This window comes from Pistacia vera, unplaced genomic scaffold, assembly GCF_008641045.1.
Source record: "Pistacia vera cultivar Batoury unplaced genomic scaffold, PisVer_v2 Contig211, whole genome shotgun sequence".
Lineage (NCBI taxonomy): Eukaryota > Viridiplantae > Streptophyta > Magnoliopsida > Sapindales > Anacardiaceae > Pistacia > Pistacia vera.
In genome coordinates, this window is record NW_022196015.1 from 1,019,819 (window position 1) to 1,091,907 (window position 72,089).

At 33.0% G+C, this 72,089-nt stretch overlaps 2 protein-coding genes, 1 long non-coding RNA gene and 1 pseudogene across 3 annotated transcripts; 3 read left to right on the forward strand and 1 right to left on the reverse strand.

The window, feature by feature from the left end:
• Positions 1-9,050: 9,050 nt before the first annotated feature.
• LOC116129387 lies at positions 9,051-10,583 on the reverse strand. Its single transcript, XM_031415134.1, has 3 exons — positions 10,437-10,583; positions 10,097-10,264; positions 9,051-9,806 (listed from the first exon to the last, which is right to left on the reverse strand). Exons 1-3 carry the CDS (start codon positions 10,581-10,583, stop codon positions 9,051-9,053), a joined length of 1,071 nt encoding a protein of 356 aa, XP_031270994.1.
• Positions 10,584-26,411: 15,828 nt separating this feature from the next.
• Positions 26,412-28,454, forward strand: LOC116129371. The gene is made up of 2 exons (XR_004127909.1): positions 26,412-26,674; positions 27,275-28,454. It is a non-coding gene; the product is annotated as an uncharacterized LOC116129371 (long non-coding RNA).
• An 8,204-nt stretch (positions 28,455-36,658) lies between these two features.
• Positions 36,659-40,130, forward strand: LOC116129388 (terpene synthase 10-like). The gene is made up of 8 exons (XM_031415135.1): positions 36,659-36,723; positions 36,780-36,948; positions 37,680-37,944; positions 38,112-38,490; positions 38,634-38,855; positions 38,963-39,101; positions 39,208-39,456; positions 39,741-40,130. Exons 1-8 carry the CDS (start codon positions 36,659-36,661, stop codon positions 40,053-40,055), a joined length of 1,803 nt encoding a protein of 600 aa, XP_031270995.1. The 3' UTR covers positions 40,056-40,130.
• A 28,121-nt stretch (positions 40,131-68,251) lies between these two features.
• On the forward strand, positions 68,252-70,624 carry LOC116129390 (annotated as a pseudogene).
• Positions 70,625-72,089: the final 1,465 nt, after the last annotated feature.

The following is a 72,089-nucleotide window of genomic DNA, read 5'->3' on the forward strand; positions in this document are numbered from 1 at the left end:
CAACAACACTTGGCCTCAGAATTTGAAATGAATTGCTTGGTGACTTGAAGTACTTTCTTGGGATTGAGGTAGTCAAATCAAAAAATGGTATTTTCTTATCTCAATAGAAATACTTTCTTGATTTGTTAACTGAAATAGGTATGCTTGGACGTTAGCCTTTGAATACTCCTATTGAACAAAATCATAAGTTGTTTCATTGTTTGGATACAACTTCTATTGATAAGGCAAGATACCATAGACTTGTGGGAAAATTGATTTATTTGTCCCACACTAGGCCAGATTTTATTTATTCAGTATGTGTAGTGAGCCAATTTATGCATGATCCTCGTAAACCTCACATGGATGTCATGGAATGTATATTAAGGTAATTGAAGTTTGCTCTAGGTAAAGGTTACTTTTCACTAAGCATAATCATCTGAAGGTAGAAGGCTACACTAATACAGAGTAGGCTGGTTTAACTAGTAATAGAAGATTTACTTCAAGATGTTTTACTTTTGTAGGGGGAAACCTTGTGACTTAGAGGAGTAAGAAGCAACCGATAGTAGCAAGGTCAAGTGCAAAAGCTGATCGTATAGGGGCATGACTTTTGGAGTGTGTGAGCTACTATGATTGAGGAACTTGCTAAGAGATTTAGGGGTTGACTCTCAAGATGTAATTAAGTTGTTGTGATAACACTTCAACTATAGAGATTGCCCACAGTCCAGTTCAACATGATCAGACGAAGCATGTAAAAATTGATAGACACTTCATTAAGCAAAAACTGGAAGTTGGGATCATTATATTTCCTTTTGTGAAGTCTAAAGACCAACTAGCCGACATTCTTACAAAAGTCGTAGCCAACAATGCGTTTGATGATGCTTTCGACAAGTTAGGCATGTGTGATATCCATGCTCCAACTTGAGGGAGAGTCCTAGAATATCCTATAATTAAGAGATTGATATGGTCAATATTCTTAATTATAGGATATTATTTCTTTCATAATTATAGGATATTTTTTGTAATATTCTGTAATTAGTTCTTTTATTCTTTCCTTGTAAATATTCTTGTATCTAGCCTATATATTGTAGAATTACAATGAATCAAAGACATCAGAAAAATTATTCCACAGTTGTGTTTCTTGACAACGTCAGCCAATTTTTTTTTTTCATATTCAATACAATCCTTAACCAAGCATCATCAAACATCAATACAATCCTTGTTACAACTAATTACAAATCAAAATAACAAAGCATCATCAAACATCAATACAATCCTTGTTACAACTAATTACAAATCAAAATAACAAAGCATCATCAAACATCAATACAATCCCCAACCTACAGTAGCAACAACCCTTACTCTTGCCCAACCACATGCCAACCAATTCCAAGAAAAAGGAAAAAAAAACACATGCAGGGTCCCAGACAAACCCAACCCAGCAACCAAAGGACCGAGAGATTACAGCCCAAAAAAAAAAAAAAAAGCCTCTCCCAACCATGCTTCAATAGCCAGCAAGCAAACACCACTTCACCCCACTCGCAACCTAGCTCCAACATTTTCAATAAAGAGAAAGGAAAGCCATTTTCACATATGGAAAATGTCCTCATGAAAGGCTATTCGCAAGTGTACAAAATCGCGCAAGTAGTAAAGCTCGAGTAAACGAGTGTCAAATCCTAAGAGAACTACTTACAAAGTACCAAGCTAATATATTTTATTACTATTTGATGAAGCAGAATTTTAAGAATGGTTTAATGAAAAATAAAACAAACCAAGAACTAAACAGAAGCAGAATTTTATTAAAACTTTGGTGAAAAGATCAATAAGACTAAACCTAGGGCACATATTTCACACCAATTGAATCTTATGCGTTGACAATTATTGCTAACCCAATTAAGCTTATTCTAAAGGCCAAACTCCCTAATATTTCACTAATTTTCTCTCAAACAAGTAGTGAATTAACCCTTAAGCCACAACCCAAAATATCTCTAAAGTGGATTTAGAAGCTAAGAGATCATTAAGTTCTGTGAATTTACCAGAGCCTCACAAATCATGGTAACTTATCTCTAGCAGTCACTCAATCTATGGTTTTATTACCTTAGACTAATCAGGTTTCATCTCTCGATCTCAATCTAACCTATAAAATCATTCGATTCTCAGGCCCTTAAGAATTGAAAGCATTACACACAATAATAAAACTTAGAATTAATGCTCACTTAAAATTAACAACAATAAAGTCAACACATATTCATAAATTGGGCTACAGCTTTAGCCTTAGAAAAGGAATTTAGTTCATAATTACAGTAATAAAAACAACCATTGTATTAACAATCATGAGTTCAAGAAATAAAAATAGAAAAACTTCTCTAATATGTGAACAAAAACTGCAAGAATTCTGATCTCCAAAATAGTAGCCGCTCTTTCTCCTTCTCTAATCTTCCTAAAAACTAAATAAAGACCCTTATTTATTGTGCTAGGGTTTGGAGGTTAATTAGGAAAGAATTAAACGCCTTAAACAATTCAGATTCGGACTAGAAAAATAAAATAACCCAAAAAGGTCTGCAATCCATCGCTACGGCGACAAAAATGTTCGCTATGGTGATCGTTCTTTCTGTCCCACGAGTCTGGAATCTTCAGAATTTGGCAAAGTCATCAACACAAACTTTGTAGATCTCTGAATAATTTTTCCAACACCACAAGAATCATCAAATTCTGATTTCTACGGCTCAACTTATGATCAAAACATCAAAGCATGCTCATCTTGAAGAATTTCCAGGTTTTAAGTCTCATCTTCAATGCATCATAACTTCCTCATTTCAATTCCAATTCTTGCACCGTTTGTTCCTTCTCGTCACAATATCCATCGACGTCATTCTTCTTCATTCAAATATTGTTTATAACCTAAAAATACTGAAAATACACCTCGTGATCCCACAAAAGGTATTTATGAAGTAATTAACTCAAATCTCACAAATTAAACACATTTTTCCACAAATAATCCAAATGAATCACTAACAAAAACAAGTATTTTCAAGCTCTTATCAACCCACACATTCAAATAAAATAGAAAAAGAAATTGTTGAAAGTCAAGCCGTTGAATGTGTTTATTTAATTGTTTTGTTTCCTTGTTATGTGTTAGCTAGTGTATCTTGCTTTTCGGGAGTTTTTATTATTTTAGAGTTTTTTATTTCTTAATTATTCTTTTCCTTTTACAAGAAGATTGAATTCCTAATTGTCAAATCTTCTTGATTATTTTTATTTGTTTCCTTTAAGAGAGATTCATTTTCGGAATTGTCTCACCATTGTACCCTATTTATTTCTGTCTTCTTTATTCAATAAAAAAAGTAGATCACAAGAAGAAATTGAGTTGGTGTTCTTTCATACTTTCATTCTTTATTTTCTTCATGGTATCAGAGCAAGTTTAATCCTCTCTTTGTCTCTATAATCAAGTTTTTCCTACTTGTTATCTCTGCATCAATAGATGGAGAAAGAAGGCCGAGGAAATCACGCCTCTGCCGAGGAGCCATCACCTTCTAAAGCAAGTCCGTTTAACAAAAAGCAAATGGAGACGATTAAAAAATTATTGTCTCTTCTTTAGTCAACTCAGTCACAAATCGACTCATCTTCCAACCATGTCATTGGTTACGGAACCTTGACTCGCAAAGATAATTTTTTGAGCGCCTTTACTGTGGGTAAGAAACGTAAATAACCTTGGATTGTGGACTCAGGAGCATTTGATCACATAACACGAGATGCAACGATGTTTGATACATATAGCCCATGTCCAAATAATTTAAAGGTCCAAATGGCGAATGGTTCGCTATCAAAAGTTATCGGTACAAGTTTAGTTATGCTATCAAAGGGCCTTACTCTCAACTTTGTTGTTTTTGTTCCCAACTTGGAATGTAATCTATTGTCAATTAGTAAACTCACTAAGGAAAAAAGATGTGTTATTAATTCTTCCTCCACTCATTGTGAATTTCAGGATTTGGATTTGGGGAAGACGATTGCCAATGCTATGGAATGCTCTGGACTCTACATCCTTAAGGAGCGCCACTATCCACAAGAACAACCTCAAAAGGCAATTAGTGGTAATTCTTTTTCTATTTGTTGTCAAAATAACGATACTGAAATCATGTTGTGGCACTATCGCTTAGGTCATCCAAATTTTATGTATCTCAAGCATTTGTGTCCATCCTTATTTAACAAACATCCAAAATCCTTTGAGTGTGAAATCTGTCAATTATCAAAACGTGTTCGGTCTCATTTTCCCATTCAACCCTACAAAGCATCTAGTCCATTCCCAATGATTCATAGTGATATTTGGGGTCCGCCAAAAATTAAAAAAATATAACAAGTGCGAGGTGGTTTGCCTCATCCAGATGATCACAATAGATTAACCTGGGTATTCCTCATGAAAGAAAAATCAGAAATGATTCAAATATTCAAAAGTTTCAAAAATATGATTCAGACCCAATTCCAATAAAAAATATAAATCCTAAAGTCTGATAATGCCAAGATTATTTCAACTCTAGCTTAGGAGAATTTCTAGCGAAAGAAGGAATAGTTCACTTAAGTTCATGTATAGATACCCCACAACAAAATGGAATTACTGAAAGAAAAAATAGACATTTACTAGAGGTGGCTAGATCACTCATGTTCACAACAAATGTACCAAAATATCTTTGGGGGGAAGCAGTTCTTACGGCAGCTTACCTTATCAATAGAATGGCATCCAGAGTTCTAAAATTCAACACACCTTGTCACACCCTCCTAAAATCCTTTCCACAACTTGTCTTATTTCCACCATCCCACCCAAAATTTTTGGTTGCTCTGTCTTTGTCCATGTCCATCAAATGCATCTTTCTTCGGTATTCCTCAAATCAAAAAAGATATAAGTGTTACTCTCCAGTCACACAAAAATTCTACCATTCGATGGATGTCACCTTTTTTGAAAACAAGTCTTACTACCTCGAAACTGATATTTAAGGGGAGAATTCAACTCAAGAATATCAATTTTGGGACTTTGAGTCACTCATTGAATCACCCATCACCACAGAAAATCACATCCAAATCAACTCCTACCTGTCAAAAACACTGAGTTCATTGTTAACTTGCGGGATAAGGAGCACATCCAAAAGGAAACGGAGGAAGGAGCACTTCCTCAACAAATCCATGAAGCTGAACCAAGTCCAAATTCGAGCAAAATTCCAAGTAACAATAGTTTTTATTTAAATAGTGCTGTTGATTTTGAGTTAGAAAATGATGTTCTAAATAGGCCCATAGCTTGGAGAAAAGGAGTTAGATCATGCACTCAGCATCGCATTGGAAATTTTATTTCATATGATAAACTATCACCATTTTTTCGTGCCTTTACTGCTAGCACTATAGAGATACAGGTTCCTTAGAACATTCAGGAAGCTTTCAAGTGTCCTAAGTGGAAAACTGCGGTTGATAAGGAAGTTCAGGGTTTGAAAAGAATGGTACTTGGGAAATTACTGAACTCCCGAGAGGGAAGAAACCAATTGGGTGAAATGGATTTTCGTAGTAAAGTACAAAGCAGATGGGAATGTGGATAAGTACAAAGCAAGGTTGGTCGCTAAAAGTTTTACTCAATCATATGGTGGTGGGTGACGAATCCAACAAATAATAAAATTCTCACTCTCAAAAAAATATAAATTGTAACAGTGATGAGCAAGGTCGTATCCACAGAGATTGGGTAGATTTATTTTAATGAAAATTAAAGCAAAGAAAAGGGGGGTTTTGAAATTTCGAAGTGAAATAAAAAAATAAAGCAATTATAATCAACTAAAAATTAAAGAGGAATCAATATCAGGCAAATATCCAACCAAAGGTATAATTTCAGAATTGGTTCAGAGAATTGATCACAGATACAAGGATAAAATCTTCTATTCTTCACTAAATTGGTTATGGTTATTAACAAGCTCTAACAACCTATCTCTCCTTACTTTCTCGACAACCAAAATAAGCTCTTTGATTACTTCCCTTGTCAATAAACAACCCTAAACAAGCTCTTAGGATTTAATCTATCGACAGCATTAATAATTAGAGAGACTACCAATTCTAGCCAACAAATACACAAGCTCGATTCATTTAGACTAGATTATACATCTTCATAACATAAATCGAAAATCCCTTTATAATCAACTATGTTATTTTACCACTAATATTAGAACACTTAAACAATTATGGATTTAAAGTTCTAAATGGCAATTTATTAACCTGATAATTGAACAACGAGCCCTTTGCATCAATCAATCAAGACAATAATTGTTAATAAACATAGAAGATATATAAATAATGAGGAAATAAAAGAACACTAAAAATTATTTAGCTCTCACAATTCTTGAAGAACCAAAACTTCAATTATCCTTCAGCTGAAAGAAAAGTATTTAGCTACTCATAATTAAAAGAAAGCCTAAAGAAACGAGAAGAAAAAGAGGTAGAGATAGATGTCTCCTTTTCTTGTGAATAATCTCCCTATTTATAACTCCATCTAATAATAGTTACCATATCTAGATCAAGAAACTAATTAAAAGCAAATCCCACCAAAATAGGGAGTCTTGGCAAATCCTAAAGATTAAGAAAGGGTAAATAAATCTTTCCAGCTGTCATGCATATCTTTTTCTCCAACAAATTCGTAACCCTAGGTCAAAAACCTCAGATCCAGTAAGGCGCACCCACGCTTTATCTACTGACTGCTTTTATGAACATTCTGGGAAAACAGGACGTGCCCATGCTTTAAGCAAAATCCGTTTCTTGAATTTATCTCTTTTTGAGCTCCGATTTTTTCTCTCCAAAACTCTTGATTTTGAATTCAATTTGATTTAACTCCTCAATCTACTCCACAAAATATGAAACATAATCAAAACCCAAGATTTAAGCATTTATAACTATTAAAACATGAGGAAATATAACAAATATATAGATATTATGAATGCTTATCAAATTCCCCCACACTTAAACAATGCTTGTCCTCAAGCATACAATAGCTCAAGTTCGTCACCTTTTCTCATCATCGTTCCTTCTTCTACCTTTACTCATCCTCTATAATCCAAATTATCATGCATTAAAGATTTAAATCTAAAGACAAATAAGAAACGAGAAATTTCATAGAGTAAATTCTTATAAACCACATCCATGAACAATCACCTCAATGATCTTCTTGAAATCAAAATGCAATAGGATCTAACACCCTCTCATTGGATTCACTCAATACGCTCCAAGTGTTTAGGGGATCAATGAACTCTCAAGTCAAAACATAGAAGATCTTTACCATAAGCTTGCTAATATATCACATCTTTACCATCAATTGATTGAATTGAATGCAAAAAAATCTAAGGGTCTTAAATGGGTTGTAACGGGGCTTAGGTAAGGTGTAGTGAGAAGGAATTTTTAGGTACTTTTATCAAAGGAATTATACCAACTTCTTCACATAAAGAGCAACTCAATAATGTCAAATGTTTTCTTCAATCAATTCACTTCCAAACAATTGGAGTTGCACAACTTTTCTTTCTTCAATCCACCCTATTTTTCTTTCTTTCTTTGTCTTTTTTTTTTTTTGGGTGGTTTTTTGGTGGTTTTTTCGTCCTTTTTTTGAAAAACCAAGGCACTTGTAACTTGAATCACTTTATTCCCAACATCTTTCAATCCTTTCAAAGATAATTTGAAGCTTCATGTGAAAAAGCTAGTATGATCCTTCAATTCAAGGTTCAAAAGAGGGAAATCAACAAAAGAATGGGTTGACATTGCTTATATCATGGTTAACTTCCAACAAAAAGGCCAAGGTTCAAAATTGGCTTTCTAAGGTAAAAATCAAGGTAGGCTTTTTAAGAAAGCTAAATGGCTCCACCTAGATGCCCTTATTAATTCAATGCATCCAATTCAACAATGTAGTCTCCTGACATGCATAACAAAGCAAGTTCTAGAAAAATCAACTATGTATGACTATCACTCAATCAAGAAAAATGGAGCATAATATAATATGAATGCTCATTGGCTCAAAAGCGCACAAAAAGGTCATGTACATTAGATCCCACACATTTTCTATTCAATCAATCATCAAGAGCAATTAATCACTGTGTAGTAAATAAGATTCAACTATTCATGCTAATCCCTTATTACGCCTCAATTTATCTCAATAATTCACAATAATCTAGATCATTTGAGATAAGCATCGACAGAATCTAGAATTTAGAAGAGAAAGATCACAAACAAGAACTAAAGTATCACTTGGATTTTTGAAAATCTTCTTGGAAAATGACACAAAAATTGATCAAAAGGGAGCTAAAAGTGAAGTTCAAAGTAGTATCAAATTCATATGTCAAAGACCCTCCCTCACACTTAATCCATACATTGTCCGCAATGTATCAAAAATAGATGCTCAAAAACTATAAAAGAACAAGAGTAAGTAGAAAACTCCCCTAAAAATGTTGAGCATCAACCAAGATATCAGTCACGTGCTTGGGGGTGAAGGTGGTGTGATGTTGAGCTGGGTGAAGGAGGCAGTCATTCAACCAAGAGAACAATTGGAATAAGGCATGGGCACGTTGTATTCAAAGATCTCGTCTGGTTTGTTCCCCAATTCCATGATTCAAGATTTTCCATAAGGTGTGCCCACGGGTTACGAAAATCATCTCCTGCCAAACAAATTGGAAAGAAAATCAAATGCACTCCGAAAAATGATTAAAAAAAACTAAAAATAATCTAAATAAAATAAAGAAAACAAGGAGAGTAAGACAAAAAGTTGGGTTGCCTCCCAAAAGCACCATTCTTTAACGTCTTTGGCTAAACGTTGCCACCTCTTAATCGCCATAATTCGGACTTTCCGAAATAATTTGATCAACATTATACACTTGAAAACCTTCATAAAAAGGTTTCAAACGATGACCATTGACCTTAAAAGTTTTACCTGTATCCGAACTTTGTATTTCAACAATAGAATTTTTTTTCCTAGAAATTAGTTGATCATGAAAGGCTTTGGTCTTTTCTTTGTATATTCTCGAGCTTTCATAGGCATCATTGCGGATTTCCTCCAACTCTTGCAATTGTAATTATTCCTGCGCCAACGTGTCAATAACATCCATAACAAAAACAGAAGACACATCATTAGGGTACCTCATGGTGTCATAACTATTGAATTTAATAATTTCACCATCAAATTCCATGGTGAGTGTACCATCATGTACATCAATTTTTGTCCTATATGTTTTTAGAAATGGCTTTCCTAATAACATTAGTGTTGAATTAGAAGAGTCATCTTCTTCCATGTCAAGAACATAAAAATCAGCAGGAAAGACTAACCCATTAACTTGTGCTAAGACATCCTCCAAGACTCCTTTAGGATATACATTAGATCTATCAGCAAGTTGAATAATCACACCTGTTTCTTTTAATGGACCAATATTCAAATATGAATAAATAGAGAGAGGCATGACATTTATTGAAGCTCCTGGATCTAGCATTGCTTTCTCAATCCTAACATCACCTAGTTTGCAAGGGATAGTAAACATACCTGGGTCCTTGCATTGTGGAGGTAATTTTTTCTGGAGGATGGCTGAAACATTTTCCCCCATACTTATCTTTTCATTACCTTTCAACTTCCTCTTGTTGGTGCACAACTCCTTGAGAAATTTAGCATATCGAGGCACTTGTTTAATTGCATCAAGTAAGGGAATATTTACCTCAACCTTGCAAAAAGTTTCAAGAATTTCCTTCTCTTCCTCTTCTTTCTTGGATTTAGTCAATCTAGTAGGAAAGGGAGGATTTGTCACCAATGCCTTTGGTTGTTCACTATCGAGTCCTTTAGGCTGGTCAATTTGAGGTTAAGGAGCAACTACTTCTTTTTCAATTTCTTCTCCACGTGCTGCCTTACTGGGTTCCTTCAACTCCTTCCCGCTTCTCAAGGTAATTGCACTAACATTTTGTTTTGGGTTAACAATAGTTTGTGAGGACAATTTACCTTGAGATTCCAATCTACCCATAAAAGATACCAGTTGACTCATTTGATTCTCCAATTGTTGAATGCTTGTTCTTGTCTCCTGTTGAAATTGATGTGTGTTAGTTGCAAGTGATTTAACAATTTCTTCTAGACACATACCTGAACTTGTGGAGGTTTGTTGTAGTGGTGGAGCAGGTGGTCTAGGCTGAAAGTGTTGGAATGGTGGTCTTGCTCCATAGTTGAAATTGGGATGACCCCTCCATCCTGGGTTGTGGTTATATGAATAGGGATCATATTTCCTTTGTGGTGGGCTTGGAAATCCTCCAGCTGCATTGGCTTGCTCATAAGAATCATCTCGAAATGTAGGGCACATGTCAGTTGGATGACCGATGGTAGCACAAACTTCACAAGCTTTCACTTATTGCATATTTCCTACAGCTAACTATTGAACAATAGAAGTTAGATTGGATATTTGATTTTCAAGGGAAGATATACTTACCTCATTCACCCTTATTGGAGATGTATCCTGCCTGAATCCAAATTGTTGTGAGTTAGCGGCCATTATGGAGATCAAATCTCTAGCATCACGAGGAGTTTTGTTCACTATGGCACCTCCACTCGCTGCATCCATCATCTTCCTTTCCATGGGTAGGAGCCGTTCGTAGAAATATTGAATCAGAAGCTGTTTAGAAATTCCATGTTATGGACAGCTTGTACAAAGTTGCTTAAATCTTTCCCAATACTCATTAAGGGTCTCTGTATCTTTCTGTTTGATTCCACATATCTCCCTTCTAATGCCAGCAGCTCGTGATGCAGGGAAAAATTTATCAAGAAACAATCTCCCCATCTCCATCCATGTGATTATAGAGCCAAGGGGCAAATAAAATAACCAATCCTTTGCTTTTTCAGTCAACGAGAATGGAAAAGCACGTAATTTGATTTGTTCTTCGGTCACTCCTTGTGGTTTCATGCTTGAACACACCACGTGGAATTCTTTCAGATGTTTATGAGGATCTTCATTCTCAAGACCATGAAAAGTTGGGAGCAAATGGACCAATCCAGATTTTAACTCAAAACCTACTTCCAAAGCTGGATATGTAATGCAGAGTGGCTGTTGATTTACATTTGGTGCAGCCAATTCCCTTAAAGTTCTCTCTTGATTGGCCATTGCTTCTTCTATTTCAGAGTCACTAAAAGAATCACTAGATGAATCAACCAAGTCAGGTACTAAATTAAATCCAGGGGATGAGGATGAAGTTGCTTGTTTGTCATGCAATTTAGCTTCCTTCCTCAACTCCTGAGCCGTCTTCTCAATCTCAGGATCGTATTGGAGTTCACCTGCACGAGAAGAACGAAGCATTAAAATAAATCTAATTAACAACAATCCCTGGCAACGGCGCCAAAAATTTGGTGGGTGTCGAATCCAACAAATAATAAAATTCTCACTCTCAAAAAAATATAAATTGTAATAGTGATGAGCAAGGTCATATCCATAGAGATTGGGTAGATTTATTTTAATGAAAATTAAAGCAAAGAAAAAGGGGGGTTTTGAAATTTCGAAGTGAAATAAAAAGAAAGCAATTATAATCAACTAAAAATTAAGGAAAAATCAATATCAGGCAAATATCCAACCAAAGGTATAATTTCAGAATTGGTTCAGAGAATTGATCACAGATACAAGGATAAAATCTTGTATTCTTCACCAAATTGGTTATGGTTATTAACAAGCTCTAACAACCTACCTCTCCTTACTTTCTCGATAACCAAAACAAGCTCTTTGATTACTTCCCTCGTCAATAAACAACCCTAAACAAGCTCTTAGGATTTAATCTATCGACAGCATTAATAATTAGAGAGACTACCAATTCTAGCCAACAAATACATAAGCTGGATTCATTTAGACTAGATTATACATCTTCATAACATAAATCGAAAATCCCTTTATAATCAACTATGTTATTTTACCACTAATATTAGAATACTTAAACAATTACGGATTTAAAGTTCTAAATGGCAATTTATTAACCTGATAATTGAACAACGGGCCCTTTGCATCAATCAATCAAGACAATAATTGTTAATAAACATAGAAGATATATAAATAATGAGGAAATAAAAGAACACTGAAAATTATTTAGATCTCACAATTCTTGAAGAACCAAAACTTCAATTATCCTTCAGCTGGAAGAAAAGTATTTAGCTACTCATAATTAAAAGAAAGCCTAAAGAAAAGAGAAGAAAGAGAGGTAGAGATTGATGACCCCTTTTCTTGTGAATAATTTCCCTATTTATAACTCCATCTAATAATATTTACCCTATCTAGATCAGGAAACTAATTAAAAGCAAATCGGGAGTCTTAGCAAATCCTAGAGATTAAGAAAGGGTAAATAAATCTTTCCAGTTGTCGTACATATCTTTTTCTCCAACAAATTCGTAACCCTAGGCCAAAAACCTCAGATCCAGTAAGGCGCGTCCATGCTTTATCTGCTGACTGCTGTTATGAACATTCTGGGAAAACAGGACGAGCCCACGTTTTAAGCAAAATCCGCTTCTAGAATGTATCTCTTTTTTAGCTCCGATTTTTTCTCTCCAAAACTCTTGATTTTGAATTCAATTTGATTTAACTCCTCAATCTACTCCACAAAATACGAAACATACTCAAAACCCAAGATTTAAGCATTTATAACCATTAAAACATGAGGAAATATAACAAATATATAGATATTATGAATGCTTATCGTATGGGATTGACTATCAGGAAATGTTTGCTCCCATTGCCAAGATCAATACCATTCATGTACTGTTATCCTTGGTAGCAAATCTTGATTGGTCACTTCACCAACTCAATGTAAAGAACGTCTTCCTCAATGGTGACTTAGAAGAAGAAGTGTATATGGAAATTCTTGCAAACCTAGAATCAAGATTCAATGTTAACAAGGTATGTCATCTCAGAAAATCCTTGTATGGCTTAAAACAGTCTCCTCGTGCTTGGTTTGAAAGATTCACTAATGCAGTGAAAAAGTATGGGTACTCTCAATGTCAGTCGGACCACACATTATTTGTGAAGCACTCCTCTAATAGGAAATTGGCTGTTATCATTGTATATGTGGATGATATCATTCTGGCAGGTGATCATAAAGGGAAACTATGTAAGATTAGACAATTCCTTGCAAACGAGTTTGAAATCAAGAATCTCGAGAACCTCAAATTTTTTTCTCATAATGGAGATTGCACGATCAAAGAAAGGTATAGTAGTCTCACAACGTAAATATGTTCTGGATTTACTGAATGAATCAAGAATGCTAGGATGCAAGCTTGTAGAAACTCCTATGGATTCAACTGTCAAACCTGTTAACAACGATCATAGTGCACCGGGTGATAAAGGAAGGTATCAGTGCCTTGTAGGGAAGCTCGTATATCTATCTCATACAAGGCCAGACATAGGTTTCTCAGTAAGTGTGGTAAGTCAATTCATGAACAATCCTATTGAGAGTCACATGATAGATGTCTATAGAATATTGAGGTACCTTAAAATGACACCTGGTAAGGGTCTTTTCTTGCAAAGAATGATTAAAAGGAATATTGAAATATTTTCATATGTAGACTAGGCAAGTTCAATGACAGATCGTAGATCAACATCAGGATATTGTTCCTATGTGTGGAGAAACTTGGTGACTTGGAGAAGCAAGAAGTAATCTGTTGTAGCCCGTAGTAGTGTAGAAGCAGAATTCCGAGCCATGGCATAAGGAATTTGTGAAGGAATTTGGTTACAAAGATTATTGTCAGAATTAAAGGTTCCCTTGGAGCATCCTATGGAATTATATTGTGACAATCAAGCTGCCACAGTATAGCCAAGAATCTGGTTCATCATGATCGAACTAAGCATGTAGAGATAGATCGACATTTTATCAAATAAAAGAATGAAGAAGAAATTTTTAAGGTTAGCTACACTCCGACAACCAGTCAAACTACAGATATTCTCACAAAAGCTCTTGCTCGAGCCAACTTCGAAGACTTTATAGAGAAACTTGGTATGATCAACATCTATGCATCGGCTTGAGCGGGAGTGTTAAAAGTCAAGCCATTGATTGTGTTTATTTTATTATTATGTATTAGGGATAGAATATGGATAAATAATAAACCAAACGAACCCTTAATTATTCTTTTCCTTTTACAAGAAGATTGAATTCCTAATTGTCAAATTTTCTTGATTTATTTTTACTTTTTTCCTTTAAGAGATTCCTTTCCGAAATTGTCTCACCATTGTAATTTATTTATTTTTGTCTTCTTTATTCAATAAAAAAAAGTAGATCATAGAAAAAATTGAGTTGGTGTTCTTTCACACTTTCATTCTTTATTTTCTTCAGAAACCTAAGAATAGAAAAAAGATAGGCACATAAACCAAATCTAACACTTTCATGACCAAGTCTCAAGGCTATTTTTTCACCCACAAGACTTCAATTTTCAAGGTCTCTTCTTCTTCCTTCTTTACAATAAAACATGACATTCAAAATCAATAAATAAACAAATACGATTGAACCAACCAAACTAGCTTGTATTGATATATATATTTTGTATAAACAGTGAGAGTAAACATTGATTTCAACCTTCCCTTTTCACATTCTCTCTTCACTACCCTTCTTCTTCTTCCTCACAATGCTAATTTTGATTTTAGACTAAAAACCCATAAATTGGAAATGAGAGATGAAATGCAGTAATTAAAGAGAGATGAAAGAGGCTTCGACGGTACTTGACGAAGATGATCTAGAGTTGACGTTGAAGAGAGGAAATCACGCAAATGGGAGTCACTAGTGGAAGATCTGAAGGAAATAAAAAAATGGGTGAAAAATGTCAAAGGAATCAAGGAAATTGCAAATGGGTGAATCAGATTTAGGAAACAAAAGGTTTTATTTTATTTTATTTGACCCAGTTTTTGGGAAAAATCGGTTGGACCGACGGGTTGCTATAGTACCCTGGTCCCATAGGTGAAACTAAATAAACTATACTCTCTGTTTTTTCCACTCCCGGCTTGGCTCACCAGCCGCATCCCAGTCGAACCAGTCCAACCAGCCAGGCTTGGCCAGGTTTTAAAACCTTGACCAAAACACAAACAACGTGTAATGTCTACTGTGAGCTCTTCCCTTGGTTATAATTTACTCTTGGGGTGGTGAGTTGTTGAAGATGAATTTGCTTTCTGATCATGTAAAGTGGATTTGTTTTGTGATTATTTAATATAAGTTTCGTTTACTTAATATTGAAGATATGGGCTTTGTTTGTACAATCTTTAAGATAGGTTTTTTGATGGATTTTGGATTGGTTATAAGTAGTTGAAAATGGGTTTTGTGGTAGTATGATGGATTTGGGGTTGATTTTATAGTGAAGGAATGGGTTTTATTTATGTAGTTATTGACTAGTTTTATTCATGATGTGCATGGAATGGTGTTAGCTAGAATAGCATGTTAAATCAAACAGAAAGAACGAGATATTAAACTACATCTTATATATACGTGGAATATACATACATATACTGATTGTGTTAGGTAGGGGTGTGCAAAAAAATTTGATATCTGATATCCGCTCTGTATCCAATCCAAAAAAACTGGATATCTAGGAATTCAGATTGAATTCGGATATCAATTTTTGGAAGATTCGGATTTTCGAATCGGAACCAAATCAACTCTATAAAGAAACTGGATATTTGGATCTAATCCAGTTTTGTCCATAACTACAAGTTTTAAAAAGTTATTTTGGGGTCCTAAATGAAAAGTGGTAAAGTATGTGGACTGTTTTAAAATATGATGACAACTTTGGGTGTCAAAATGTAATGAAATGCTGATGTGGTAGGGGTACTAAAAAATAATGCAAAAATTTAGAGGGCAAATTGATATTTTACATAAAAATTCAAATAAAACCGGATATTCAGTTTATCGAATTAAAACCAGATCAGATGAAATCTGAAACGGATTTGGATTAGATTAAAAAAATGCAAAAAAAATCAGATATGAGGTTTTGCACACCCCTACTGTCAAGTCAACTGATATTTTTCATATTAATTAATATTGTAATTTTTATAACCAACGGTGCTTATGTCCAAAACTTTGTGGTACGTTAATTGGAATTTTGAAGCCTCATAGATTAATCCATTTGACTTTCCCACAATTGAACTAAACTGTAAGGAGTAAAAACCATGTATAAAACTAGGGGTGAGCAAAATTTTCTGGTAGACCTAGAACCGATAGGTATCTGATGTTCTGGTTCTAGTTCATACCTGGTGTTTTGATTCCGATTTTGGTTCCCAAATGTGTGGAACCTATACTATGCAATTCTGGTACAAGTCAACTCCTTATGTCGAGTAGGACAATTACGAAGAAAGTGACCAAGTTTCTTACAATAGTGACAATAAGTTGTTTAGATCCTTAAAACTGTAATTAATGACAAGAAAAGAGGCAGATGAAATGGCCATGACAACATCGATTTGAGGTGTCTTTAGGAGGCTTAATCGAGCTTCCTCTAAAATCAAATGAGCAAGAGCAATATCAAGGGTAGGTGGTAGGGACATATGTAATAAATAAAAACGAGTATTCTCATAGTCATGATGGAAAGCCATGAGAAATTGAATCAAGCGTATCTTGTTCCTCTGTGTAAGTTCAAGTAGTTGACCATCATCCTAATTTTAAAGTACAGGTTCAGATAGAGTCAGACATTTTAGCATAATAGTCTTGAACTGCCTATCCAGGTTCTTACTTCACACTAACAAGCATGCTCCAAAGATGATGTTGGTGAACAAGTCCACTTACAACATGGCTACCTAACAAGTCCCAAACATCTTTGGCTAAATCAAAGTAACCAAATTCTTTACATAGATTTGGCGCAAAGGTATTACAGAACTAGATAATCATTAGATGGTTTTTGTGGTCCTTGTGCTTAAGGCGATCCTAAAAATTTTCATAAGGTTCGTGCTCCTTTTGTTTGGGTTTTTTTATATCACTAGTAATATAACATCACAATTTATGGCATTTCAAGAAACTCCTCATGGCTTGAAGCCATTCGACATAATTGGTTCCATCAATAGGTATGGCAACCTCAGAAGAAGGCACATTAGAATCCATTAACACTAGTTAATCAAACCAACACCACCAGCAAGTAACACCCAATAAACACAAATACTCCCAAATTGCAAATAACTGCACCTGCCAAACAACAACCAAACAGCAAATAACAACACTAACAAATAACACCTAAGCAACACAATCGATCCCCAATAGCAAATACATGCACCATCCAAATAGGCAACACCCAAGTAACACAAATTTCAAAACAACCCTGCAAGTTTCCAATCCTACAAACACACCACCAAATAAAACCTTGTAGGTTTAAAAACTTACAAACATTCCATTACTATCTGGGTTTCTTCAAGCAAGCAATATCTAAATGGATCTAAGAAAATTAGTAAGATTGACATACGATCTAAGGAGGTTGGTGGCGGAAGGTAACCAAACTGGCAATCTAATCAGATCTGAATATGGTTAGAACTGGACAAGAATAGGCATAAGAGGAGGCTTTGATACCAAGATGTTTTGGTGAAAAAAGTCTCCTTTATTATGTCTGAAATAGTGCACATATATACTATTCAATAAGAATGATAATCCCACTAACTTGGTGATGTGGGACAAAAACAACTTCTAACACGGTGATCCAACCAAGAAGCCTTATACTATATCTTGGATTATTAAACTACATTGTATAGTATTGTAGTTAATATAATGTAGTTGTTAGTTGTAGTTAGTTTAAGTAAATTGTAGTTAATAGAACTATGGTTAAGTTGCTTAACCATAGTTAACGGAATCGGTATAAAAAAGGTGTAATAACTCTGTTCTTGTTTTTTAGTTGTTAAGCTAAATAAAAAAACTTTACTCTTCTTGAATATTCCTCTCTAAACGAAATTGAACATGGTATCAAAGTAGTTTATCAAGTTGTGAAACTGTTCTTTCTTTTCAAGAAATTAGCCGACATTGAAATAAGAGATCGTGTAGTCATCATTTGAGCATCAATCGAACTTCATCATTTAATCTCGATGATTGATCAAGCTAGGTCTATTCTCTATAAATTGATTGAAGAAGTCGTGATTCAGAGCTAGTGAAATGGTGACATAATCGAGGTCACCTCTTTACATCAATCCTTCGGATACTCTCTATTCAATCTTGATTTCTGAACAACTCACTAGAACAGAGAACTACAGGATATGGACTCGAGTTATGACCGTGTCCTTGAAAGCGAAGAACAAGCTAGGCTTTATTGATGGTTCTTGTGAGAAATCAAAGTTCAATTAGTCCTTGTATGCGCAATGGGAGTGATGTAACTCGGTCTTAGTGTCGATCTTTAACATGGTCGAATGATATATTCAATAGTATCGTGTATTCAATTAGTGCACATCAAGTGTGGCAAGATCTACAGGAACAATATAACAAGGTTAATTGCACAAGAGTTTTTGGAATTCACAGAGAGATTGCGAATTTGGTATAAGGAACTAGCTTGGTTGCAATATATTACAACTTAAGACTCTATGGGATGAGTTAAGTTCATTAGTAAGTTTGTCGGCACTAGACAATGATTTAACCAAGGCTTATTTGGCTCATTTGAATCAACAGAAGCTGCTATAGTTTTTTATTGGACTAAACAACTCCTATGCTTTAGTATGCAGTCAAATTTTGCTAATGATTCCTCTACCCTTGGTGAAACAGACATATTCTATAGTTAGTCAAGACGAAATTCAAAAGGTTCTGATTGGTTTCAATCATAGCACACAGGTCACCACTGCGTTATATTCACAAGGGAACAAGAAGAATCAGACTTTGAACACAAAATATAAAGGGAAAAAAACCCTATATAGAGTGTGATTATTGTCATGCCCCAGGACATAAGAGGGGAAATTGCTATAAGTTGCATGGATATCCAGCAGATTTTCAATTCACCAGAGGAAAATCAGAGACGAAGGCTAAGGCTAAGCTCAATCAAACCAAGAATCAGTTTCATAAACACAAATGGTGAACCCAGACTCTTGGAAATGTGTTGACATCGGAGCAATATGCTCAATTGTTACAATTGTTGGGGAAAGAGAACATCTTAACACCATTTGCAAAGTTAGCATGTAAAATTCTCTTTTTATACTCTAACTTTAATACTGAGGGATGGATACTAGATTCAGGGGTTATGGATCATATGACCCATAATTTCCAGAATCTTGAATCAACCTTTGCTAGTCAATCATCCATAGTAAACTATGTAGGTCTTCCCAATGGTACAAAAACACCTATTAGAAATGTTGGTTCTGTGAAATTGCAAGAAAATTTGTCTTGATAAGGTCTTGTACTTGCCATATTTCAAATATAATTTGATGTCAGTGTTCAAATTGACTTCATTAGGTCACTGTTCTGTTACATTTTACCCTGATTTTTGTGTTATCTAGGATCTTTGGAGTGGCAAACTGAGGGTGATTGGTAAGCAATGTCAAGGGTTATATCATTTTGTTCCTAGTTTCCAAATAAAATTGCATACTTCTGATTTAGGAATAAAATGAGCTACTTGTAAGCATTCTTCTAATTTAGGAATTGAAAAATTGTTTGAAGCCTTCAATTGTACCTACTGCTCCTTTAATAAAGGTCCCTTGTTTTTCTTCAGCATTGTCCATTGCATTGCGTATTAAAGATATTGCACTTTGGCACAAAAGATTAGGGCATGTACCACTTTCAGTCCTTAAGAAAATAAATAATAATTTGCCTGAGCAGCATGATTTCCATTGTGATGTTTGTCCCTTACCTAAACAAACTAGACTGTCTTTTGCATTAAGTGATACAAGTTCTTTACATTCTTTTGAATTATTGCATTTAAATGTTTAGTGGCCTTATAAGATACCTACCCAAGGAAATGCTAGATTTTTCCTTATTGTGGTTGGTGATTTCACTAGGATAACTTGGTTATTTCTTATGCAATATAAATCAAATGTTTTTCAAACATTGAAAGACTTTATTCATATGGTTAGAAATCAGTTAAATCAAACACCTAAATACATCAAAATTGACAAGGGATTAGAGTTCTTTAATCACTAATGTCATCAACTAACTGGTTTAGGCATCATACATCAAAGTTCATGCGTCTACACTCCACAACAGAATGGAGTGGTAGAAAGAAAATAGAGACATATTCTAAACATAGCTAAGGCCTTTAAATTTCAGTCTAGCATCCCAAACTACTTGTGGGGTTATGCTGTCAAGGTTGCAGTGCACATCATTAACAGGTTGCCTACTAGAGTGTTAGATGGTCTTTCACCGTATGAAAAGTTCTTTGGAACCAAATCTAAATTGGATCATTTAAAGGTCTTTGGCTGCTTGGCATATGCTACCAATTTGGTTCTTCATGATAAGTTAACTCCAAGATCCACACCTTGTGTTTTCCTTGGTTATTCTTCCACAAAAAGGGGTTATATCTTGTATGATTTGCATACTAAATCCATATGTATTAACCGAAATGTAGTATTTCATGAACACATTTTTCCTTTCACTTGGCATCCATCTAACAAACCAATTTTTCTGGACACTTTCATAGCACAAGATTTTGATAATCCTTCTTGTTCTGACAATGCATGTAATTTGCAAGACACAATATCAACAGAATCTCGGTCACCATCTAATACCATTGTCTTTCCTTCAAACATTGAACATGTCCCTCATTCTCCTGCTCAACTTAGAAGATCTAGTAGGACAACTAAACCACCCATTTGGACTATAGATTTTGTCTATCCAACCTTGCCTCAATCCAATTTGATAGCTACTGTTCAGCATCCTGTCTACAATTACATATCCTATACACATCTTTCCCCCACTTATCAAAAATGTCTATCTAGCATTTCTATTCTTACTGAGCCTACCTCCTTCACCAAAGCATCTAAAGATCCCTATTGGGTTGTTGTTATGCAATAGGAAATTCAAGCCTTGGAAAGAAATGTAACTTGGTCCTTAATTCCCTTGCCTCCTGGAAAAATTCCAATCGGATGTAAATGGGTTTATAAGCTGAAGTATAAGGTAGATGGCACTTTAGAAAGGTACAAGCAAGGTTAGTTGCCAAGGGGTTTACCCAACAAGCTGTGATTGAATATGAGGAGACTTTCTCTCCTGTAGTAAAGATAGTAACTTTAAGACTTGTTTTGGCTATTACTTCCATGAGAGATTGGCCACTTTATCTCTTGGATGTTGATAATGCTTTCCTTCAAGGAGATCTCCTAGAGGAAATTTACATGCATTTACCTCAAGGTTTTCCTAAACAACATGATAACTCATTGGTTTGTAGGCTTCATAAGTCTTTGTATTACTTGAAGCAAGCCTCTAAAGCTTGGAATACCAAGCTTACTACTACTTTATTGTTGGGAGTTTCAGACGATCACTATCAAACCACTCTTTTTTCTTTAAGAAAGTTCAAGGTCATATTGTCATCTTTCTCATTTATGTTGATGACTTAGTTCTTACTAGTAGTGATTCGTCATTCATTCAAGCTACTAAAGATTTGCTACATTCACATTTTAAGTTGAAAGATTTAGGAGCTCTTAGGTATTTTTTAGGCTTTGAGGTTGCGAGGTCTTCCAAAGGAATTAGCTTGTGCCAAAAGAAGTATGCCTTAGAGTTAATTGCTGAATCAGGGTTGGCTGCTGCCAAGCCATCGTTGGTCCCTCTTGATCCAAATATGAAGTTTACTACTATAGAATATGATAAGCAATTTCTTGGTCAAAAAGATATTGTCTTGATAGATCCATCAGTGTGTCAAAAACTCATTGATAAATTTCTTTATTTATGCTTGACCAGACCTGGCCTTAGTTTTTCAATGAATCTTCTTAGCCAATTTATGCATCAGCCTAAGCAATCTCATCTTCATGTTGCTCTTAAAGTTGTCAGGTATGTTAAGCATTCTCCTGGTATGGGTCTATTCTTTCCTACTCACGGTTCTCTTCAACTGGAGGCCTTTTGTGATTCAAATGGGGCTTCTTGCCTTATGACTTGTAAGTTTATTACTTGGTTCTGCATTTTTTTAGGTGGTTCTCTATTGTCTTGGAAATCTAAGAGGCAGGTTACTGTCTCTCAATCCTCATCTAAAGCAGAGTATTAAGCTATGGCCACAACAGTTTGTGAACTTGTTTGGTTGACACAGCTCTTGACTGACCTTGTTCTTCCACTCTAGTTGCCAATCTCACTTTGTTATGACAATCAATCTGCCATCCATATTGCTTCCAACCCAATGTCTCATGAGCATACGAAGCATATCGATATTGACTGTCACATTGTACGTACCAAGATCATGGAAGGGTTGATTCTTCCCACTCATGTTTCTACTCATGAACAGCTTGCGGATTTGTTTACTAAGGCTCTTTTTGGACCTTTACATCGCCATTTATTGTCCAAGTTGGGTCTTGGATTATTAGACAGCATTGTATAGTATTGTAGTTACTAGTTAATGTAATACAATTGTTAGTTGTAGTTAGTTTAAGTATATTGTAGTTAATAAAACTATGGTTGTGTTGCTTAACCATAGTTAACGGGGTCAATATAAAAAATGGGTGATAACTCTGTTCTTGTTTTTTAGCTGTTAAGCTAATTAAAAAAACTCTACGCTCCTTGAATATTCCTCTCTGAACGAAATTAAGCACTATATAGTGGGCTTAAGCCCAAATATAATACTACAATTAACAAGAAGAAAACATGTGACAATTACCTTGAAAATCATTCCTCTTTCGTCGTTGGGATTGCACCATCAAGACGACATATCAAATGTCATAATATTCAACTTTGTTGTTAGTTTGTAAATGAATAGAAAATGCAACTCTCTTCACCTTTGAAACATACAGCTATATGCTTTTATAAACTACGGGGGTTAGTAGTATCAACCTAAAAGTGGTCCCATTTTTTTTCAGTAAACATCCTATTTGACTAAGGAAAATTTCTTTAGTTATGGAAAATTGCAATATATTTCGTGGCATAATATTGATTGTAAGATATGTAGGTGATATGGGAACATTATTGTTAGGAATTAAACTAAGCATGTTTGAATGTTTAGTTTTATTAAAAGTGATTGTTATTTTTATTTAGATTATTGTTACTGTTTGATTTAATTGTTTAATGTTAGGATTCCTAATTATATTTGAATTAGGGTTTAACTCCTATATAAAGGAGTATGTTTATCAGTTTATATGTGAGAAGAAGATGGGTAATAGAAAATGAGTAATAAATCAATCGCCACAACATCAAGCCGCAATACAACATAATAAACACAATCTTAATTTACTTAATTTAATTCCTAATAACCTTCCTTAAACTAAGCATAAAATTTGAAATCTGATAACACTCTTGCGTTAATTCTATTTGATGCGTTATGGATCGTTTTGTTGTATTGAGGCTTGATGTTGTGTTGATTGATTTATTATTATATGTTTTATTTAAAAATTTCTTAAAATTATCGTCATAAGATCTACATTTTTCACAATCTTAAGTTGTTTTCATCTAGCATAAATATTAATTATTAGCTAGGGGCTCGTGAGAATTTTATCTGCATGCCATATTTGCAAGGTGATAGTAGTTTTCATAGTTTTATGATTATTTGGATTAAACACAGTGACAACTAGTGAAGGCAACGCAGGGCCAGATTTCCCATTCCCCACCCCCTTAGATTGATCCTAAACCCGTCCCCGTTTTGGGGATGATGAGGAACCCCCGTCCCTGCCTTGCCTTGCCCCAAACTAGGGGAAAATCCCCGAATTGCGGGGAGAAAATCCCTGCCTCATTCCCACATTGTAGGTACAAAATCGCCGTCCCACTATACTTACACATTTTAATATTTAAATCTAATCAAATAATTATATGATAAGTATCTAAAACTCTAAACTGAAATCATCAAACCAGTGTTTAATAGTAATTCTATATGGTTAGGTTTCAATTCTGTTTAAAACAGGGTTGGTATATATGGTGGAATATAGATATGTGTTTCTTGGTGTCTTTTAATATGGTGGTTTCTCCCTACTGATATTTTGTCTTCATTGTGTACAAGGGAATAAGAATACCAGCCTTATCGGGTAGGAAACATTAGAAACCTTTAAACTAGAAATTTAACCAACAGCTCTGAAGTTGGTTATTGTATAAATCATCTCACAATATCTTTTTTTTTTTTTTTTTTTTTTCATAAGAAGCTGTACAAAATGTATAAATAATGATTTACAAAGAAAATACAAATGTAGACAGACAGGCCACATTGAATACCAAAAAACTGAGCGCGCATCCACCAGGTACAAAGACAGCCCAAAAACACATCTATGACACTTATTATCAATAAAGATTGACTCGTCCAATCTTATAAATTTTCTCTCACAATCTTGATGTGACAGTTTATAATTAATTAGTTTCAATTAATTATGCAAGATTTATAGTGAGCAAATGGGACCTATTTTCGAGCAGAGCAATTGCGAGTTGCCACCTGAGGTTGTGAGAGAAAATTTGTAAAATTTGGTTATAAATGTAGTATTATCCTCATTCATTATATACCAAACCTGCCCCAATAAAAAGGAAATCTACTCATGCAAAATTAACCAAGATTCCTTCGCTGTTAAGTTAGATATTACAATTGACAAAAACACCAACCACAATTCCACAGCAGAGGCAGAAATGACTTGTTAAACAAGGAAACAAACTTAACTTCATAGTTAAGTTTAAGATTGATTATGCAAAATTAATCAAGAACTAGAATTCTTCTCAACCAAACATGTTCCAGTTAAAAATAATTTCAAATAAAAGTTAAAAGAGTACTAGTTCACCCACCACTCTAGCACGATCCCCAACGGTTACAAGAACTCCGCTAATAATGCATTATTGGCATTGACCCCAGTACCCTCAAGAAGTCTCGCCTGTAAGTGCCTGCAAAATTCGTACTGTAACTGTATGTAGAATAACAAACAGTTTTCTTGATTAATTGGTTTTCCGGTAAGCTTATTAATTGTTCAAATGGAATGCTGGGAAAGTGGGCTCAGGCTCAACTGGAGGAAACCAACCAAAGAAGAATTTGCTAGCTATAGTTAATTATGAATAAAATTAGTTGATCTTAGAAGAAGCTCAAAAAACCTAATGAAGCCCACTCAAGGAAACCAACTTAAAATGGAGAACAAATTAATATGGTTAATATGGCAAGGATGAATGAGTTGGTTAAAAAAAAAAAAAAAAAAAAAACACAAAATTAAGCTTGAGAGTGACATTCTCACATTAGTAACATGTAGTTAACGTTTTAAAAATTTTCCTTCCAAGGCAAATTGTGCCCGTAAAAGTAAGGGATCATATGTAATTTGTACAATCTGGGATCTCACAGAACTAATTATAAAACAAACTATTATATTCTTTCTCTAATCAACCAAACCCTCAATTTTGTTACTTGAAGCTCTAGAAGTTTAACGCAAAGGTTCTTCTAGAAGTTTAACACAAAGGTTCTTTGAACATGAGTGTTAGATTATTCCTGAAGAACATGATATTAAACTACTTTAATGGCTTTTTTTTTTCTTTTTCTTTTTTGGGACCTTTTTAGTAGTAATAATTTCATGAAAAATGAAAATGATATACATAATACAATGTTTATTGTTTTTCATATTTGATTGCATATGGTCAGTTGAGATTTTGCATGTTGAAGGATAACTCTAATTTGGATAACGTCTAGCAATTTATGATGTGCCTTAATTAGAATTTTGAAGCTTCATATTGAGGAATTTGCTTGACTATTTAATTTTGGACTCTTAAATAATTATTTTTCATCTTTTTTTGGGGGGGGATTTATTTTATTCTTAATTTACTAGTCATGTATTTTAATGCTCTACTTTTTGTTGTATATCCTAACCATGTATTAAATAAAAAAGTCAATATATTTTGAAAAATACAACATTACTGAATGGGTGCATATCAATAAAAATAACTCTATTTTAATAAAATTTGAGAAAGAGAGGATTTTCCGAAGATAGTGGAGAGAAGTGGAAACTAATTTTTATATTTTATAATTTTCAAAGAAAAAGGGAAAAAGCCATTATTTATTTTTGACTGACTGTAGAATAAATTAATTCGACTCAACAAAACATTAAAGAGGTTTTCAATAAATTTTATGAGTTTCAACTCAATTATAAAGCGATTTCCTGATTGCCTATAAGTTAATTCACGTATATTATATTTTAATAGTTAGATTAACAACCATTAATTATACCAATAATAAAGGTAAATAAAAAAAGAATTTATAAATAACATATATATATTAACTTGTGCACGTTTAACATTACACTATTACAGAATAGCCGAATGCCTTACATCTATCCAAAGTTTACCGTAAAGACAAAGTAATACCTAAAAGATTTGTAAACCATAAATAGGTATATTCTGTCATGTATCGTGAGTGATTTCCGTCTGCTAAATAACAGTGTAGTAATTTCCTGCAAGCCGGGTCAAAAAACCAAAATTTTAAAAACCTAAATCTAGATTTGCATCTTCATTTCACTCTCTCATCTTCGTTCTCGGTCTCCATCACTCCTCTGTTGCGTTTTTCATCAGTTCATCGTCGTTGACTGATTCTTGGTTTCTGTCGCGTTCACCTTCATCGTGCTTCCTGGTCTTCGACTCCCTGTCGCTCTTTTGCCTTCGTCATCGATCGACTGAACATAGCTATTGCAATTTACTACTGGTTTGTGTTGAATTCTGTTATTGCTTGTGTTGAATTTGTCTTGATTTAAAGAGTGATTTTATGGTAGAATGATTAGTTGAGATAACATAATCCAAATGGGTTTATTTTCAAATGCTATGACATCAATTTCTATTTATGCTTCTAGATTCATATGCTCAATAACTTGTGTTGATGTTGATATATATATATAGCCAAATGGAGGGGCTAGTTTCCTTGAATTTATTATTGGGAGTGTTTGTGTCAATTTAATTGGGAGATTTACATTGGGTAAGCAAGAAGGAAGTTTAATTGAATTTGTTAAATCGGTGTGATAAATTTTTATTGTGGTTATTATTGGCTAAAGTTGAATTATAACTTGGACTTTCTTGATTATTAAAATTTGGTGTGAGGGTATGTTTAGGGAATGATGGAAGTGTTTTATATATCTGGAATTTTGTGTATATATAATTATATTTATATTTTGGGTATTAGTGTTTCTATATGTATGTAATAATGTTGAATTAATTTGGCTGCTGGAGTGTCATTAGAAGTTGATAATGGTGCCTCTTCAAAATGCTCCTTCGATTCATTTGCTCTCTCTAAACATTGTTTGCCTAGTAGGAATCAATTTTCATCAGCATCATCAATATCTTCATGGTTTCACTTATATGAAGTGAAATACTGCAACTATCAACTCAGGACGATACAGACATTCCCTCATGTTTGTATGGGCAGGCGTTCTTGCAAAATTGCTGGCCGAAAGGTCTCCCTTTCACTCTACACTCCCTATTTGAGTATTTGTTTTTGTTCATTGACTAGCTCTTATGTTCACTGTTATTCTAAGTTCACTCGAATACCACTTATTTGATAAAAGACCTCAGTCAGATTCTTGTGATCAAATTACTCTTGTATGCTAGAGTTTTAGAAGTTTGCGTGGTTTATAGTGCCACTAATTGTATATATAATGTAACTTGTTGGATTTTGATTATGTTAGATAACATTTAGCAATAGTATAGGGACTCCTCTGTATTTAAGTTGTAATAAGAAAGTGAAAAATTATTTTGGAATGATTCTGAATTGAATAATAATTTCTTCGACGTTGAAGCATGCTGAAATATATGCAAGTATATATTGAGTATGGTAATCAATATATACTTGCATATACTTTATACTTGTACTCAAGGATGGGAAAGGAAGTCATATCTGCGTAAATTAGTTGCTAAGTTGAAAATAAATCTAGAGTATACAACATTGCTCTTATTAGTTTATTGGTGTGAAGCTCTAACTCCCTTTTTTTGGGATTTTAACATTGAGTATGGTAATCAATATATATATACTAGCATATTTTATACTTGTACAGTTGTACTCAAGGGTTAGTTGCTAAGCTGAAAATAAATCTAGAGTATACAACATTGCTTTTATTTGTTTATTGGTGTGAAGCTGTTGCAAAGGGATTATTCTTTTAAATGTTATAGTTTCAAATCGACTCCCTTGTTTTGAGATTTTAACATTGTAAATTTTACAGCTACCTTTTTATTTCCTGTTGGTTTTATGATAGCCTGTCTGCTTATGATAACCTTGGAGTTTCAATGATTGAAAGAACTTACTAAATCATTGTCTTGGTACCCGATGATGAAGTGTTAAGAAAGGTGGTTCAAGTCCTATTTCAAATATGGTTGTGGCTGCTGTACTTGAGAAAGCCAAGGAGCTGTACTCTAGATTTATTTTCAGCTTTGAAACTATAACATTTAAAAGAATAATCCCTGGCACATATTGATTTATTCATAAATGTTTTAAGTAATGCGTGGTGTAATTGTTTGATTGTTTGTTTATGTTTTAATTTTGGCATGATCTGCTTGGGTTAATTTGAGCTACTTGTTTTTGGTGGTTGGATTTTGACCTTATTTGTTTGGGTAGGCAGCAGTTGTGCATGGTAGATTTGTTTGTGTTTTTATTTATTTTTGTCCTCTATCTTAATTTTTATCTGTTACAGCTATATTTTTAATTTCTGATCATCTTTTTGTTTTGTTATTGAAAATTATGGTGTATCTCTTTATCTGTTTACACTTTTCCGAAAATCAAAATGGTGAAGCATGAAGGAGGAAATTGTCGAAGATATAAGTCAACATATACAATTGTTTCTACTTTTTTTGTATATCTTCCTTGTAAACACATTTCATTATACTAAATTCATAGTTTCTGTTTATTTGCAACTGAAGAAGAATTTCATTACAAATTATATTCTTTTGTATGAATGATTTAGTTTAAATCATGATGAATTTCAGCTACAAATGAGCAATTTTATTCTGCTACTTTCTTTGGATACTTGAAAATTTGCTACCAAAACAGGGACAAATTGGTCATTTGTTGTGTCTCATTTTTTACATACTCATAGGGACAAGCTAGTCATTTCACTAACTTATTATAACTTGATGGCATAATTGTAATTCACCATAATGATGTGGGCATTTACGTAATTGAATGAGTTGACTAAAATTAATAAAAAACTAAGATATAAACTTTGAAGGGCATTCGTATCTTTTCTACCATTGTTGTTTTTCAATAATAAAAAATTACTAACAGCACATGATGGAAAGTATACGTTTGTCATTTTCAAACCTTTGAGTACTATTTATCTTTACAATAAATTTTGGGTAGGCTTTGGATATTACTTGTCTTTACAACAAATTTTGGGTAGGTATAAATCGTTCTTCCTCACAGAATATGACAATTTAAAAAAAAATTGATGTTTGTCTTAACCATAACCTTTGTAAGTTAAACCGTTAATTTGTTAAAATAATATCATGAAGATTGATACAAATAGTTTATTCCTTCAATTGTAATAAGTAAATTTTGTTATGTCTATACAATATTTTTATCCGCTAAATATAACAGCTTAAATGACATTTTGTTCAATTAAAATTATGAGTGATTTATTCAAACTTACAAATTTGAGTAATGTTGAAAATTTTGTAACAATTTTGGCCAGATAGATAATAATTTTATATATACAATTAATATTTTTAATCAAACAATTGATCATTATGGTATTATTATAATTTTTTAAATATAAAAATATGAGTCATTTGGGAATAATCAACAACCAGTTATTCAAAAGATCTTTTTTGTCGTTACTACTATTATACTTAACTGACAAATCCTCTTTTTTAAAACCATCATTGTTTACTTTCCAAAATTGAAAAGAGAACATTTTTGTAGCAAATCTTAGAAATAACAATGTAATTAATCTTAAATCAATTGTACCAGTGATAAGATTCTAACTTTTTTTTTTTTTTATCATTGAACAAACCCCATATTTTTTTTTTTTTTTTTTTTTTTTTTTTTTGTTTTTTTTGAAATGGAGAAAGTTTATCCTTAAATACCATAAAACTTTCCCTAGCATATAAATGTTAAATTATATCAAGATTCAAGACAGACAGACATATTACATACTTAATCACAAATTAAAATCATCACGCGTTGAATAATTCACTGTGATCTAAAATTGCCAGATTGTTAAAAACTTAAAAAAATTTGTAGGGCCTAGGGTGGCCTTCATGTAGCTCCAGCCCTGCAAAAAATGAGACTTTAGAATCTTGTTATGCAAAATTTATGTTATTTTTAATAATATAGTAAGTTAGTAGTTATGACGTTTTTTTAGTTTAATTATATTGGACCATGTTCAGGAACGTAGCTAGGATTCTGAGTTAGTGAGTTCAAAACATCAAAATTGATAAATTTACAATAAAATATATACCGAAGTAATAAGCATAAAAAATATACTTTTAAAAGTTATATATACAAAATTATCAATTCTACAATTGTCTTCGACGATTTTTCATATTTTGAAAACGTTGCATAATTGCTTCATTGACAATTCAGCAAATATCTCTCTCTCAATATATGTAATAAGACAATCATTTAACAATTGATCTCCTATTCGATTCCGTAGTCGATTTTTCACAATCTTCATCGTAGAAAATGCTCTTTCAACACTTGCAGTTCGAACAGGTAATATCAATGCTAATTTCATGTCTAAAAAGATAACAACACAAACAAAAACACCCTCCTTTTCTACACTATACTCCAACCAATTTGCATATTCTCTAAACCAAATGGGATTAAAACGACGCATTAAATTCTCAATTGCTCGCTTTTTAAAATCATAATTGGTTGGCAAGGTCCTTTTTGCAAGTATGCATTTCTCACTTTGTCTTTATCATTAGGATGATATTCTAAAATTTTAATCCTCAATCTAGGATCTGTAGGAAGACTACTCAAGTTAACCTTAACATATGTTTGTCTTGAACTAGATTCCATAGGCTCATTGTGAACACTATCGTGACGCTTTATGTTTTGTTCAATTGATGGTTCCTTATTAGAAAACTTTCTTTTGATCAAAAACTTGTTCATAACTAAAAAAAAATAAAAGAATTTTTATTATTAGAAATATAATTTATTTGCAATTACAATTAAAAAGCAACACAAATTTATCAAAATTCAACTCATAACTTAGGTTTTTCAAACAATTTCTATTAACCCAGTAAAATTTAACTCATAAACCTATGAAAACTCATCAAATTTAACTCTAAACATCTAGCAACTAACTAATATATCGAAATTAAATCAAATCTTCAAATCTCAACAGCTTAGAGTTTTATCAATTCTTTAAACCATATTCAAAATTAATACAATAACTAACCACAATTTATCAAAACCAACTTAAAATAGCAATTAATTAACCCATACCTCAACATAAATAAGATTAAATCAAAGCTCACATCAAAATCTATGAATTATTTCAAACTCATTTATTAAACTCAACATAAACTCATAACTCATGATCTTGCATTAATTAAGAAAGTTAAAAGAAAAGAATTAATTTTAAGTAAAAATATAAAAATAAAATTAGTATCATCTTATCTTGTAATCCAAAGGAGTAGCCTTTTTTTAGTATCAACCAATGAAAAAATATAATATAAGAGCAAAAGAGAGGAAATAAAGAAAAGAGAAAAATTTAAAAAATATTAATTAATAATTTATTTTTTGGGGTCAATATGAAATTAAGTAGGGTTAAAATTATAAAATCTGTAAACTATTAGTACTTTTTTAAAATTTTTGAAAAGTTTGGTGAGTTCAATTGAACCCACAAGCCACTATATGGTTACATATCTGATCATGTTTAATCATCGATTGATTTTTACCTTAAAATATTATTTCAATCCATTATATGAATTCAACGATATTTAAATATGGTGCTGATAGAATTACTATGAGAACGTACGTCCTAACTACAGAATTATTGTGTATATGAGTATAGGGGGAAAATTACTCTATACTCGTAAATTTTTCAAAACAATTCCAAACTTGCACTGGCAAGCTATTGAACGAGTATTGAGATAACTTAAAGGTACCATCAATTATGGACTTAAAGTTCACTTTGGAGGAAGATTTGAGCTAGAGGGATACTCAAACACAGACTAGGCATGTGATACAACAAATAGAAAGTCACTAGTGGGAGTTGTGTTTACTTTGGCAGTAATTTGGTGTCCTGGAGTTCCAGGAAACAAAAATCTGTTGCCAAATCAAGTATTAAGAGTGAGTATAGATCATTGCCCAAGCAGCTTCAGAAATGACATGGATTAGTACTTTATTAAGTGAACTTGAGAAATGGAGAAAAATATGTATATTTGTTTTCTTTTCAAAACAAAACCCACACGAAACGATGATTAAGAAAACCCCAAGTATCATGAAAAAGAGAAGTTCTCAATTAGGCGCAATAGACCACCACTTATAAAATAATTTTATTCATATATTAAATTATTATAATTAACTTTAATATCCTATTTTTCACAAATAGTTTTGACACCCCACTATTATCTTATAAACCCCTTTTTTTTTTTTTTTTTTTTTTAATACTATTAGAATCATTCTTAAAACAAAAAGATAGTTTAATGGATGAAGAAAATTTGGAATGCGATATATCAAGCTACAAGGAATACAAAATTATAAATTTTTAATTGCTTTACATATTAATTTATTATTATAATCTTGAGTTTATTTGAAAGGATTTTTTTTAATTTTAATTTTTTCTAACTTTCAATTTAATTATTTAAAGTTTTATTTAGAAATAACGATTGTAGATGTATAACATACGTGAAGGGATTGAAATGTTAATTTTTTAAAAATATATATAAAAAAGAGAATGGAATGGAAGGTATTTATGGATTTTATGGGATGCCCTAAGAAAAAAAATTAGTTTTAAAACTTTAAAATGTAGTACCTTAAGAAATGAGGTTTATTTAGTTTATTAGTGGGTGTTAATAGCTCCACTTATTTATTTATTTTTATGTATATATGTGGCAGAGCTCTGGAATTCAGATTTTTAATTTTTAAAGTCAACTTATCTGGTGTAGGCCAAATAATCCAGTCCACTACCAAAATCAATAAGCTCAGTTTTTTAAAAAGAAGTGTCGGTAACTCGGTATCAGTTTACCAAGAAGGAAATTGAAAGTCCGAAGTGGCATCTTCAAGAATCAATAAAATTATGCTTACTCACAATCTTACTAACCATCTTACTATTCTGATAAATATAACGGCATAGTATGGGTACTATGCATATGGTACCCGTACTATGCCGTTATATTTTCCAGGATTGTAAGATGGTTAGTAAGATTGTGAGTAAGTATAGCATTACTCCTTCAAGAATAGTGATTTCCTTCTAACGGTTCAATCGCTAATGATAAATCTTGATTAGTTGGGGTATGCGTAAATTGATCTAAATACCTCTAATCATTTAAAAAAAAAAAAAAAGAGATAAATATTTATGAATTTCAAAATTAGACATGAAATAACGTCAATTTAGATCATTACTTAGAGACCGAGTCTTTTCTAATTAAAGAACATGATTAAATTACTAATTATCATTATTATTTTTAATTTTAGACTTTCTTTAGTGGTAATAATTTAATGTCACCAATAATGAAACGGACATAAGTATTGTTTTCAATATTTCGATTGAGAACTTTCATGTCAAATTTTTATTGCAATTTTGACGTAAGTAGTGGAGCTATGAAGTTTCCTACTTTGATGAACCATGACAAAAACATAATCAAACTACCTTTGGGTGGTTGAGTAGTTCGATATAAGCTCTTGAATGTATTACTCAAAAGGTTCTGAGTTCGAATCTCTATTCGGTTACTAATAGAGATATCCAGTGGAGATCTTACCCGACCAATAATTCTAGAGTCTTGAGGGATTTGTTGAGGTATATGTAAGTTAACCTAAACACCCCGATTATTAAAAAAAAAAAAAAAAAAAGATCATTCCTAATTCACCATTTGCTTGACAACTTATTAATAAATAATTTATTGTTAATACACGAATCATTTTATTTTTTATTTTTTTTATAATCCACCATTCCACTTTTTAAACAGAGTAAAAGCACGAAGACAACCTATTGAATGGAGAATTTCAACAAGCGATGTGTTTGCTGTCAACAGAGCGAACAGATGGTAAATAATTAAATCGATTAATATTCTTAAGAATCACTTCTTCAATGTCAACTTGGATACTTCTCATTAATTCAATTAGAAAGCTGTGTAGTTCCTACTAGATTGATTAATCTTGGGTTTGGGTTTCTAAAGCTCAAAAAAAAAAAATTAAAAATGAAGTGCAGCTTGTTTTAGTTGATTTTTGAGTGGGTGAACAGTAAAAAACGTGGATACTGTTTACAGATTAAAAATACGTAAAAGAGAGAGAGAGAGGCAGTCATACCAAGTTATTTTGGAGATGATCCAATGGTAAATCTTACTTCATTTTTATTAAAATTTCAAAGCGTTGCTGATGGCAAGACCTTCATATCCAACGGTCAGTTTCGTTATAACTATTTTTTTTTTTTTTTTTTTTTTGTAGAGTTTTGCCTCTAAAAAGACAATAAATCAAAGAGTTGAGTTGCAAAATTTTAAATCCGTTTGTCCTTTTTCAACCTGACAATTAGAATGTCATCTCTAGCCTAATCAATCTGATATTTGGTCAAAACGCAGAGGACATTTGACTTTCAATCTGGATGGTTTTTCGATTTTAATGGTTAAATTTGGAGTTATACGACCTACATTTTGGGTGCTCTACTCTTATCTTTTCGTAACTCTTTTATATATTTCACTTTGTTAGAGTTGTAATAAAGCTCTAAATTTTGTGTGGAATATTATTGGTGATTTGTGGTTGTTGTAAACACTTTTTTATTATGGTGGATTTAAGTGGATTATTCGATCTCGTGGTTTTTTAATTTCTTCACATCGAAGAGGTTTTTCCACGTAAAATTGTTTGTGTCTCTTGTAAATTTGATTATTGTTTCAAATATATTTGCTCAAGGTTTTGCTCCTTACATATTCATTCAAGTATAAAACATTTTGTTAGTATATTGTTTCCTTTCAATTAAGAGTAATCCTACAATAATATTTAATTGTTAAAGGATTCTGTAATGACTTTAATGTTACCCTACAAAGATTTTTCTCTCTATAATTGCATATTTTTTAAAAGCAGTTTTCTTGATTACTTAATTGACCACATTTTATTCGTGAAATGGGTGGAACTGTATTAGCTAGATAGAAATCGACATCACTTCTCAATTTTGATAAAATAATACTATTTAGACTTTTGTGGCCATAACGGTGACACTTTCCATAAATGTAATTAATTGTTCTTTAATAATCCACTTTTTGACATGTGTTATTTGTGTAATTAAATGGCCATCAGGTTTTGAATGGAAAAGATGTACATTGGATTATGAATAGCTTTATTAAATTTGATCGCCAGTAAATATGATACAGATGTGGCTATACAAGTTATGCTCCTTCTATATTTAATTAATATTAAGATTTGGGGAATAAGATATTAACAGGCTAATTTGACGTTTTTGTTTACTTCACCTTAATGAAGGGAGAACAACTTTTCCCACCAAAGGTTTGGTAAAACGTCTCTCGCATCAAGTTTCAAAATGGCACTTTTTCACCCTTTATTTAGTTCTATTATATTTTCTGTTAATATTTAACTAAAAAATAAAAATATCCTTAATTATTTGACTTTATAAATTTTTTTATTATTTTTTAATTAGCCAAAAAGTTAGATATTAAAAAGTCCAAAAAGAAAAAATAGTTAATCCTAATTAAAAAGTTAAGAATAATACTATAAAATTGTTTAAAGTTAAATGACTTTAATATTTATTTATTTATAATATCATCAGTATCTCATCACTATTATTCAATAATCTGTTAAATTTATAATATTTTTTTCATAATATAATGTTTTTCTTTTTTACTAATTAACATAAAAAATCTTAATAAATTATGAAAAAGTAGCTAAAAAGCTGTTAGGAAATAAACTATTTAAGGGTGGTTTTGTCTTTTCAATTAAATATTAAAAAAAAACACTAATAAAACTTGATGAATAGTGGGAAAGTGTCATTTTGAAACTTGACGGATGGGAAAGTGTATTTTCGCCAAATCTTGGGTGGGAAAATGTTGTTCTCCCTTTAACCAACTTAACACTACTACTTGTGTTAGGATTTTACCCACGTTAAAAGGATTCAAATTGATCAATGTGTTATAGCTGAAAAGTCAACAAACCAACAGATGCATGTTAAATAAGTAAATGAATTATTGTTAAGAATCTCTGAGAAACATTTCTTTTCCGCCACCATTTAGAGAGATGTTTAAGATTTACTTCTGTTGCTCATTATATGATAGTAAAATCAATGACTTCTTAAGTCCTAGAGTTGGCAAGATAGATGAGGGGGGGCGAGCTTTTAAGATGTCACATCGCTTCGTTAGAAAGTATTGGTTAGCTTCATTAAAGTCATATCCTTTTTTTTTTTGGTTTATAATGATTAACTAGTACTTCACAGTCATACACGGTGTGTATAAATAGAGGCATTGGGAGTGCAACTACAACCTCATACAAGTCATTCCACCCAACACTTGTCCTGAAAAACCTTCCTAAATCAAAATGGCTCTTTATTGTCAGGTTACTTCATCGCCTTCATTAACTTTTAAAAGATTGCCGCCTTTATTGTCAGGTTACTTCATCGCCTTCATTAACTTTTAAAAGATTGCCGCCTTTAAAACAGCTCCTTAGTTGGATCATCCGGCAACATCATTGGTCGAGCTGGTAGATTAGTACTCAAATGTATAGCTGCAACCGAAACGTCCGACGAAACCATTGTTAGACGATCAGCCAATTACCAACCTTCCATTTGGCCCCATGATTTTGCTCAATCACTTGCCAGTAACTATGTGGTATATTTCTGTTGTCAATTAACTTTTATTTCTTATACTTATAGAAGCATATGGTTTGCATCAGTATTTATAAGCAATGTTTTAAAACCCAACCCGGGGTGAAACCCAGCAAAGTTGCAGGGTCCTGGGTTGACCGGTTGACAAAAACTTCTAAAATTCAGCAAATACACCCCTAAAAATTACGTTAAGTCTCTATAGGTTTAAAATTTAGCAATACAAATCGGCCGGTGATTGGTTGGTGGAGGCGACACCCCAGATGCAACCTCGTCATCCCTTGAGCCTATTCCCCTTAAAATATACCAAAGATCTGGCCGAAATAGGTCCGATTTCAACTAGATCTTATCAACGCCGGCGTCGACAACCCTCCCCATCACCCAGAAATTACTTTCCTCTTCCTTCCGACCAAAACCCATCTCACCCCACCCCCATAACCTCGCCAATCGCCGGCAAAAGCTAGTTGTTGCCGCTTCCAGTTTTGTTCTATTTCCTCACCAGAAATCAACTCCATCACCACCATTGCATTTATTGGCACTTTCTCTTCAAAAGCTCCAACATCCCGACCGTCAATTGTTCGCCGATCATCCTTCCAAATCCTAGGGTTTTGGGTGAATAGGAAAAATATAAACCCAACCCGTTGAAGCTTCCGGGTCCCAATTAAACCGGCCGAGCCGGGCCGGGTTTTAAAACATTGTTTATAAGTTATTAAAATTAATTAGTTCTGATATATGCAGGGAGAACCGTTTGCCAAACGGGTTGAAAAGCTTAAGGAAGAAGTTAGGCTGATGCTTAATTTGGTGGATCCTTTACATCGACTAGAGCTCATTGATGACTTGGAAAGACTTGGAGTATCTTATCACTTTCAGGAGGAAATAAAGAGAATCCTTAATAAGATACACAACAACAATTCCAGCAATTATAACAAAAGAAAAGAAAGTTTACATGCAGTAGCTCTTGAATTCAGACTTTTAAGACAACATGGCTATGATGTACCTACAGGTACATAATATATATCTATCACATACACAAAAAGTTGCGATTTGTAGTCATTTATACACAATTTTTCTACCAAATATAAAATTTATTGGATTCGTGAGATTCTTTTACAGTGCAACGCGATGGAAAAAGTAATTAATTTCCCTTTCATTCTTGCATCCTTTTTCCAGAAATTTTCGAAAATTTCAGGGATGAGAAAGGAAACTTCAGGCCATGCCTCAAAGATGATTGCAAAGGAATTTTATCTATGTATGAAGCTGCATTTCTTTTGAAAGAAGAAGAGAATTCTATCTTTGATGATTTTAGAAATTTCACAACCTCCTACCTCAACGAAAATGTGAAAGAAAACAAAGATCAATATCTTTCCACTGTAGTGAGCCATGAGTTGGAGCTTCCACGGTATTGGAGGATGCCAAGATTGGAGGCAAGGTGGTTCATAGATGTATATGAGACAAGACCTGACATGAACAGTATCGTGCTTGAGCTTGCTAAACTCGATTTTAACATGGTGCAAGCAACGCACCAAGAGGATATGAAGTCTGCATCAAGGTAAGACGCTATCTATACCTAATTAAGAGCGGGTAAAGTTGTTGATTTAATATTTAAACATGAAACTACAACATAAATATAAAAGCAATTAATAAACTAAAAAAATATCTTGTTCACATGATGATGTTCTTATTCATACAAAGGAAGTGGAAGAAGATGGGTCTTGGAGATCAACTTAGTAGTTTTGCACGGGATAGCTGGATGGTGAGTTTCTTTTGGGCTACGGGGATGACTTCCGAACCTCAGTATGGATATTGTAGGAGTATGTCTGGAGTGGTCAATGCTTTGATTACGACTATGGATGATGTGTATGATGTTTATGGCACTGTGGATGAACTTGAACTCTTAACCGAAGCCGTTGAAAGGTTTGTGGCAGGCCATGCAAGTTTCGATCGATACACATAGTTATTTAATTCCGTACATAGCTATTCCCAACATGGAATTTTTATATATAATTTGTGTTGTTATTTAGATGGGATGTCAACAAAATTGACAAAGTTCCACACTATATGAAGATATTTTTTCTTGCTTTCTACAATTTCGTCAACGAATTAGGTTTTGATGTTTTCAAAGAACATGCAGTTGACATCATTCCTTATCTAAAGAAATCGGTAATTAATTTAGTCTATTTATATAAAATATATTATGAATGTGATTTTTTAATGTTGTAGATTTAATGTGATTCATTATGATTGATGTCATTATAAATTGTTTCAGTGGACAGATTTATGCAAAGCCTATTTATTGGAGGCAAAGTGGTACAAGGATGGTTACACCCTAACCCTCAAAGATTACATGGACAATGCATGGATTTCTATAGCAGCACCTGTGATACTAATTAATGCATACTTTTTAAGTACAAATCCATTACCAAAGGAGCCCATGAAATACTTTGACGAATACAGCGATATAATTCATTGGTCAGCCATCATTTTACGACTTGCAGACGACATGGGGACGTCATTGGTAAGCTCTATATATGTACTTTTCTTTTCTAAAATAGGATCCTTTTTTTTTTGACATGAGCTCACATATTAATTAATCTATTTATTATTAAGATTTATTTGTTTATCATATATCTTTTTTGTAACTGTCAATCATAAATTTTGTCCCTCTAGGTAAAGCCTCATATCCGAATTGGAGTTCATAAACTCTAATTGATGATAAAATATTTTCACTGCTTCTCAATTATTTGGTAAAATATTTGCTTCTATGTTTTTTTTTTTTCTTTTTTTTTTTTCCAAATTTAGCACGAGATAGCAAGAGGGGATGTTCCCAAATCTATCCACTGTTACATGCATGAAACTGGAGCGTCTGAAGAAGAGGCTCGTGAACGCATACAGGAAATGATAGCTGTAGCATGGATGAAGATGAACAAAGATTGGCTTGAAAACCCTCATTTTTCAGAAACTTTTGTTACAACTGCAATGAACCTAGGCATGGTGGCTCAATGTGTGTACCAATATGGAGATGGACATGGTATTCAAGACACGAGTAAAGATCGCATAATGTCATTATTTGTTGATCCCATTCCATTAAGTAATGGAGATGGTTACAAGAAATAATGAAAGTTAAGATAACTTTCTTCGTCTTTAATTTTTAACATAAGAGAATAAAAATGTATTGCTTCCCTTTTTTCATATTCAGAAGTGGTTGTGGTGCAGCTTTAGAGTTCTCAAATGATGCGAGGGGCATGGAACTATAATAGTTCTACCTAGAAAATGACTATTACGAGGCTGTTGTGTCCCAAAATATATGTTTTGACGTCACGGGGCATAGGAAAAAGGCTCATATTCCAATACCAGAGTTGGCATCAGAATAGCCTGCCTCACGTTAGTTATAAATTCTGTAGTGTAAGCTGGACTGTGAAATGTTAGACATAATAAAATTGAATCCCTTTGTTATTATTTTCATCTTTTACTTCTCATCTAATTTAGCAGTAAAATGGAATTGATATATTGTACGTAGATCAATTATAATTAGACTTTTATGTAAATTCCACACACAAAAGATAAATATGGTTTGTAAATTAATTCGAGGATACATAATAAAATTTTTTGATTTTTTTTTCTTTTTTGCCTTGTGTGACCATTGATATTCTTCTTCTATCTGAATCTGCATGTTAAAAAATGCATTGCTTCAATAACAAAATTGAATTTGCATAGCAATCAAACCAATTATTTGTGAATTTCACGGTTGTCTTCACTGTATATTAAGGCCAAGATGCCCATGTGAAATGAAGTAGAAGAACATTTTTTGTTTGCATCAAATGGGCTCCTGTTCGTGCCTTTTTTTTTTGGCTTGATTGATGTTGTTATGCCCACAAAATATACACTTATGTCAACACTACCTAAAAGACAAAGTGTATTAGCCAGCAAGCATAAGCCGTCTCAAAAAGATATTATATAACACCTATCCCACCTTTATTAAAATAAAAGATCAGGATGAATGAGAACTCTTTATGTGTCAAGACAACTAGTAAAAGCATTCATTACGTTGAGCTCAAAGGTGTATAAATTGGTAGTTCTCTTCATGAAAAAGGAGGCTAGGAGCTGGACATATGAGAGCTAGACAATTACGTTGAGCTCAAAGGTGTATAGATTAGCAGTTCTCTTCATGAAAAAGAAGGCTAGGGGCTAGACATATGAGAGCTAGACAAACATTTGAACTTTATTATTCTTCTCTGTAAAAAAAGCATTACTCTATCTTTGTACGCTTTACAGGCAAATTAGAAAAATAGTCAGAGAATAATAAAATAACAGTGGATGTAGGATCCGCTTTACACATCCGAACCACTATAAAAACATCTCTTGTCAATCTTTTTATTTATATTTCTGCAAACATATATCACTACTGCACCATACTCAACTCTCACAATCATATTATGTGTAATTTCTAAGACCTTCTTAGTACTTTGCACTTGTGAGGTTGTTGGTGTCAAAATCACGCATCAACATATGCCATGATGAATTTGTCTCATGTTTCATAGCAATCCCTTTGTTGTTTTTTCAGTTTATAGGACGAGATAATTAAGATCATAGGTTCTCACTTTTTGCTTGTGTAGATTAAAGGTACTACTGGTAAATATAATTGTTAAATGAATTTGTAATTAATTTAAAAGTTAGTAGCTCCTATTTTTGTAAATTGAGTCGGAACATTATTTTATAGCAAATATTTATTGAGATTTAATTAAAATCAGTGTTTTGAAACCCAGCCCGACCTGGCCTGTTTGATCGGTTGGATCTGGACAGCAAATGAACCTAGTTATCTCAATTAGTTTAGAGTGACCCACGGTTGGACCGACAGAACAATAGTGAACCTCTGGTCCAAATGGACCGGGGCCCAAATTGGGTCACTAAAAGACTTCTTTCTAATTCTCGTTGCTATTGTTCGATAAGCAATGCTACAGACACCGGTGTTTTTATACCAAAATTTTGTACCGGCTTACGTGTGTGTTGAGTCAGACCATTCAGACCATTCAACGCATTTTAGCGTTATTAAATTTTGTCTAATGATATGGACGGGAGTCCATTTACTACGGACGGATGTCCTGATTTAGAGGACGCCTGTCCATTTCTAAATGATTTTTTTTTAAAAAAAAATTAGGGACGGCCGTTTATAGGTTATGAACGGCCGTCCATACATATTGGACGGGATTTCATATGTTAATGGACGCCCGTCCCTTAATTTTGGACGGGCATCCATTAAATAAGGGACGCCCGTCCAATATGTAAAATATAAAAATTTTAAAAAAATCTTGGACGCCCGTTCACAATTTGTGGATGGGCGTCCGTATATAATGGACGCCGGTCCATAATTTGGTTTAAAAATGTAAAAAAAAAAAATTTGGACACCTGTCCATAAGGAATGGACGGGCGTCCCTTATTTATGGACAACCATCCATATGGAATGGATGACCGTCCATTCCTAAGGGACGCCTGTCCATTCTTAAGGGACGGCTGTCCATTCCTTATGGACGGCCGTCCTTTATTTTAGGACGAGCGTCCCTAGTCTAAATAAAAAAAATTTGTGAATTAAAAATGTTTAGGGTTAAAAATTTTGGGAAAAGCGTTTAAAAACAAAACAAAAACGACAGTCGCGGTGTTCTTCTTCTTCTTTCTTCCATCTGCGTTCTGGGTTATCGTGTTCTTCATCTCATCTGCGTGATCTGGTTCATCGTCTTCCTCATCTGAAAAAACAAATCATCCACAGTAATACGACACTTCTGTTTTTCAATTTTTTTTTTAATTTTATTATTATTATTTTTTTTTTTATGTTGGATGAATGTGTTGGATTTACATTTGTGTTGAATGGAGTTGATTTGATAAAGAGAAATCCAATCAATTTGGTGGGATTGGTTTGTGTGATTGACAAATAGAAGTGTTATATGATGTTGTTTTCTCTGGTAGTTCTTCATCTGCATGTGTAATTTGTGTTTTCCAATTTTTATTTGAATGGGATTTCTTTGGTTATGTGTTATATGATGCATGCAATGATGGCTTGGATTCCATGTGTTTATGAATTTTATGTCGACCGAAATTATACATGTAGTGGTGGCTGGTTTTATATGCGTTTATGGGTTGCATTTTTGTTGAATAAAAACATGAATTGGAGGTTGGAATTACATGGTTCTGGACTGCATTTTTGGCCAAATTACATCGTTATGATTTTTTTTTTTTTTGTTTACATATTTTGATTCAGTTGTTGTCTTGTTGTTAGTATTTCCTTGTGACTGTTAGATTGGAAATAAGGCCATTCTTCAATAGATTCTTTTCATTTGGTTTCATTCCAGGCTGAGTTAGTTTTAATTTTAGATTGGAAATAATGCCATTTCTTTTCATTTGGAAATAACTCTGACCCATGCTGGAATATTCTTGCTGTAGTGTATTTATCATTTATGAATGTGTGCTTGTGACCATGTTCTTAGTTGCACAGTGCAGTTCGTTAAGAAGCTAAAAAAATTTTGAGCTGTTTTATCAGAATTAGTGGTTGGGAAATCCTGAAAATTTACCCAATCTTGTGTATATAAACAATAAGTGTTTCTTAATAATTGGCTTGCTTAATGGAATTTGGCAAATAAAATGATGATTGATATTTTTTCGGATGGGCTTGGGTTAGTTTGCTAGTGAATTTCCTAAGCAACCATATAAAGTCTAACTATAGTATATATAGCCTGTCAGCAGTAGTTTCCAAATTATGCACTATAGTATATTTAATATTGAGGAATTTTTGACTATTTAATTTTGGACTTTAAATATATTTTTATCTTTTTTTGGGGGGGGATTATTTTATTCTTAATTTACTAGTATGTATTTAATGCTCTACTTTTTGTATATCCTAACATGTATTTAATGAAAAAGTCAAATATTTGAAAATACAACATTCCTGGATGGGTGCATATCAATAAAAATAACCTCTATTTTAATAAATTTGAGACAGAGGGATTTTCCGAGGATAGTGGAGAGAAAAAAATTTTTATTTTATAATTTTCAAATAAAAAGGGAAAAAGCCATTATTTATTTTGACTGACTGTAGAATAAATAATTCGACTCAACAAAACATTAAAGAGGTTTTCAATAAATTATGGTTCACTAATTATAAAGCGATTTCCTGATTGCCTATAAGTTAATTTCACGTATATTATATTTAATAGTTAGATTAACAACCATTAATTATACCAATAATAAAGGTAAATAAAAAAAGAATTTATAAATAACATATATATATAACTTGTGCACGTTAACATTACACTATTACAGAATAGCCGAATGCCTTACATCTATCCAAAGTTTACCGCGAAAGACAAGTAATACCTAAAGATTGTAAACCATAAATAGGTATATTCTGTCATGTATCGTGAGTGATTTCCGTCTGCTAAATAACAGTGTAGTAATTCCTGCAAGCCGGGTCAAAAAACCAAAATTTAAAAACCTAAATCTAGATTTGCATTTCATTTCACTCTCTCATCTTCGTTCTCGGTCTCCATCACTCTCTTGTTGCGTTTTTCATCAGTTCATCGTCGTTGACTGATTCTGGTTTCTGTCGCGTTCACCTTCATCGTGCTTCTGGTCTTCGACTCCCTGCGCTCTTTTGCCTTCGTCATCGATCGTACTGAACATAGCTATTGCAATTTACTACTGGTTTGTGTTGAATTCTGTTATTGCTTGTGTGAATTGTTTGATTTAAGAGTGATTTTTATGGTAGAATGATTAGTGTGAGATAACATAATCCAAAGGGTTTATTTTCAAATGCTAGACATCAATTTCTATTGATGCTTCTAGATCATATGCTCAATAACTTGGTTGATGTTGATATATATATAGCAAATGGAGGGGCTAGTTTCCTTGAATTATTATTGGGAGTGTTTGTGTCAATTTAATTGGGAGATTTACAGTGGGTAAGCAGAAGGAAGTTTAATTGAATTTGTTAAATCGGTGTGATAAATTTTATTGTGTTTATTATTGGCTAAAGTTGAATTTAACTTGGACTTCTTGATTATTAAAATTGGTGTGAGGGTATGTTTAGGGATGATGGAAGTGTTTTATCTTGGAATTTGTGTATATTAATTATATTTATATTTTGGGTATTAGTGTTTCTATATGTATGTAATATGTGAATTAATTTGGCTGCTGGAGTGTCTTAGAAGTTGATAATGGTGCCTCTTAAATGCTCCTTCGATTCATTTGCTCTCTCAAACATTGTTTGCTAGTAGGAATCAATTTTCATCAGCATCATCAATATCTTCATGGTTTCACTTATATGAAGTGAAATACTGCAACTATCAACTCCGGACGATACCGACATTCCCTCAGTTTTGTATGGGCAGGCGTTCTTGCAAAATGCTGGCGAAAGGTCTCCCTTTCACTCTACACTCTATTGAGTATTTGTTTTTGTTCATTGACTAGCTCTTATGTTCACTGTTATTCTAAGTTCATCGAATACCACTTATTTGATAAAAGACCTCAATCAGATTCTTGTGATAAAATTACTCTTGTATGCTAGAGTTTTAGAAGTTTGCGGTGGTTTATAGTGCCACTAATTGTATTATAATGTAACTTGTTGATTTTGATTATGTTAGATAACATTTAGCAATAGTATAGGGACTCTCTGTATTTAAGTTGTAATAAGAAAGTGAAAAATTATTTTGGAATGATTCTGAATTGAATAATAATTTCTTCGACGTTGAAGCATGCTGAAATATATGCAAGTATATATTGAGTATGGTAATCAATATATACTTGCATATACTTTATACTTGTACTCAAGGATGGGAAAGGAAGTCATATCTGCGTAAATTAGTTGCTAATTGAAAATAAATCTAGAGTATACAACATTGCTCTTATTAGTTTATGGTGTGAAGCTCTAACTCCCTTTTGGGATTTTAACATTGAGTATGGGTAATCAATATATATATACTAGATATTTATACTTGTACAGTTGTACTCAAGGGTTAGTTGCTAAGCTGAAAATAAACTAGAGTATACAACATGCTTTTATTTGTATTGGTGTGAAGCTGTTGCAAAGGATTATTCTTTTAAATGTTATAGTTTCAAATCGACTCCCTTGTTTTGAGATTTTAACATTGTAAATTTTACAGCTACCTTTTATTTCCGTTGGTTTTATGATAGCCTGTCTGCTTATGATAACCTTGGAGTTTCAATGATTGAAAGAACTTACTAAATCATTGTCTGGTACCCGTGATGAAGTGTTAAGAAGGTGGTTCAAGTCCTATTTAAATATGGTTGTGGCTGCTGTACTTGAGAAAGCCAAGGAGCTGTACTCTAGATTTATTTTCAGCTTTGAAACTATAACATTTAAAGAATAATCCCTGGCACATATTGATTTATTCATAAATGTTTAAGTAATGCATGGTGTGATTGTTTGATTGTTGTTATGTTTTAATTTGGCATGATCTGCTTGGGTTAATTTGAGCTACTTGTTTTTGGTGGTTGGATTTGACCTTATTTGTTTGGGTAGGCAGCAGTTGTGCATGGTAGATTTGTTTGTGTTTTTATTTATTTTGTCCTCTATTTAATTTTTCTCGTTACAGCTATATTTTTAATTTCTGATCATCTTTTGTTTTGTATTGAAAATTATGGTGTATCTCTTTATCTGTTTACACTTTTCCGAAAATCAAAATGGTGAAGCATGAAGGAGGAAATTGTCGAAGATATAAGTCAACATATACAATTGTTTCTACTTTTTTGTATATCTTCCTTGTAACACATTTCATTATACTAAATTCATAGTTTCTGTTTATTTGCAACTGAAGAAGATTTCATTACAATTATATTCTTTGTATGAATGATTTAGTTTAAATCATGATGAATTTCAGCTAAATGAGCAATTTATTCTGCTACTTTCTTTGGATACTGAAAATTGCTACCAAACAGGGACAAATTGGTCATTTGTTGTGTGATTTTTTACATACTCATAGGGACAAGCGTAGTATTTCACTAACTTATTATAACTTGATGGCATAATTGTAATTCACCATAATGATGTGGGCATTTACGTAATTGAAGAGTTGACTAAAATTATAAAAACTAAGATATAAACTTGAAGGGCATTGTATCTTTTCTACCATGTTGTTTTTCAATATAAAAAAATTACTAACGCACGATGGAAAGTAAACGTTGTCATTTTCAAACCTTTGAGTACTATTTATCTTTACAATAAATTTTGGGTAGGCTTTGGATATTACTGTCTTTACAACAAATTTTGGGTAGGTATAAATCGTTCTTCTCACAGAATATGACAATTTAAAAAAAAATTGAGTTTGTCTTAACCATAACCTTTGTAAGTTAAACCGTTAATTTGTTAAATAATACATGAAGATTGATACAATAGTTTATTCCTTCAATTGTAATAAGTAAATTTTGTTATGTCTATACCATATTTATCCGCTAAATATAACAGCTTAAATGACATTTGTTCATTAAAATTATGTGATTTATTCAAACTTACAAATTTGAGTAATGTTGAAAATTTTGTAACAATTTTGGCCAGATAGATAATATTTATATATACAATAATATTTTAATCAAACAATTGATCATTATGGTATTATTATAATTTTAAATATAAAAATATGAGTCATTTGGGAATAATCAACAACCAGTTATTCAAAAGATCTTTTTTGTCGTACTACTATTATACTAACTGACAAATCCTCTTTTTTAAAACCATCATTGTTTACTTTCCAAAATTGAAAGAGAACATTTTGTAGCAAATCTTAGAAAACAATGTAATTAATCTTAAATCAATTGTACCAGTGATAAGATTCTAACTTTTTTTTTTTTTTATCATTGAACACAACCCATATTTTTTTTTTTTTTTTTTTTTTTTTTTTTGAAATGGAGAAAGTTTATCCTTAAATACCATAAAACTTTCCCTAGCATATAAATGTTAATTATATCAAGATTCAAGACAGACAGACATATTACATACTTTATCACAAATTAAAATCATCACGCGTTGAATAATTCACTGTGATCTAAAATTGCCAGATGTTAAAAACTAAAAAATTTGTAGGGCCTAGGGTGGCCTTCATGTAGCTCCAGCCCTGCAAAAAATGAGACTTTAGAATTTGTTATGCAAAATTTATGTTATTTTTAATAATATAGTAAGTTGTAGTTATGACGTTTTTTAGTTTAATTATATTGGACCATGTTCAGGAACGTAGCTAGGATTCTGAGGTAGTGAGTTCAAAACATCAAAATTGAAAATTTACAATAAATATATACCGAAGTAATAAGCATAAAAAATATATTTTAAAAGTTATATATACAAAATTATCAATTCTACAATTGTCTTCGACGATTTTTCATATTTTGAAAAGTTGCATAATTGCTTCATTGACAATTCAGCAAATATCTCTCTCTCAATATATGTAATAAGACAATCATTTAACAATTGATTCCTATTCGATTCGTAGTCGATTTTTCACAATTTCATCGTAGAAAATGCTCTTTCAACACTTGCAGTTCGAACAGGTAATATCAATGCTAATTCATGTCTAAAAAGATAACAACACAAACAAAAACACCCTCCTTTTCTACACTACTCCAACCATTTGCATATTCTCTAAACCAAATGGGATTAAAACGACGCATTAAATTCTCAATTGCGCTTTTTAAAATCATAATTGGTTGGCAAGGTCCTTTTTGCAAGTATGCATTTCTCACTTTGTCTTATCATTAGGATGATATTCTAAATTTTAATCCTCAATTAGGATCTGTAGGAAGACTACTCAAGTTAACCTAACATATGTTTGTCTTGAACTAGATTCATAGGCTCATTGTGAACACTATCGTGACGCTTTATGTTTTGTTCAATTGATGGTTCCTATAGAAAACTTTCTTTTGATAAAAAACTTGTTCAAACTAAAAAAAATAAAAGAATTTTTTTATTAGAAATATAATTATTTGCAATTACAATTAAAAAGCAACACAATTTATCAAAATTCAACTCATAACTTAGTTTTCAAACAATTTTAACCCGTAAAATTTAACTCATAACCTATGAAAACTATCAATTTAACTAAAAATCTAGCAACTAATAATATATCGAAATTAAATCAAATCTTCAAATTCAACAGCTTAGAGTTTCAATTCTTTAAACCATATTCAAAATTAATACAATAACTAACCACAATTTATCAAAACCAACTTAAAATAGCAATTAATTAACCCATACCAAATAAATAAGATTAAATCAAAGCTCACATAAAATCTATGAATTATTTCAAACTCATTATTAAACTCAACATAAACTCATAACTCATGATCTGCATTATTAAGAAAGTTAAAAGAAAAGAATTAATTTTAAGTAAAAATTAAAATAAAATAGTATCATCTTATCTTGTAATCCAAAGGAGTAGCCTTTTTTAGTATCACCAATGAAAAAATATAATATAAGAGCAAAAAGAGGGAAATAAGAAAAAGAGAAAAATTTAAAAAATATTAATTAATAATTTATTTTTGGGGTCAATATGAAATTAAGTAGGGTTAAAATTATAAAATCTGTAAACTATTAGTACTTTTTTAAAATTTTGAAAAGTTTGGTGAGTTCAATTGAACCCACAAGCCACTTATGGTTACATATCTGATCATGTTTAATCATCGATTGATTTTTACCTTAAAATATTATTTCAATCCATTATATGAATTCAACGATATTTAAATGGTGCTGATAGAATTACTATGAGAACGTACGTCCTAACTACAGATATTGTGTATGAGTATAGGGGGAAAATTACTCTTACTCGTAATTTTTCAAAACAATTCCAACTTGCACTGGCAAGTATTGAACGAGTATTGAGATAACTTAAAGGTACCATCAATTATGGACTTAAAGTTCACTGGAGGAAGATTTGAGCTAGAGGGATACTCAAACACAGACTAGGCATGTGATACAACAATAGAAAGTCCATAGTGGGAGTTGTGTTTACTTTGGCAGTAATGGGTGTCCTGGAGTTCCAGGAAACAAATCTGTTGCCAAATCAAGTATTAAGAGTGAGTATAGATCATTGCAAGCAGCTTCAGAAATGACAGGATTAGTACTTTATTAAGTGAACTTGAGAAATGGAGAAAAATATGTATATTTGTTTTCTTTTCAAAACAAAAACACACCGAAACGATGATTAAGAAAAACCCAAGTATCATGAAAAAGAGAAGTTCTCAATTAGGCGCAATAGACCACCACTTAAAATAATTTTATTCATATATAAATTATTATAATTAACTTTAATATCCTATTTTTCACAAATAGTTTTGACACCCCACTATTATCTATAACAACCCTTTTTTTTTTTTTTTTTTTTTAATACTATTAGAATCATTCTTAAAACAAAAAGATAGTTAATGGATGAAGAAAATTGGAATGCGATATACAAGTACAAGGAATACAAAATTATAAATTTTTAATTGCTTTACAATTATTTATTATTATAATCTTGAGTTTATTTGAAAGGATTTTTTTTATTTAATTTTTTCTAACTTTCAATTTAATTATTTAAAGTTTTATTTAGAAATAACGTTGTAGATGTATAACATACGTGAGGGATTGAAATGTTAATTTTAAAAATATATATAAAAAAGAGAGGATGGAAGGTTTATGGATTAGGGATGCCCTAAGAAAAAAAATTAGTTTTAAAACTTTAAAATGTAGTACCTAAGAAATGGGTTTATTAGTTATAGTGGGTGTTAATAGCTCCACTTATTTATTTATTTTTATGTATATATGTGGCAGAGCTCTGGAATTCAGATTTTTAATTTTTAAAGCCAACTTATTGGTGACTGTGTAGGCCAAATAACCAGTCCACTACCAAAATCAATAAGCTCAGTTTTTTAAAAAGAAGTGTCGGTAACTCGGTTCAGTTTACCAAGAAGGAAATTGAAAGTCCCGTGGCATCTTCAAGAATCAATAAAATATGTTACTCACAATCTTACTAACCATCTACTATTCTGATAAATATACGGCATAGTATGGGTACTATGCATATGGTACCCGTACTATGCCGTTATATTTTCAGGATTGTAAGATGGTTAGTAAGATTGTGGTAAGTATAGCATTACTCCTTCAAGAAGTGATTTCCTTCTAACGGTTCAATGCTAATGATAAATTTGATTAGTTGGGGTATGCGTAAATTGATCTAAATACCTCTAATCATTTAAAAAAAAAAAAAAAAGAGATAAAATATATGAATTTCAATTGACATGAATAACGTCAATTTAGATCATTACTTAGAGACCGTCTTTTCTAATTAAAGACATGATTAAATTACTAATTATATTATTTTAATTTTAGACTTTCTTTAGTGGTAATAATTTAATGTCACCAATAATGAAAGGACATAAGTATTGTTTTCAATATTCGATTGAAACTTTCATTCAAATTTATTGCAATTTTGACGTAAGTAGTGGAGCTATGAAGTTTCCTACTTTGATGAACCATGACAAAAACATAATCAAACTACCTTGGGTGGTTGAGTAGTTCGATATAGCTTTGAAGTATACTCAAAAGGTTCTGAGTTGAATTCTATTCGGTTACTAATAGAGATATCCAGTGGAGATCTTACCCGACCAATAATTCTAGAGTCTTGAGGGATTTGTTGAGGTATATGTAAGTTAACCTAAACACCCAGTATTAAAAAAAAAAAAAAAAAAGATATTCCTAATCACCTTTGCTTGACAACTTATATAAAATAATTATTGTTAATACACGAATCATTTTATTTTTTATTTTTTTATAATCCACCTTCCACTTTTTAAAAGAGTAAAAGCACGAAGACAACCTATTGAATGGAGAATTTCAACAAGCGATGTGTTTGCTGTCAACAGAGCGAACAGATGGTAAATAATTAAATCGATTAATATTCTTAAGAATCACTTCTTCAATGTCACTTGGATACTTCTCATTATTCAATTAGAAAGCTGTGTATCCTACTAGATTGATTAATCTTGGGTTGGGTTTCTAAAGCTCAAAAAAAAAAAATTAAAATGAAGTGCAGCTTGTTTTAGTTGATTTTTGAGTGGGTGAACAGAAAAAACGTGGATAATGTTTACAGATTAAAAATACGTAAAAGAGAGAGAGAGAGGCAGTCATACCAAGTTATTTTGGAGATGATCCAATGGTAAATCTTACTTCATTTTTAAAATTTCAAAGCGTTGCTGATGCAAGACCTTCAATCCAACGGTCAGTTTCGTTTAACATATTTTTTTTTTTTTTTTTTTTTTGTAGAGTTTTGCTCTTAAAAGACAATAAATCAAAGAGTTGAGTTGCAAAATTTTAAATCCGTTGTCCTTTTTCAACCTGACAATTAGAATGTCATCTCTAGCTAATCAATCTGATATTTGGTCAAAACGCAGAGGACATTTGACTTTCATGGATGGTTTTTCGATTTAATGGTTAAATTTGGAGTTATACGACCACATTTTGGGTGCTCTACTCTATCTTTTCGTAACTCTTTATATATTTCACTTGTTAGAGTTGTAATAAAGCTCTAAATTTGTGGAATATTATTGGTGATTTGTGGTTGTTGTAAACACTTTTTATTATGGTGGATTTATGGATTATTCGATCTCGGGTTTTTAATTTCTTCACATCGAAGAGGTTTTTCAGTAAAATTGTTTGTGTCTTGAATTGATTATTGTTTCAAATATATTGCTCAAGGTTTGCTCCTACATATTCATAGATATAAAACATTTTGTTAGTATATTGTTTCCTTTCAATTAAGAGTAATCCTACAATAATATTTAATTGTTAAGATTCTGTAATGACTTTAATGTTACCCTACAAAGATTTTTCTCTCTATAATTGCATATTTTTTAAAAGACGTTTTCTTGATTACTTAATTGACACATTTATTTCGTGAAATGGGTGGAACTGTATTAGCTAGATAGAAATCGACATCACTTCTCAATTTGATAAAATAATACTATTTAGAATTTGTGGCCATAACGGTGACACTTTCCATAAATGTAATTAATTGTTCTTTAATAATCCTTTTGACATTGTGTATTTGTGTAATAATGGCCATCAGGTTTTGAATGGAAAGATGTACATTGGATTATGAATAGCTTTATTAAATTTGATCGCCAGTAAATATGATACAGATGTGGCTATAAGTTATGCTCCTTCTATATTTAATTATATTAAGATTTGGGGAATAAGATATTAACAGGCTAATTGACGTTTTTGTTTACTTCACCTTAATGAAGGGGAACAACTTTTCCCAAAGGTTTGGTAAAACGTCTCTCGCATCAAGTTTCAAAATGGCACTTTTCACCCTTTATTTAGTTCTATTATATTTTCTGTTAATATTTAACTAAAAAATAAAATATCCTTAATTATTTGACTTTATAAATTTTTTTATTATTTTTTAATTAGCCAAAAAGTTAGATATTAAAAAGTCCAAAAAGAAAAAATAGGTAATCCTAATTAAAAAGTTAAGAATAATACTATAAATTGTTTAAAGTTAAATGACTTTATATTTATTTATTATAATATCATCAGTATCACACTATTATTCATAATTGTTTAATTATAATATTTTTTTATAATATAATGTTTTTCTTTTTTCTAATTAACATAAAAATCTTAATAATTATGAAAAAGTAGCTAAAAAGCTGTTAGGAAATAAACTATTTAAGGGTGGTTTTGTCTTTTCAATTAAATATTAAAAAAAACACACTAAAACTTGATGAATAGTGGGAAGTCATTTTGAAACTTGGGATGGGAAAGTGTATTTTCGCCAAATCTTGGGTGGGAAAATGTTGTTCTCCCTTTAACCACTTAACACTACTACTGTGTTAGGATTTTACCCACGTTAAAGGATTCAAATTGATCAATGTGTTATAGCTGAAAAGTCAAAAAACCAACAGATGCATGTTAAATAAGTAAATGAATTATTGTTAAGAATCTCTGAGAAACTTTCTTTCCGCACCATTTAGAGAGAGTTTAAGATTTACTTCTGTTGCTCATTATATGATAGTAAAATCAATGACTTCTAAGTCCTAGAGTTGGCAGATAGATGAGGGGGGCGAGCTTAAGATGTCACATCGCTTCGTTAGAAAGTATTGGTTAGCTTCATTAAAGTCATATCCTTTTTTTTTTTTTTTATAATGATTAACTAGTACTTCACAGTCAACAACGGTGTGTATTAAATAGAGGCATTGGGAGTGCAACTACAACCTCAACAAGTCATCACCCAACACTTGTCTGAAAAACCTTCCTAAATCAAAATGGCTCTTTATTGTCAGGTTACTTCATCGTCATTAACTTTTAAAAGATTGCCGCCTTTATGTCAGGTTACTTCATCGCCTCATTAACTTTTAAAAGATTGCCGCCTTTAAAACAGCTCCTTAGTGGATCATCCGGCAACATCATTGGTCGAGCTGGTAGATTAGTACTCAAATGTATAGTGCAAACGAAACGTCCGACGAAACCATTGTTAGACGATCAGCCAATACCAACCTTCCATTTGGCCCATGATTTGCTCAATCACTTGCAGTAACTTGTGGTATATTTCTGTTGTCAATTAACTTTTATTTATACTTATAGAAGCATATGGTTTGCATCAGTATTTATAAGCAATGTTTAACCCAACCCGGGTGAAACCCAGCAAAGTGCAGGGTCCTGGGTTGACCGGTTGACAAAAACTTCTAAAATTCAGCAAAATACACCCCTAAAAATTACGTTAAGTCTCTATAGGTTTAAAATTTAGCAATACAAATCGGCGGTGATGGTGGTGGAGGCGACACCAGATGCAACATCGTCATCCCTTGCCATTCCCCTAAAATATACCAAAATCTGGCGAAATAGGTCCGATTTCAATAGATCTTATCAACGCGGCGTCGACAACCTCCCCATCACCCAAATTACTTTCCTCTTCCTTCCGACCAAAACCCCTCTCACCCCACCCCCATAACCTCGCCAATCGCGGCAAAAGCTAGTTGTTGCCGCTTCAGTTTTGTTCTATTTCCTCACCAGAAATCAACTCCATCACACCATTGCCTTTATGGCACTTTCTTTCAAAAGCTCCAACATCCCGACCGTCAATTGTTCGCGATCATCCTTCCAAATCCTAGGGTTTTGGGTGAATAGGAAAAATTAAACCCAACCGTTGAAGCTTCCGGTCCCCAATAAACCGGAGAGCCGGGCCGGGTTTTAAAACATTGTTTATAAGTTATTAAAATAATTAGTTCTGATTATGCAGGGAGAACCGTTTGCCAAACGGGTTGAAAAGCTTAAGGAAGAAGTTAGGTGATGCTAATTGGTGGATCCTTACATCGAACTAGAGCTCATTGATGACTTGGAAAGACTTGGAGTATCTTATCACTTTCAGGAGGAAATAAAGAGAATCCTTATAAGATACACAAAAACAATTCCAGCAATTATAACAAAAGAAAAGAAAGTTTACATGCAGTAGTCTTGAATTCAGACTTTAAGACAACATGGCTATGATGTACCTACGGTACATAATAATATCTATCATACACAAAAAGTTGCGGTTGTAGTATTTATACACAATTTTTCTACCAATATAAAATTTATTGGATTCGTGAGTTCTTTTACAGTGCAACGCGATGGAAAAAGTAATTAATTTCCCTTTCATTCTTGCATCCTTTTTCAGAAATTTTCGAAAATTTCAGGGAGAGAAAGGAAACTTCAGGCCATGCCTCAAAGATGATTGCAAAGGAATTTTATCTAGTATGAAGCTGCATTTCTTTTGAAAGAAGAAGAGAATTCTATCTTTTGGATTTTAGAAATTTCACAACTCCTACTCAACGAAAATGTGAAAGAAAACAAAGATCAATATCTTTCCATGTAGTGAGCATGAGTTGAGCTTCCACGGTATTGGAGGATGCCAAGATGGAGGCAAGGTGGTTATGATGTATATGAGACAAGACCTGAAAGAACAGTATCGTGCTTGAGCTTGCTAAACTCGATTTTAACATGGTGCAAGCAACGCACCAGAAGGATATGAAGTCTGCATCAAGGTAAGACGCTATCTATACCTAATAAGAGCGGGAAGTTGTTGATTTAATATTTAAACATGAAACTACAACATAAATATAAAAGCAATTAATAAACTAAAAAAATATCTTGTTCACATGATGATGTTCTTATTCATACAAGGAAGTGGAAGGATGGGTTGGAGATCAACTTAGTAGTTTGCACGGGATAGCTGGATGGTGAGTTTCTTTGGGCTGCGGGATGACTACGAACCTCTGTATGGATATTGTAGGAGTATGTCTGGAGTGGTCAATGCTTTGATTACGACTATTGATGATGTGATGATTTATGGCACTGTGGATGAACTTGAACTCTTAACCGAAGCGTTGAAAGGTTTGTGGCAGGCCATGCAAGTTTCGATCGATACATAGTTATTTAATTCCGTACATAGCTATTCCCATCATGGAATTTTTATATAATTTGTGTTGTTATTAGAGGGATGTCAAAAAATTGACAAAGTTCCACACTATATGAAGATTTTTTTCTGCTTTCTACAATTTCGTCAACGAATTAGGTTTTGATGTTTTCAAAGAACATGCAGTTGACATCATTCCTTATCTAAAGAAATCGGTAATTAATTTAGTCTATTTATATAAAATATATTAGAATGTGATTTTTTAATGTTGTAGATTTAATGTGATTCATTATGATTGATGTCATTATAAATTGTTTCAGTGGACAGATTTTTGCAAAGCCTATTTATTGGAGGCAAAGTGGTACAAGGTGGTTACACCCTAACCCTCAAGATTACAGGACAATGCAGGATTTCTATAGCAGCACCTGTGATACTAATTAATGCATACTTTTTAGTACAAATCCATTACCAAGGAGCCATGAAATACTTGACGATACAGCGATATAATTCATTGGTCAGCCATCATTTTACGACTTGCAGACGACATGGGACGTCATTGGTAGCTCTATATATGTACTTTTCTTTTCTAAAATAGGATCCTTTTTTTTTTGACATGAGCTCACATATTAATTAATCTATTTTTTTAGATTTATTTGTTTATATATCTTTTTTGTAACTGTCAATCATAAATTTTGCCTCTAGGTAAAGCTCATATCCGAATTGGGAGTTCTAAAACTCTAATTGATAAAATATTTTCACTGCTTCTAATTATTTGGTAAAATATTTGCTTCTATGTTTTTTTTTTTTTTTTTTTTTTTTTTTTCCAATTTAGCACGAGATAGCAAGAGGGGATGTTCCCAAATCTATCCACTGTTACATGCATGAACTGGAGCGTCGAAGAAGAGCTCGTGAACGCATACAGGAAATGATAGCTGTAGCATGGATGAAGATGAACAAAGATCGGCTTGGAAACCCTCATTTTTCAGAAACTTTGACAACTGCAATGAACCTAGGCATGGTGGCTCAATGTGTGTACCAATATGGAGTGGACATGGTATTCAAGACACGAGTAAAGATCGCATAATGTCATATTTGTTGATCCCATTCCATTAAGTAAGGAGATGGTTACAGAAATAATGAAAGTTAAGATAACTTTCTTCGTCTTTTTAGCATAAGAGAATAAAAATGTATTGCTTCCTTTTTTCATATTCAGAAGTGGTTGTGGTGCAGCTTTAGAGTTCTCAAATGATGCGAGGGGCATGGAACATAATAGTTCTACCTAGAAAATGACTATTACGGGCTGTTGTGTCCAAAATATATGTTTTGACGTCACGGGGCATAGGAAAAAGGCTCATTTCCAATACCAGAGTTGGCATCAGAATGACTGCCTCACGTTAGTCATAAATTTCTAGTGTAAGCAGGACTGTGAAATGTTAGACATAATAAAATTGAATCCTTTGCTATTATTTTCTCTTTACTTCTCATCTAATTTAGCAGTAAAATGGAATTGATATATTGTAGTAGATCAATTATAATTACTTGTATGTAAATTCCACACACAAAAGATAATATGGTTTGTAAATTAATTCGAGGATACATAATAAAATTTTTGATTTTTTTTTCTTTGCCTTGTGTGACCATTGACATTCTTCTTCTATAATCTGCATGTTAAAAATGCATTGCTTCAATAACAAAATTGAATTTGCATACAATCAAACCATTATTTGTGATCACGTTGTCTTCACTGTATATTAAGGCCAAGATGCCATGTGAATGAAGTAGAAGAACATTTTTTTGTTGCATCAAATGGGCTCCTGTTCGTGCCTTTTTTTTTGGCTTGATTGATGTGTTATGCCCACAAAATATACATTATGTCAACACTACTAAAAGACAAAGTGTATAGCAGCAAGCATAAGCCGTCTCAAAAGATATTATAAACACCTATCCCACCTTTATTAAATAAAAGATCAGGATGATGAGAACTTTATGTGTCAAGACAACTAGTAAAAGCATTCATTACGTTGAGCTCAAAGGTGTATAAATGGTAGTTCTCTATGAAAAAGGAGGCTAGGAGCTGGACATATGAGAGCTAGACAATTACGTTGCGTCAAAGGTGTATAGATTAGCAGTCTCTTCATGAAAAAGAAGGCTAGGGGCTAGACTATGAGAGCTAGACAAACATTTGAACTTTATATTCTTCCTGTAAAAAAAGCATTACTCTATCTTTGTACGCTCTTTTTAGTATTAATAATTCCATGAAAAATGAAAATATTGTACATAATATAATGTTTCTTGTTTTTCATATTTGATTGCATAGGGTCAGTTGAGATTTTGCATGTTGAAGGATAACTCTAATTTTAATGTGCATTAATTAGAATTTTGAAGCCTCATAGGCCAATCCCCAATCCATCTGACTCCCCACAATTGATGAACCATGCGGAAACAAAATCATTAAGGAATTTGCTTGACTATTTAATTTCAGTCTCTTAAATTTTTTTGGGAATTTATTTTCTTCTTAATTTAATAGTCATGTATTTCAATGATCTACTTTTTGTTGTGTATCCTAACCATGTTGGGAATGGTCATCACTTTCATGCGACCGTTTCTTCTATTTAATCTTTAATTAAAAGCTAAGATCGATAGTTCTTAATACTTAGCTTGATTAAGACTTAATTTGTTAGCTTGCGCTGTAAAAACCAGAAATCATTTTTTTTTTTTTTTTTTTTAAACATGAGATGGCTAATACTAAAAGCCATGTTATTAAATAAAAAAGTCAATATATTTTGTAAAATACAACGTTATTGCACATCAACTAGAAATTTTTTTTGTATCTTTTACTAAAAATTTATAATTCACTGTTTCAAAACTCATGTTTGTTTTTAAATTTTATAATCAACAAAACCTATAATTTAAGAGTAATGCTACAGTTACCGAAGGTTGCGCACTGTGCACCGAATGACGTGATAAAATCCTGACCGTTGATTCATTATTAGTTAATATTAATCAACGGTCAAGATTTTGTTACGTCATTCGGTGCGCGATCTTCGATGACTCTATCATTTTCTATAATTTAATGTATGGTGTAGTTATAATTATGAAAATGCTAAATAAAACTAAATAAGCATTTTATTTTGCAAAAACTGCCCATTTTAAGTCTACTGCGAAAATGTTAAATAAATATATTTGTTTTTTTACATAGTTTATACGTATCTCGATTAATCTATATATTAATCTTTTACCTAATTGAAAAGAACATTAATTTGATGTTTCTTTTTGTCATTTCGATGACTTCTATGAAACTGATAAATGCAGAGTTGATTTGGTTCGAATTCTTTAATATCTAATAAGCTTAGGCGTACAGATAATAATATGATAAAAAGTTCATAAAAAAATTAGATCAACAAGCGCCACATTTTGGAATCTACGTTTAGAGCTAAGACAGCTCTTTCAAAATAAGTGGAAGTATAGAGTATTATTATTTGCAATTGCTGATTAAAGCTAGGAACAAATGAGAAGGTGCTGTTTTTGTATGAACCACGTCAAAAACATGATATGTATGTAAATCAAGTAATTTGTTTAGTTGGCTTACCTTCCATCTTCGAATAGTATAGATATATTCATATTTAGATGTTATATTTTCTACATAATTCATGGGATTTCGTAATCTAAAAAGAAAAAAGTGTCGTGTTATCACCATCATTTTGCGAGGAAATGTAGAGTTCATCTTATTACTAACTTAAGACTTTTAAGCTCTCCACGTTTAAGGCAATTCTCTTCTTTCTTAATAACATTAAATATCTATTATTTGATTTCGGTAGGGAAATATTCACATGTATTCTCTCTAAAATGTAAAAATTATGAAGTATAAATATACTTCACACACACGTAAATGATTTCATTCGTTATAAAATATGAATTTATATATAAAACTTGAGCTGTAATAATTAAATATATGAATCCTAATTTAAATTATTATTAATCTTAAATTTTATTTTAGAAGGTTCCTTCATCGCATGTACAACATTAATGATGATAAGTGAATATGTCAAAAACAGAAAGAACAGAGAAGAAGGAATGAAAATTCTAGAAAGTTAATATTTCATTTTTCTTAATGTTCTGCAATACCAGCTTTACAATTTATATACAAGAGAATTGTATCGATCCTTGTCAAATTGCATCTACATCGTTCATATTGACATAAACAAACACAAAACTATATCTTCTTCACCATTTGATCTCAATAAGAAGAGCCAACTTCTCTACTGCAAGAGAAAGTTGCATCTGTAGAATCATGAAGAACATGTGAAAGAGCTAATGTTTTTCTTCTGCTCTAAAAACGACTTCGTATTAGGGCCATATTATGAATACAAAAACGACGATAGGGACTGCCGTTCTTGTAGGCTTTGCTTGAGTTGAAGCTTGAACATTTTATTCAACATTGTCCCTCAAGCTAAACTCAGCAAAGACTAGATAAAAAAAATCATTCAAGTTACTGTCAACATCATCCCTTAAGCTCAAGCTTAGCTCAGCTCAACTTATTTACTGTCAACCTCTTTCTATTTCACTTTCTTCTGCTTCAACTGACTTCTACTTTGAACTGGAATTTGAAGCTTGCTCAGATTAGGCTAATCGTCCCTCAAGCTCAAATTCTAGAGATGAGGAGGCAAAGAGACGAAGTTGGTCGTGAAGAGTTCGAAAGCGAGAGCTGGAGAGTGGCTTTGTTAGAATATTGACAATTTGAAAAGTGGAGGAAAAATACTATACAACCAGACGTTTGGATTGAACCATTTCCCTCACAAAATGCACATCAATTTCAATGTGTTTAGTGGGAGCATGGAAGATGGGATTAGAGGTAAGAGCCCTTGCATTTGTGTTGTCACACTACAGGACAAGAATGTTGGGAACAAAGATATGGAGTTCTTGAATAAATTCCGAAGTCAAGCTATTTCATTGGAAGCTTGGGCTAAGGCACGGTACTCTGCCTCAGTAGAGGATAAGGCTACCACCTGTTGTTTCTTGGAACACCATTGGATCAGATTGAAGCCAAGGAAGATACAATATCCACTAGTGGATTTTTGGTCATATGTGCTACTAGCCCAGTCAACATCAACATATCATTCATGCTGTAATGTGGAACCTTTACTGAAAGTTAAACCATGACTTAGAGTCCCTTTAATATAACGAAGGACATGTTTGCATGCCTGCCAGTGGTTAAGAGTTTGAGCCTTGAGAAATTGACTCAATTTGTTCACCACAAACGAGAGATTAGGCCTGGTCATGGTGAGATACTGTAAGGCCCCAATGAAACTTCTGTAGACAATAGGTTGTTCAAAAAGGGGACCATCATCAAGACTTAGTTTGGACCTAAGAATTATCAAAGTGGCATAGGGATTGCAATTTGTCATGCCATGTTTGAGTAGAATTTCCTGAGCATACTTTCTTTGATTAAGTTGCAATCCTTGACTAGTATGAACCACAGAAATGCCTAGAAAGTAGTTAATAGAGTCGAGAATTTTGAGACTAAAAGTATTGTCCAAATTTGTCGCCACCTGTCGAATCAATGAGGGGTCATTCCTTGTTAACAAATTATCATCTACGTAGACAAATATGTAAACAAATTTGCTGCCTTGATGATTATAGAAGAGATTGGAATCAGAGGTGGAGTTCTTGAAATTTTTCTATAGTAGAGTAGTCTTAAGCTTGTTAAACCAGGCTCGTGGTGCATGTTTCAAACCATACAACGCCTTGTACAATTTACAAATATGTTGAGGTTTAAAAGGATCAATGAACCCTTCAGGTTGAGGCATGTAGACTGACTCAGTAAGATCACCATTAAGGAAGACGTTATTGACATCAACCTATTTAACATCCCAACCGTGACTGACCACAAGAGATAGAATGACACAAATTATGGAGGCCTTGATTACATGGGAATAGGTTTTGAAGTAGTCAACCCCCGGAGTTTGATGGAATCCCTTGGCAACAAGTCTTGCCTTGTAGCGTTGGACACTGCCATCAACATTCAGTTTCACCTTAAAAACCCACTTATTGCCAACTAAAGTCATATCATCTGTATATGGAACTAAGGACTACGACTAGTTATGCTATAAAGCTTCATACTCAATAGTCATAGCTTGCACCCAAAGAGAATGATTTAAAGCTGATGTTGTGCTAGTAGGTTCTGTATATGAGTCAGGGGGTGAGAGAATTAACAAGAGTTGCTACTTTCCTTCTGGTAATCATAGGATGTATATTCTGGACAGTTGTGGTAGTGGACTGTAATGGTGGAGAGGAATCTTGAGAAGTGTAAGGTCGAAGATCAACTTCCAAAGTAAGCGAAGGTGGAACCAGTGACTGAGATGAGGCAATGTCAGGGTGACTGGTAGAAGAAATATGTGATGGAGGTGTTCCAGATGGGACAACCTAGTTCTGTTAAGTGGAGGTAGATGCAGATTTAAGGGATGTACCTTGATTTGACCTTCCAAGGTTGAGTTGGAGGCAATATGGAAGGTGCTTCAGTACCTAAAACATGTTCAATAGAGAAGTCTTTAGCAAAAGGAAAAATTAGTTTATTGAACTTAACACTTTGCACAGTATAGACTCTCCCATGAGTTTTAAGGCACAAATATCCCTTGTGATTGGAACTATAGCCAAGAAGAACACATTGCTTAGAATGGTAACCAAACTTGTGTTTCTAATATGGTCTGATGAAGGGGAAGCATTGACAACCACAGATTCAAATAGCCTTGTAATCTGGTACTTTATGGAAGAGAAGTTGGAAAGGAGTTTGATTTTGTAAAACTAATGAAGGTAGCCTGATAATCAGATAAACAACTATGTGGAATGTAAACCACCAATACTGCAGTGCCATTGATGCTTGTGCTAGTAACATTAGTCCCACTTTAGTCACATGTCGATGTTTGCACTCAATTCGACCATTTTGTTGATGTGTATGAGGACAAGGGTGCCTAAAATGGATGCATTGTTGGGCAACGAAAAGAGCTAGAGGTCTAACCCTCAAAGAATACAGGACCTGCAGGCTTTTATCGAGATTGATCTAACCTGCCTCTTTTGTTGGTAAGCACCCATCCATTACCACGGGCCATGACAATATTGAAAGATATGCGATTCATTCATGGTCAGCGCTCATTTTCCGACTGCAGAGACATGGGGACGTCATTGTACGCTCTCTTCTCTTTCTCTCCTTCTTTTCTTCCCTCTCTCGCTCTCTTTATTAGGATCTATCTACTCTTATATCTATCTCATCCTCCTTTCTTTCCTACCACCAATAGGTCTTTTTTGCCTGACGCTACCTCTATTTACTCCTCTCTTATTCGATTATTGGTTTTCTATAGATCTTTTTGTTCCGCCTACAATCCGACATTTGTCCTTCAGGTCACAAAAACGTCGCCTAACATGAGGAGTTCTAAACCTACTTGATGCTACCATATTCACGCTTCTGCCTGTCCAATTTGTTATGGTTTTTTTTTTTTTTTTGTTTTTTTCCCACTTCGACGACCGATCCCCCGGGGGTGTTGTTCCCACTATACTCCCCGTCACGCCTGCAAAGGCGCGTCCGAAAAGCAAGAGCTCGTGAACACATCGGCAATGTGCCCTGCTCCCAGACTTGGCACGACAGAGACCCCGCTTGTTGCCCACTCTTCACGCAGCAGACCACACTTTGTTAAATCCCGACGCATATGCCCTTAGGGGGGTCGGTCATCGGCTCTCCCCCCAATGGAGAGGGGCCTGGACTTCCCACCGCGAACCGGAGTAAGACGCCAGGTATCTTTGTCCCATGTCTTAAGTCATATAGTGTGTCCCGATCCACCACCAGTTAGACTTCTCTTCATTTTAACCTACATTCAATCAAGTGCTTCCTTTTTCATATCAGACGGGTTGTGGTGTACAGCCTTGAGTTCCTCCATATGAGCCCCCACCGCCGCCAGGGGTCAGTATCCTTTGAGAGTCTCTCCAGACATCACCCCACCCCGGCAAGTGATAATTCCGACACACACCGACCTCTCTATGAGACCAAGGCACCACAGGAAGCCGGGCTCAGCAGGGAGAGAGCGCTTTGAGAAAGACACGCGCAATCAGATATGCAATAGTTAAGATATGGTTAGTTCGACCTATCGAGAAGAGAGAAAACCACCAACGAGCAAGTGAATGAGACACAAGTGACCAGGTGACAACAAGAGACCTCACCCCCTGCAACTACCTCGTTAGCTACTACGACCACCCCTCCTACCCCTCGCCTACCCACCCCCGCGAAGAATCCCCACCTGGCCAATGTGACCCCACCCAATAGTTAGACATAATAAAATTGAATCCCTTGTGTATTATTTCACTTTTACTCCACTAATTAAGCAGTAAAATGGAATTGATATATTTTACGTAGATCAATTATAATTAGCTTTTTGTAAATTCCACACACAAAGATAAATATGTTTGTAAATTAATTCGACGATAATAATAAAAGTTTTTTTTTTTTTTCTTTTTTGCCTTGTGTGACCATTGATATTCTTCTATCTGAATCTGCATGTTAAAAAAATGCATTGCTTCAATAACAAAATTGAATTTGCATAGCAATCAAACCCATTATTTGTGAATTTCACGGTTGTCTTCATTGTATATTAAGGCCAAGATGCCATGTGAAATGAAGTAGAAGAACATTTTTTGTTTGCATCAAATGGGTCCTATTTGGCCTTTTTTTTGGCTGACTGATTCTGTTATGCCTAAAAAATATACATGATGTCAACACTACCTAAAAGACAAAGTGTATTAGCTATCAAGCTCAAGCCGTCTCAAAGAGATATATACAAATATCCCACCTTATCAAATAAAAGATCAGGATGAATGAGACTCTCTATGGGCCTGACTTCACCCAATAAGGCTTATTAGTGAGGAGTTAGACTTACCAAATTCTATCATGGTATCAGAGTCCAGGTTCAGTTGAGCTGAGTGCTTGACCAGTGGGTAAGGAGTTAGAGCCAACAACTACTCCATCAACAGACATGACTCCACATATGGCTTGACCGTAGGGGGAGTGTGGGAGTCCCACACCGACTAGGCATGCTCAAGTCTACTGGTTTATAAGAGGGGGTAATCCTCCCATTCAACAAGGCCTTATTGGGTGAGGAGTCAGACACCACCTTAATTCTATCATGGTATCAGAGCTTATTCAGTAGAGCTGAATGCTTGACTAGCAGATGAGGAGTTAGAGCCAACAACTACTCCACTAATAGACATGACCCAACATATGGGCTTGATCGTGAGGGGGGAGTGTGGAGTCTCATAACGATTAAGCACGCTCAAGCCTACTGGGTTATAAGAGAAGGTAATCATCTCATTCAATAAGGTCTTATTGGGTGAGGAGTTAGGCCCACCTCAAATTCTAATTTCCTTCTAGGGCAAAATGTGCCTGTAAAAGTAAAGGATCGCATGTAATTTGTATCAATTTGGGATCTCACATAATTAATTATAAAACAATCATATTTTTTCTCTTTAACCAAACACTTTATTTTGTTACTTGAAACTCTAGAAGATTAATCAAGGATCTTTGAACAAGAGTTTAAGATTATTCCTAAAGAACATGATATTAAACTATTTAAATGGCTCTTTTTTTTTTTTTGGGAGCTTTTTAGTATAATAATTCCATGAAAAATGAAAATATTGTACATAATATAATGTTTTGTTTTTTCATATTGATTGCATAGGGTCAGTTGAGATTTTGCATGTTGAAGGATAACTCTAATTTTAATGTGCATTAATTAGAATTTTGAAGCTCATAGGCCAATCCCAATCCATCTGACTCCCCACAATTGATGAACCATGCGGAAACAAAATCATAAGAATTTGCTTGACTATTAATTTCAGTCTCTTAAATTTTTTTGGATTATTCTTCTTAATAATAGTCATGTTTTCAATGATCTACTTTTTGTTGTGTATCCACATGTTGGGAATGGTCATCACTTTCATGCGACCGTCTTCATTTAATCTTTAATAAAAGCAGAAGATATTATTACTTATACTTGTTATTACTTTTTTTTTTTCTTTTTTTGTTTTTTTTTTTATATTAAACAGACATGTTTTCTAAATACTTACATTTTAATAGTATATATTTTGTAATATAATCTAACGTTATTGCACATCAACTAGAAATTTTTTTTTGTATCTTTTACTAAAAATTTATAATTCACTGTTTCAAAAATCATGTTTGTTTTTAAATTTTATAATCAACAAAACTTAATTTAAGAGTAATGCTTAAGTTACCGAAGGTTGCGCACTGTGCAGAGATGAGTGTAAAACTGACGTGTTCATTATTAGTTAATATTAATCAACGGTTAAGATTTTGTCACGTCATTCGGTGCGCTGACTCTTCGGTGGCTCTATCATTTTCTATAATTTAATGTATGGTGTAGTTATAATTATGAAAATGCTAAATAAAACTATCATTATTTTGCAAATACTGCCCATTTTAAGTCTACCGCGAAAATGTTAAATAAAATTTTTTTTTTTACTTAGTTTATACGTATATCGATTAATCTATATATTAATCTTTTACCTAATTGAAAAGAACATTAATTTGATGTTTCTTTTTGTCATTTCGATGACTTCTATGAAAATGATAAATGCAGAGTTGATTTGGTTCGAATTCTTTAATATCTAATAAGCTTAGGCGTACAGATAATAATAGATGAAAAGTTCATAAAAAAATTAGATCAACAAGCGCCACATTTTGGAATCTACGTTTAGAGCTAAGACAGCTCTTTCAAAATAAGTGGAAGTAGTAGATATTATTATTGCAATTGCTGATTAAAGCTAGGAACAAATGAGAAGGTGCTGTTTTTGTATGAACACGTCAAAAAAGATATGTATGTAAATCAAGTAATTTGTTTAGTTGGCTTACCTTCCATCTTCGAATAGTATAGATATTCAAATTTAGATGTATTTTCTACATAATTCATGGGATTTCGTAATCTAAAAAGAAAAAAGTGTCGTGTTATCACCATCATTTTGCGAGGAAATGTAGAGTTCATCTTATTACTAACTTAAGACTTTTAAGCTCTCCACGTTAAGGCAATTCTCTTCTTTCTTAATAACATTAAATATCTATTATTGATTTCGGTAGGGAAATATTCACATGTATTCTCTCTAAAATGTAAAAATTGAAGTATAAATATACTTCACACACACGTAAATGATTTCATTCGTTATAAAATATGAATTTATATATAAAACTTGAGCTGTAATAATTAAAATATGAATCCTAATTTAAATTATTATTAATCTTAAATTTTATTTTAGAAGGGCCTTCATCGCATGTACAACATTAATGAGATAAGTGGAATATGTCAAAAACAGAAAGAACAGAGAAGAAGGAATGAAAATTCTAGAAAGTTAATATTTCATTTTTCTTAATGTTCTGCAATACCAGCTTTACAATTTTATACAAGAGAATTGTATCGATCCTTGTCAAATGCATCTACATCTTCATATTGACATAAACAAACACAAAACATATCTTCTTCACCATTTGATCTCAATAAGAAGAGCCAATTCTCTACTGCAAGAGAAAGTTGCATCTGTAGAATCATGAAGAACTGTGAAAGAGCTAATGTTTTTTCTGCTCTAAAAACGACTGTATTAGGGCCATATTATGAATACAAAAACGACGATAGGGACTGCCGTTCTTGTAGGCTTTGCTTGAGTTGAAGCTTGAACATTTTATTCAACATTGTCCCTCAAGCTAAACTCAGCAAAGACTAGATAAAAAAAATCATTCAAGTTTATGTCAAAACTAATCCCTAAGTCAAGCTTAGATTCAATTTATTGGATTCGTGAGATTCTTTTATAGTGCAATGTGATGGAAAAAGTAATTAATTTCCCTTTCATTCTTGCATCCTTTTTCCAGAAATTTTTGAAAATTTCAGGGATGAGAAAGGAAACTTCAGGCCATGCCTCAAAGATGATTGCAGAGGAATTTTATCTATGTATGAAGCTGCATTTCTTTTGAAAGAAGGAGAGAATTCTATCTTTGATGATTTTAGAAATTTCTCAACCTCCTACCTCAAGGAATATGTGAAAGAAGACAAAGATCAATATCTTTCCACTGTAGTGAGCCATGAGTTAGAGCTTCCACGGTATTGGAGGATGCCAAGATTGGAGGCAAGGTGGTTCGTAGATGTATATGAGACAAGACCTGACATGAACAGTATTGTGCTTGAGCTTGCTAAACTCGATTTTAACATGGTGCAAGCAACGCACCAAGAGGATATGAAGTCTGCATCAAGGTAAGACTCTAGCTATACCTAATTAAGAGCAGGTACAGTTGTTGATTTAATATCTAAACATGAAACTACAACATAAATATAAAAAGCAATTAATAAACTAAAAATCATTGGAACTTCTTAAATATCTTATTCACATGATGATGTTCTTATTCATATAAAGGAAGTGGAAGAAGATGGGTCTTGGAGATCAACTTAGTAGTTTTGCACGGGATAGCTGGATGGTGAGTTTCTTTTGGGCTACGGGGATGACTTCCAAACCTCAGTATGGATATTGTAGGAGTATGTCTGGAGTGGTCAATGCTTTGATTACGACTATGGATGATGTATATGATGTTTATGGCACTGTGGATGAACTTGAACTCTTAACCGAAGCCGTTGAAAGGTTTGTGGCAGGCCATGCAAGTTTTGATCGATACACATATTTATTTAATTCCGTACATAGCTATTCCCAATATGGAATTTTTATATATAATTTGTGTTGTTATTTAGATGGGATGTCAATAAAATTGACCAACTTCCACACTATATGAAGATATTTTTTCTTGCTCTCTACAATTTCGTCAACGAATTGGGTTTTGATGCTGTCAAAGAACATGCAGTTGACATCATTCCTTATCTAAAGAAATCGGTAATTAATTTAGTCTATTTATATAAAATATATTATGAACATGATTTTTTAATGTTGTAGATTTATGTGTGATTCATTATGATTGATATCATTATAAATTGTTTCAGTGGACAGATTTATGCAAAGCCTATTTATTGGAGGCAAAGTGGTATAAGGATGGTTACACCCCAACCCTCAAAGAATACATGGACAATGCATGGATTTCTATAGCAGACCTTTGATACTAATTAATGCATACTTTTTAAGCACAAATCCATTACCAAAGAGCCCATGAAATACTTTGAAGAATATAGCGATATAATTCATGGTCAGCAATCATTTTACGACTTGCAGATGACATGGGCACGTCATCTGTAAGCTCTCTCTCTCTCTCTCTCTCTCTCTCTCTCTCTCTAATAATATATATATTATATATATATATATATATATAATATATATATATATATATATATATATATATATATATATATACTTTTCTTTCTAAAATAGGATCCTTTTTTGACATGAGCTCAATATTAATTAATCTATTTATTATTAAGATTTATTTGTTTATCATATATCTTTTTTGTAACTGTCAATCATAAATTTTGTCCTCTAGGTAAAACCTAGATCTAAAGAGGAGTTCATAAACTCTAATTGATGATAAAATATTTTCACTGCTTCTTGACTATTTGGTAAAATATTTGCTTCTATGGTTTTTTTTTTTTTTTTTTCAAATTTAGCACGAGATAGCAAGAGGGGATGTTCCCAAATCTATCCACTGTACATGCATGAAACAGGAGCGTCTGAAGAAGAGGCTCGTGAACACACAGGAAATGATTGCTGTAGCATGGATGAAGATGAACAAAGATTGGCTTGAAAACCCTCATTTTTCAGAAACTTTTGTGTACAACTGCGATGAACCTAGGCAGGGTGGGCTCAATGTGTATACCAATATGGAGATGGGCATGGTATTCAAGACACGAGTAAAGATCGCATAATGTCATTATTGTTGATCCCATTCCATTAAGTAATGAAGATGGTTACAAGAAATAATGAAAGTTAAGATAACTTTCTTCGTCTTTAATTTTTAACATAAGAGAATAAAATGTATTGCTTCTTTTTTCATATTCAGAAGTGGTTGTGGTGCAGCTTTAGAGTTCTAAAATGGCGAGGGGCATGGAACTATAATAATTCTACCTAGAAAATGACTATTACAAGGCTGTTGTGTCCCAAATATATGTTTTGACGTCGTGGGGCATAGGAAAAAGGTTCATATTCCAATGCCAGAGTTGGCATCAGAATAGCCTGCCTTACGTTAGTTATAAATTTGTGTGTAAGCTGGACTGTGAAATGTTAGACATAATAAAATTGAATCCCTTGTTATTATTTTAACTTTTACTTCTCATCTAATTAAGCAGTAAAATGGAATGATATATTGTTAGATCAATTATAATTAGTCTTTTATGTAAATTCCACACACAAAAGATAAATATAGTTTGTAAATTAATTCGACGATAAATAATAAAAGTTTTTGATTTTTTTTCTTTTTTGCCTTGTGTGACCATTGATATTCTTCTATCTGAATCTGCATGTTAAAAAAATGCATTGCTTCAATAACAAAATTGAATTTGCATAGCAATCAAACCCATTATTGTGAATTTCACGGTTGTCTTCATTGTATATTAAGGCCAAGATGCCTATGTGAAATGAAGTAGAAGAACATTTTTGTTTGCATCAAATGGGCTCCTATTGTGCCTTTTTTTTGGCTTGACTGATTCTGTTATGCCTAAAAAATATACACATGATGTCAACACTACCTAAAAGACAAAGTGTATTAGCTATCAAGCTCAAGCCGTCTCAAAGAGATATTATATAACACATATCCCACCTTATCAAAATAAAAGATCAGGATGAATGAGAACTCTCTATGGGCCTGACTTCACCAATAAGGCCTTATTAGGTGAGGAGTTAGACTTACTCAAATTCTATCATGGTATCAGAGTCCAGGTTCAGTTGAGCTGAGTGCTTGACCAGTGGGTAAGGAGTTAGAGCACAACAACTACCTCCATCAACAGACGATACTCAAAATATGAGCTTGACCGTGAGGGGGAGTGTTGGAGTCCCCCACGACTAGGCATGCTCAAGTCTACTGGTTTATAAGAGGGGGTAATCCTCCCATTCAACAAGGCCTTATTGGGTGAGGAGTCAGACCCACCTTAAATTCTATCATGGTATCAGAGCTTTATTCAGTAGAGCTGAATGCTTGACTAGCAGATGAGGAGTTAGAGCCAACAACTACCTCCACTAATAGACATGACACCAACATATGGGCTTGATCGTGAGGGGGAGTGTGGAGTCTCATACCGATTAAGCACGCTCAAGCCTACTGGGTTATAAAGAAGGTAATCATCTCATTCAATAAGGTCTTATTGGGTGAGGAGTTAGGCCCACCTCAAATTCTACAATTTCCTTCTAGGGCAAATTGTGCCTGTAAAAGTAAAGGATCGCATGTAATTTGTACAATTTGGGATCTACATAATTAATATAAACATTGTACAATTTGGGATCTCACATAATTAATTATAAAACAATCATATTTTTCTCTTTTAACACAAACACTTTATTGTTACTTGAAACTCTAGAAGATTAATGCAAAGGATCTTTGAACAAGAGTTTAAGATTATTCCTAAAGAACATGATATTAAAATATTTAAATGGCTCTTTTTTTTTTTTGGGAGCTTTTAGTATTAATAATTCCATGAAAAATGAAAATATGTACATAATATATGTTTCTTGTTTTTCATATTGATTGCATAGG

Coding starts and splice junctions, on each gene's coding strand:
- LOC116129387 (XM_031415134.1), bottom strand. CDS start 10,583: ATGGAAAGGAAGATGATGGATGCAGCGAGTGGAGGTGCCATAGTGAAC. Junction 10,265..10,436: donor CTCCAATAAGGGTGAATGAG/GTAAGTATATCT, acceptor AAGCCAATGCAG/CTGGAGGATTTCCAAGCCCA. Junction 9,807..10,096: donor ACAAACCTCCACAAGTTCAG/GTATGTGTCTAG, acceptor CAAATTGACCAG/CCTAAAGGACTCGATAGTGA.
- LOC116129388 (XM_031415135.1), top strand. CDS start 36,659: ATGGCTCTTTATTGTCAGGTTACTTCATCGCCTTCATTAACTTTTAAA. Junction 38,491..38,633: donor GATATGAAGTCTGCATCAAG/GTAAGACGCTAT, acceptor ATTCATACAAAG/GAAGTGGAAGAAGATGGGTC. Junction 39,102..39,207: donor TTCCTTATCTAAAGAAATCG/GTAATTAATTTA, acceptor AAATTGTTTCAG/TGGACAGATTTATGCAAAGC.